The 65,808-nt window shown below is 41.2% G+C and overlaps 8 protein-coding genes across 9 annotated transcripts; 2 read left to right on the top strand and 6 right to left on the bottom strand.

Annotated features, from left to right (window-relative positions):
* Positions 1-8,272: 8,272 nt before the first annotated feature.
* On the bottom strand, positions 8,273-10,627 carry LOC131878118 (calpain clp-1-like). The gene is made up of 3 exons (XM_059224018.1): positions 9,510-10,627; positions 9,007-9,215; positions 8,273-8,940 (listed from the first exon to the last, which is right to left on the bottom strand). The coding sequence occupies exons 1-3, from the start codon at positions 10,280-10,282 to the stop codon at positions 8,276-8,278; spliced, it is 1,647 nt and encodes a 548-aa protein (XP_059080001.1). The 5' UTR covers positions 10,283-10,627; the 3' UTR covers positions 8,273-8,275.
* Positions 10,628-12,005: 1,378 nt separating this feature from the next.
* LOC131878117 (serine/threonine-protein kinase BRSK2-like) lies at positions 12,006-18,282 on the top strand. Its single transcript, XM_059224017.1, has 13 exons — positions 12,006-12,422; positions 12,489-12,669; positions 12,753-12,893; positions 12,970-13,120; positions 13,346-13,561; positions 13,633-13,843; positions 15,018-15,279; positions 15,418-15,608; positions 15,677-15,808; positions 15,906-16,072; positions 16,133-16,313; positions 16,693-16,943; positions 17,056-18,282. The coding sequence occupies exons 1-13, from the start codon at positions 12,248-12,250 to the stop codon at positions 17,569-17,571; spliced, it is 2,775 nt and encodes a 924-aa protein (XP_059080000.1). The 5' UTR covers positions 12,006-12,247; the 3' UTR covers positions 17,572-18,282.
* A 1,756-nt stretch (positions 18,283-20,038) lies between these two features.
* LOC131877600 (gastric triacylglycerol lipase-like) lies at positions 20,039-22,361 on the bottom strand. 2 transcript variants are annotated; one of them, XM_059223313.1, is made up of 7 exons: positions 22,204-22,361; positions 22,029-22,141; positions 21,650-21,842; positions 21,184-21,548; positions 20,941-21,099; positions 20,631-20,858; positions 20,039-20,238 (listed from the first exon to the last, which is right to left on the bottom strand). In XM_059223313.1, exons 1-7 carry the CDS (start codon positions 22,235-22,237, stop codon positions 20,086-20,088), a joined length of 1,245 nt encoding a protein of 414 aa, XP_059079296.1. In that variant the 5' UTR covers positions 22,238-22,361; the 3' UTR covers positions 20,039-20,085. The 2 variants fall into 2 exon arrangements, with proteins under 2 accessions (XP_059079296.1, XP_059079297.1); XM_059223314.1 differs by having other exon boundaries at positions 22,029-22,129; positions 22,204-22,339.
* Positions 22,362-23,961: 1,600 nt separating this feature from the next.
* On the bottom strand, positions 23,962-26,052 carry LOC131877843 (uncharacterized). Its single transcript, XM_059223656.1, has 3 exons — positions 25,833-26,052; positions 25,667-25,765; positions 23,962-24,509 (listed from the first exon to the last, which is right to left on the bottom strand). Exons 1-3 carry the CDS (start codon positions 25,926-25,928, stop codon positions 24,168-24,170), a joined length of 537 nt encoding a protein of 178 aa, XP_059079639.1. The 5' UTR covers positions 25,929-26,052; the 3' UTR covers positions 23,962-24,167.
* A 317-nt stretch (positions 26,053-26,369) lies between these two features.
* Positions 26,370-31,246, top strand: LOC131877835 (protein mesh-like). The gene is made up of 16 exons (XM_059223645.1): positions 26,370-26,529; positions 26,724-27,168; positions 27,297-27,474; positions 27,549-27,641; positions 27,713-27,926; positions 28,000-28,257; positions 28,316-28,464; positions 28,539-28,732; positions 28,816-28,963; positions 29,028-29,161; positions 29,231-29,975; positions 30,063-30,195; positions 30,268-30,403; positions 30,503-30,666; positions 30,748-30,930; positions 30,991-31,246. The coding sequence occupies exons 2-16, from the start codon at positions 26,831-26,833 to the stop codon at positions 31,113-31,115; spliced, it is 3,192 nt and encodes a 1,063-aa protein (XP_059079628.1). The 5' UTR covers positions 26,370-26,529; positions 26,724-26,830; the 3' UTR covers positions 31,116-31,246.
* Positions 31,175-37,640, bottom strand: LOC131877836 (TWiK family of potassium channels protein 7-like). The gene is made up of 7 exons (XM_059223646.1): positions 37,143-37,640; positions 36,677-37,067; positions 36,331-36,511; positions 33,264-33,571; positions 33,185-33,196; positions 31,547-31,683; positions 31,175-31,475 (listed from the first exon to the last, which is right to left on the bottom strand). The coding sequence occupies exons 1-7, from the start codon at positions 37,266-37,268 to the stop codon at positions 31,254-31,256; spliced, it is 1,377 nt and encodes a 458-aa protein (XP_059079629.1). The 5' UTR covers positions 37,269-37,640; the 3' UTR covers positions 31,175-31,253.
* Positions 37,641-52,181: 14,541 nt separating this feature from the next.
* Positions 52,182-59,297, bottom strand: LOC131877842 (LIM domain only protein 3-like). The gene is made up of 6 exons (XM_059223654.1): positions 59,058-59,297; positions 58,556-58,703; positions 58,334-58,471; positions 58,120-58,245; positions 53,795-53,951; positions 52,182-52,382 (listed from the first exon to the last, which is right to left on the bottom strand). Exons 2-6 carry the CDS (start codon positions 58,663-58,665, stop codon positions 52,218-52,220), a joined length of 696 nt encoding a protein of 231 aa, XP_059079637.1. The 5' UTR covers positions 58,666-58,703; positions 59,058-59,297; the 3' UTR covers positions 52,182-52,217.
* A 1,265-nt stretch (positions 59,298-60,562) lies between these two features.
* On the bottom strand, positions 60,563-62,399 carry LOC131877838 (uncharacterized). Its single transcript, XM_059223648.1, has 2 exons — positions 62,306-62,399; positions 60,563-62,215 (listed from the first exon to the last, which is right to left on the bottom strand). Exon 2 carries the CDS (start codon positions 62,047-62,049, stop codon positions 60,706-60,708), a length of 1,344 nt encoding a protein of 447 aa, XP_059079631.1. The 5' UTR covers positions 62,050-62,215; positions 62,306-62,399; the 3' UTR covers positions 60,563-60,705.
* Between the last annotated feature and the right edge of the window lie 3,409 nt (positions 62,400-65,808).

The raw sequence follows: 65,808 nt of genomic DNA, 5'->3' as shown, positions 1-65,808 counted from the left end.
TGAATTTGCCCCTTTTGTCTTTGCAGACAACCTTGATGAGGGCCATTTCATCCGTAGGTCCGGATTGAACTATGTTCAACCTACCAATCGATGGCAAACAACTTGATTCGGCGTTGTAGTGAACACCAGGCGACCCCCGACGGGTCCGCTCTCAAGGTCGTCCACGTGAAGAGCTCGGGCTTCTTGAGAGGCTGCGCTGCCGGCATAGGCTCTTTATATGTCCTGCCTTGTTACACGCAAAACAAGGTTTGTCCAGAAACGGACAATGCTCCCTGGCATGCGGTTGGCCACATCCTTTACAATTGGCCGCCACAGTAGCCAGAATGGCCTCCACTGACGGCATTGCCTCTATCTCATCAAGGTCCCGAGCGGAGCGGAGTCTCTCATGGTCGCATTGTCCCTGAGCATCTCCTCGTGCAGTCCCGCTCTACACGTGAGATCACTCATATTTGGATCCTTTAGCTCACGTAGTTTGGCGAATAGAGGAGGATCATCGCGGCAGCCCGCCAATGCCAAGAAAACGATCAATTGATCAGCGGTTATCGAGGACAGCTCCGCTTCCCTAGCCTGGCGTTGGAGATCTACCAAAAAATCCTTAAAGTTGCGACCATTCTTCTTCATCCTGAACAGAGCCAAGCGACGTGTGAATAATGCCTTCAGCTCCAAAAAATGTTTTTCGATGGCGATTTAGCACGCTTCTATAGATGCGGCTTCACCAATGTCCTCGTTGATAGAGGTGCAGAGGTTGCTGTGGATGAAGTTTTTCAACATTGCGTTTTGTTCTTCCAGGCCTAGTATCTCGATATGTAATGCTTTGTAATAAGCTCGAAATTTCTCCAACCACACCCTCATCTCGAAAGGCTCGGACTTGACCGACAACATGAAGGGTCGCAAATCTGAGATGGGCCTGAATTGTACCTGTAACAGCGCTGGCGAAGCTGAGGTTGACCTGAGGTCGGGGGTTGAGGTCGAGCGGTACATGAGGAGTTCCACCACCTTCAATATTTTTGATGCCCATTCATCAACGGCGGTGTCCTTGGCTTCATTGATAGATTTTACCTCGTCTTCAAGTGCATTTCCATCGGCTATTTCGTCGTCGTAAAGATCAATCATTTCATCTTTCTTCTTCTCGGCCTCCCCAAGGAGACGTCACAATCTGTCCTCGTCGGCCTCAGGTTTGTTGAGGTCTCGGATGAGTTGTAGCTTTTTTGAGATTTGCGCCTTGCGATTGGCAACTTGCTCTTTGAGACCCATTTTCACCAATTGTGACGAAAAGTGGCGTGGGAGTCAACGAGCTCCTCTGGGTACTCTTGAAGCGTGTTGACGGGTTGCAATTCGGAGGGGTGAATGTTGTGGGGCGTGGAACGAAAACTACCGACTGCACCATGTCATGTGGGCGTGACACAAGAAGAAAGCAGACTGATGTTTCTAAATGGAGAACCGAAATTCGAGTGTCTATATTCAACAGCAGATGTATGAACCATATACGAGCAGATAACTCATTAGAACCATGCATGGATACTACAACGAGCGACGTCATACGGCCGGTAGGGATGCTTGTGTCGGACACAACGTGGCTAATAAATACGGAAAAAAGTAAATGGCTGGTGCTAGACGACTCCCAACTTCAATGGCGAATCGAGGCAATCATATCTAAATGAAGCTAAAAATGGTGATATTCAGCCCCAATTTGTATGATCCCAATGCTTCCAATGATTTTAATAACACATCAGACCAATCTTACCCGTGTCCCACAGTTATCCAATCCCTTACATACATCACCCCTGGGGACAAAACACGTCCACCTGGATTAATCATAAACAATACAACTCGTGTTTTGTAGGACTAGGCATTCTTCGTGACCCTAAAGTGCATCTACACCTAAAGGAAAACGCAAAAGCAATCATAGCCCCCCACGAAATCACCCATACTATCTCAAGCCCCAAGTGACTGAGGCAATACAATCCATGCTCAGGGACGGGGTCATTGAACCCCATACGGGGCCAGCTGAGTGGATCTCTAACCTGACCATTGCCTTTAAAAGGAATTGCAGACTGAGAATCACAGTCAACCTAGGGGGTGTGAACAACGAACTCAAGGATACGCATGTACCCATCCCTACTCCAGAGTCAATTAGAGCGAAGCTATCAGGATGTGGGATCTTCTCGATCTAAACTAGACTTCACCCAGTCTTTCCACCAACTGTAGCTTGATGAAGGATCTCGTCATCAGACGGTCTTTTGATCTCAGGGAAGGTTATACCATTATAGAAGAATGTCCATGGGGCTCAAGCCCGCATCCCGTAAACTGGCAGCAGCATGTCTGCGAACATTCGGAGACATCGCCAATGTAGCATTTATTCACCGATGTGGTTACAGTGGTCGCGACCAAAAAAGAACACGACGCGGCCCCAGGGCAGTTTCTCAACAGGGTTAAAGAGTTTGGCATGACACTGAACCCAGACAAGTGCCACATAGGGGCAAAGCACGTAACGTTCCAGGGCATGAGGGTTTCAGAGGCAGGAATTTCACCAGACCCGCAAAAGGTAGAGGCCTTGGAACAAGCAATCAGGCCCAGGACACAGTACGAGGTCAACTCTTTCCTTTGCATGGCTCAGGCTAATCAGGATTTCATCCCTTTTTCTCCGGCAGGACTACCGTCCTGCGAGCAGTCACTCAAAAACACGTCCACTACAAGTGTGATCAGCAGCACCAGGCCTAGTTTGATGACGTCTGGAAGGCCATGTCAAAGGCAATAGCTCTAGCTTTCTTTGGTCCGGACCTCCCAATGCATGTCATTGTGGACGCCCACTCTGGGGATCTTAGCGCCTTTCTAGCCCAAGGATACAATTGGAGGGATGCACAGTCCGTAGCAATTGCATCAAGGGCCACGTCACCGTTGGAACAACGATATCCCCTACTGGACCTGGAGGCCCCAGCAACAGACTAAGGCTTCGGGCGTTTTTGATAATACTTAAATGTCAATCCCACGGTCTCGGTACATACTGACCATAAGCTGCTCATGGCGGTGTTCAAAAATATACGACCTTCAGACACGTTTCCCCCCCACCACCCCACCATCCCAACAGCAACCCCAAGGAGTGTACGGTGGGCAAGGTCATCAAGCTCTCAGACCACACGTGAGCAGGGGTTGACAGGGCCCTACAACAGGCCCTATGCGACTATCGGGCGACACCTCATCCGGCCACGGGAGTCGCGCCGGGCACACTCATGGCAGGACATCTTCGCACACAACTGGGCCAGATTAGAGACCAACCAAGAATAGGAGCAGCGGAAAAAACGGACAACCACCACCAGATTGGCCAGTCCCAAAGTAAACCTAGAGCCGGGTCAAAGAGTGCTGATAAAGGATCAAGCCCGCACATCTAAGTTCAAGCTTTAAATTTTAGACGAAATCCAACCATCGACGGCAGGTCGCCATTCAAACCGACCCAACCTATTTAAGTAACAGTTTGCTCGACTCAGATTCGACACGTTCTGATTCCACAAGCCAGCCTCCTGACGGAAGGACGTCCCCAGCCAGGGTGGGTTGCTATCCGTATTGTTATATATAAACATATACATTAACCTTACATATTATCCATTATGTATTTCTAAAATATAGCTTTTGGCGAACTAACAACTGAGATTTCGAGAATTCTTTAGGGCCCCAATTCCCTCCTTCTGTGAGCGCTTCCAAATGGGGCACATCACCTCGTCTCCGTACAATCCTCAGAGCAATTGGGTGGCCAAAGCGGGTGTCAAATCCGTAAAAAGGTCATAGAGAAAATTGTTGGAGATATTTCAGAGGAAGCTTTCCAAGAAGCATTGCTCATGTGGCAAACAACATAATGTTCAGATGGGTTCAGTCCCGCCTACAGAATTTTTGGCCGTATTCATTGCACCTTGCTGCCAGATGTTCGTAAGCATGGGGTCTTCCACGGAGCTGTTTTTTGGCCTGGCCGGCCAAGAGGCGGCTGCAGCCGCATGCGCCAGGGCTGGTTCATTTCCAAACCCCAGGTACGGGAAAATGGCAGTTGGGCGGAAAAATTGCATCAATACACGATCTCGGCTGCTCAAGTGGATACGCCTTCTGATCGCTTTTGCCCTAATCGTTGGATCCCACGGCCAGTGCCTGATCAGGATGCTCGCATGGCAGACCCTGAAGCCCTACAGAGGAATGAGGGCCCTCGAAGGAGCAGCCGCACAAAAAACAAGATCGTGCACTTCGCTCCATGATCCTCACCTGATGACCCAGAATCCGGCCGCAATTATTCATTCAATTCTTACGTATGTTTGGCTTGTCTAGATCTTTTATTTATGCTCTTATGTTTTAGTCTTAGATACAACCGGATTTTATCTCCCCTTCTTTCGACAGCGGATCTGGGGGAGAAGTGTTATATTCTTTGTTTGTGTGATATCATGTTCTGATGCCTGTCACCCAACCTATCCCCAGAGGACAATATAACCATTCTGGTACACGTATTCAATGTTTAAGGACATCTTGTTTTCCCGTCCTGTCGTGTCAATATGACACAACGCGTTTGTTTTTGAGGTTATTTCATGGCCCATGATCAGCTACTCTCACGTGACTGCTCTCGACCAATCAGCGAGAACCAGGCCAAACTAAATGACGTGTCTTTTAAATGAGTGTCATTACCTAGAACAACTATGATACAAGCGGCAAATCTAGAGATTTGGATGTCGATAGTCTGGATACAAGTTAACGTGAAGAATTGCTCCTAACTGGAAGGAAAACTAATTTTGTCTGAAGATTCTGTAAGGAAAGTCGCGTCATCTCCATGCTACCAACATAAGCAATGCAACAGTGAAATGATGAACCCGAAAAAAACTCAATAAGCAGTGTTTCTCCTTCAACAAACCAAGTTATCAATATGTCTTGCACCAATTCAAAATAATAACAATAATCCTAATCATCCTAATTCAGACAAACCCTCAACTCAAAATGATGAAAGACGTCTCGATTAAATTCAAATCTCAATTGTGCATGTGTTTTGACAAATTGAATGATAGTCAAAAACTAGTTTCTAACAAATGAAATAATATAAACAATCCATAAAAACAAGAACTAGAATGCTTAAGCTCAACAGGATCTGTACTTCAGGTCATGTTTTCCCATGTTTTCGGGTCAACTGACGCTGGGTGGCAAGGGTCAATGTCATTTCGTGAAAACTCACTTTAGGCAAGTTGAATTATTCCCATGAAACGTTCGTTATTTTTGTTTTCTTTTAATTTCTTTTGAATCTTACAAATATACACCTAGAAAGAGCAGTAGAATAATAAAAACATGCCCTTTGGGCATGACACACGTAACATGTCAAAAAAAGATTCAGATATTAGCAGAGTAGCCACATATTCTTTTGATTGCACTTGTTTAGCAACAATCTCGAAAGGGCAACAAAATGTAACCGAAATTACAGCGCAATGATGAGGCATTCAGAATTTCATTTCAATCTCCCAACAATGTGCTTGAATGTGAGTGACATGATTGCACCTTTACGCAATTGAGGTAATTCTCGACACACCTCTGGAGGTCAGCCTGAACCAAAGCTTGTTCCTTGCGTTTCAGTTAAGGTTTCCACCACATGGATGAAAATTGCAGCTTGAACCCACCACAACGCCTTCAATGTTTTGTTCCTAAAAATGCCATCAGACTACTTGCTCAAACCTGTTTTATGAAGTGTGCTCGAGGAGTACAATTGCTTGGCAAGGGGTTGTATTCGGACATTTCGGCAAGCGCTGGTACCAGCAAACAAATTTGCCTGCCAATGCTAGTGATGCAAAATTGGCGTTTCAAACTGGTTTTAACGAAGCTGACCTTTCCTCATATAGCAATGTGAAAGAAGGGTCAGCTTCTCAAAAACGTGTTTTGAAGCCCCAAACATTGCATCACCGCCACTGGTACCAGCAAACAAAGGTACCTGCCAGAGCTTGCCTAAACGTCCCCATTAGTAGGGCTTCTACTCGGAAGTTGGACATACTGTCAACAATTCTGATTTGTTTTGCCGTCGAAAAACATTCAAAAGAAATTAAAAGAAAACGGAAATAACGAACGTTTCATAGGAATAATTCAACTTGCCTAAAGCGAGATTTCACGAAATGTCTTTGACCCTTGCCACCCAGTGTCAGTTGACCTGAAAACATGACCTGAAATGTACAGCTCCTGTTGAGCTTAAGCTTGGTTTTCTATGGTATTTCCTAATTACCCTGATCAGATCCAGTGTGTCCATTAGACGACTAGTAACTAGTGCTGGGGCGAGACCGGCAAAAGTCGGACTCGTACGAGTCCCTTAATTTTTTTGACTTTTTGCCGGACTTACCGAATCGGCACTCAAGTCCTTCAAAAGACTCGGAGCCCGCCAAAAGATTTGGAGTAAGTCAAAAGACTCAATCTTCCACTGGAGTCATCTCAAGCGTAAAAGACTCTTTTTTTGCGAACTAAGAAGAAGTGAATTATAATATCTTGACGAGTCCAGACTCAAATCCTTTCTACTAATTTCTCTAAATCGAATAAAAGACTCGAGTAAAATCGGACTCGCCCCAGCACTACTAGTAGCCCATCAGATCATGTTCTTGAGGCCAATATCTCTCACTTTGAATATAACAAAGGCGTTTGGGAAGATCTTAAAGTTCAAGCTCGTAGAATTCCTTGAAGCCCGTGAAGGGCTTCCACCAAACCCATTTTAGCAAGGTTACCCAGCTGTTTGAGCATATGGAGCAACTTATTAAGCGATCATAGACACACGAGTCAGTCAACCTCGACTTTACCAACCTTTGACAACGTAGATCATGGACTTTTAGTTAACAAGTACCATGATATTGGTGTCCAAGGCGAAGTTCTCGATTGGCTAAGAAATTTCGTTCGTGCTAGGAAGCAATGCAGTTATTTATGATCAAGGCTTCCATTGTTGGCTTTTACCACGTCAAGTCGATTGTTCCTCAGGGCTCCATTTTAGGTCCTCTCTTTTTAATCATCTTCAGCACTCCATTTCAGAAGCTTATGAGTGGTAATGTTGGCATTACTTCTTATGCTGATGATACAAAATTAGTTTGTGGAAGGAATGGTCAAGATTCCGGTTGCGTGGTAGAAAATCTTAGATCGAATGTTTTCTTGGGTTGGTGAGAGTAATATGGCATTGAATGGAACTAACTGCCACTCAGTTGCTCTTGGGTCGATGCCATTGAACTATATATTACATATAATATTGAACATTATTGGACATGTTGATTGACCACCCATATCTTCAATATGCCTCGCCCATTTGGGCTCCAATTAGTAGCTCGGCTGGTTTACAAAGGTCGAGCCAATCAAATATCCAAAGATATTTTACTGGTGACATGGAAGGTATGAAAGAGCTCACGTATTGCGAGAGACTAAAACGGTTGGAACTGTCCAGTATTCAATGAAGGTACGAAAGGGATATGATACTGCAAGTTTTCAAAAGCATTCATTAGCTTTGTCCCAACCCAGGTTTGAGGTTCAATCGTAGTGACCGCAGATGCTTAGCGTGCGTTCTGCAAGCATTTCAAACCCTGGAGAATCCAGGGTGGTTAGAACAATGAAGTTCAACGCTCTTCATTTTTTCGGGCTCTTTCATTGTTCAGTTTACTCTCCTCAAATATTTGCTGGGAGTATGTACCGGTAGGTGTTGATCTAGTAGCATCGTGAACAAATTTTGGACGAACATTCCTGATCAGTCCTATATTCCAGGGCTGGCCAGACCTTATAGATAAATAATTTCTTCGTCTTGAACTGTTGGGAATTCGATTCCCAGGAAATTGGAAAAAAGCACACTTGAAAAAAGTTATCACAAGAGCTTATTTAAAGGGCGTTTGACTTTAACCATAACCATTCATTTAACATTTTCATCACACCTTCCCCAGCCTCGAATCTATAAAAGCCTAACCGTTTCAAGCACCATTTACCATATTTTTAAAGAATGATTGATCTTTTACAGTGACCTTAATTGCCTTAATGAAGTATTTAGTCAATTTGGAAAAGAAGAGCTGAGCTTGGGTTGGCTTATGAGGCTGATTCGAAATGAATACGAGAAAAATGGCCCAGACATGGCCCACATAGCCTGATTTGTGAATTTTGTAAATTCAGCTCAGCCCATTATCCGAAAAATGCCAACCCAGCTCATTCCGGATTTGGCTGTCTTTCTCTTAGCCTAACCGAGATTGAAAATTCTTGGCTTATTACATTCAAAAAGCAAAAATACCTAGAATCTAAATTACCCTGAGTGTAAGTTTTGTCATTTTATTCGCGATAAACTGAATTTCGCTCCAGAGAATACACGGACCATGAAATTGCTCTCAATGTTGCTCTCGAAGGTTGCAGGTATGATTATGTAGCTTCCCGGCAGTAACTCAAACCGGGCAAAGACCTCTCTGTAATTGATATATGGGCCAGAGGTACCAAGATCTTTGTGTTGCTTGAAATGTTGCAAATTTAACCACGAAGAACCCTTTGCCCCGTACAAACAAAAACCAATTTGCAGCAATTTCATTTTTTTGTCATCTACACACCGTTGGTGTTCTTGGGACAAGCTAATGATCAATTGACTGTAACGAGAGTTTTCTGATCTTGAGCCTTCCTCCAACGGCTTTTCTGCTTCAAGAATGTCCAGCCGAAATTGCGGGTTGGTGGCAAACCGTTCCAGATTATTTCTGCTCCCTCCCGCAGATTGGCCCTTTATCCACTCTCCAAAGACCGTTGTTGATGAAATCAATTTATCAACTTCCCCATCATGATCGAAATCTGGACCTAAGGTACATATACTGACTTCCTCAAATTCATGGCAGAAGTCAGAGAAGAAATCCATCCAAAACTCCCCATCCACTTTATTATGGAATCCCATTGATTGCTTTGTTGAGTTTTCCAGCAATTTCCAATTGGCGTCGTTATCGCTCCAGGGACCTAAATGTTCATCATCCCGATAAATGACCCGGAAATAAAGAAAAAGCGTTGAAAAGTCTTCCTTACCTTTCCATTCGTTTTGATCTCCCCAAGGATTCCTAACTCGGATAAGATGACATTTTCCGCACTTGCCCTCATTGACCCTGAAGAGGCCAGTTATTGTGTAAGCGTGTCCTTGAACCAATCCATTCTGATCAGCCTTGTGAGCTTGACGCCAATCTCCTTTCCTTGAGCAAGTTATGAAAGCTTGTGACGCAAAAGATCGTCTGAGGTACCTGAAACAATTCCGATCAAATCATTAAACAAATAACGATTCATTCTATCCTTATTTTCATCGAAATCGATGGCAAGTCTTCGTTGTTGATTCATGTCAATATCAAAGTGGCTTTTCCAGCCCTTAGTTACAAAAAAGCCAAAAACAAACCAAACTTGTGCCTTAGGAAAAATTAAAAAAAAAAACGTAGGACCTTCATTTGTCCTCTTTGTTAGATTTTCATACAAATTTTCACTATTAACGTAAGATCTACTCGTATGGCATAACATTTCGGTATACTACTGTTTCGGATTACCTATACAGTGTCCTATGCATAGTGGAATCACTTAATTCGTATCGCTCAGCTAGACCCCCGGTCAAGTCTACCATGGCTTCAATGGGCATTCCGCCTTCAATGGCTTCGTAGCTGCCATGCATTTTGGCAACGGCCTTTTCTAGTAAAGCCACCCAAAACTCATTTTCATCCAAGCATCGTGAATAACAATATTTTCCATTTCGTTGGGGGAGGCGATCGTCGATGATGATGGTTTGCCATTTTCCAAATCGCCACATATTCAACCTTATGAGACCAGTGTATTCTGGCCCAAAAAGCACCTGCGTTGGAGAAATCACCCGGTGCAATAGATCTTCTCGTTTCGCGACTGCTGCACAAGTAGACAAGAGCCAACAATCACCTAAACTTCCTTGGAGAACATCTCTCCGGCTCGTCCCGTCCACATACAGTTGGGGTGTTTTGGATAACTGATATGGTCGCTTCCATGTGTAGCTCTCAAGTTCGGAGATACTTTTTGGGCTGAAGAAAAGCGAGGATGGCTGGGCAGGGAAGTCAGGGTCTTCATAAAAGCCATCGTGAGAACCATTTGAAATGCTTGAAATTCCGTTGGGATCAGTAAGTCCAAATTTGTCCAGTGAATCGAGATGCACCTGTTTCGAAAGAAATCGATTGTCGTCGGATCTAGATCGTACGTGCTCCAGGGCACCATTTGAATTTTGAGGTGTGCTTTGTCTGTCAAGCGGTATTGTTGCTTTACAAGATACGACTTTGAAAAAGCTCGTTGCACATCCCATAACGTAGTGATGTTCACTACTTCATTTCACAGCAGTCGCAATGTTTGATGTGGCAACCAAAGCTTTCTTTCTATTTTTGATACCTGTTGAAAGAATCTCCCTGACCTAAAGTAAATGACAACCACCAGACTCTTTAGTTTTGAACCTTTCTCCAATTTAGGCAACCACGATCTCAACAGTAAATGGAATAGCTTAATTCATCCATATCATTTCCTTTACTCTTGTATTTCGTTGAAACCAAAACGATGTCTCTTTACATCGCAATAAATTTATATTAACTGTTAGGCCACACTTGGCTCATAACTCTTATAATAAATATTTTGATTTGAAGTATTATATACAAACTATATTTGAAACATCATATGACCTTTACCAACCAAACTAAACAAGGTGCCAAAATTGAAGCAAATGTTGAAGAATACCCTAGGCTTCTCGCTTCTCAGAACTAGGACTGTGAAAAGAGCAAATGCCTTTTTACTTTTTTGGCCTCAACAAGCTTTTTCGACAGTTCCATTTTTCTCCTTTTTTACTTTACAAATCTACTCATCTGTTAAGAAGCCACAAGCGACTGAAATGATATTGACACAAATGTGCTGCTCAACTTAATTCAAAATTTGATGACAAAATAGTTTGATATTCTCTTTTAACGCTAAATGCGTTCCACTAAAAATGTCAGTTGAAGCCTTAATCAGATTTTGTTAGAACAATTAGCAGTATTTTAGAAGAAGAAGGTACATCGGCGGATTTGAGGGCGCATCACTCATTTCTTGAAAGAGGCCCCAGACTCTTCAATAAACTGCCCTCACCGTTACGGGCCATTTATGATGGAAATAATCCCTTAGCCCAAATTCAAGCAGGACCTAGATGACTTCCTCCAGACCATTCCGGATCACTACGCATATAGGGTCAAATCTTTCATTCTGAAAAAGAGACCCATTAATGGCTCGTGCTTTTGAAACCTGGTTGAATAGTCTTGGACTTGTTTCACACCAACAAAACCGTTCATGAACGATAAAAAATCTGGTTGAACAGTTTCTCTTGGTTTATATATGTGAGTTATCTGGCGAAATACTAGTTTCAGATCTGATGAAAAAAATGGTTGTCAGAAATTACTTAAGCAAGAATTTTTCCAATCAAGTACGCAAACTTACAAGGGGACCCAGCTGTACTTTTGTTTCATCGCGATTGATAGTTATCATTCTTCAAGCTGTAATACATATGGAACAGGAGAAACAAGGCCATCTGCCGGAGAAACGATTCCGGTCCTCTGTCAGGACTTTGTCGGGGCTAGAAAGATAGCCCAGCCGACCCGAAAAGGGCCCCACCTCGTAGTATAGTAAACCGTAGTGTATGAGTTTCCGTGTGTGTGGGAGGTTAGCCGGTTGGCTGACTCTTTTACTTCTACTGAAGGAACGTCTGTCTGGTCTTAAGGCGAGGGAACGAACGAGTGAAGGAGGGAGGGACCGAGGGACGGAGTGACGGAGAGAAGGAAGGATGGAACACAGAAAAGGAAAGGGACTGGAGCAACCAACGGCTTAGTGGCCTAAAGGAAGAAGCAGGAGAGAAAGGACTACTGCAACTGCTCTTTGGCTTGTATGGGCCCTTCAAGAAAATGGAACAGCACTACTGTTCCATTCAGCACTCGGGCAGGAAGAAGAGTCTTGAAGCAGCCCCAATATCAAAAGGCAGAGGCGGCAGAACAGACTGAAAGTAAGCTCTAAAAGATGTGAGGGCATTAAGAAGCCATATAAGCATGATCAAAGACTGCAGCAGAGTGAGGCGTAGGGATATTTACCCGAAGAAATAATCAAGAAGATTTCGTGTGTTTTCTTACTCCCTCTATTGACAACTCTTTTGGTTGTCTCGTGCTTCATGGTGTCCTGAGTGATTTTGAACGATAATGCTTGAATTTCTCTCAATTGCTCCGAGTGACCACAAGGGAGAGAAACAGTGATAACTGGCACCATGTCAACCAAAGATCGCACCGAATCATCAGATAAGGGCCCTTTGGCCAAGTCCACGGCCAATTCGGGGTCGACAAATGCTGGAAATCCAACGACAAAACCAGCAATTCCCTATGAAGCCCATCAATATGTAGGTCCTTACCGATTAGAGAAGACATTGGGTAAAGGTCAAACTGGTAAGAAAATGAGATATTCCATTCTTCAAATGCAAATAACATTGACAAATGACTCCTCTCCTTTAGGCTTAGTCAAATTGGGTACACATTGTGTGTTAGGGAAGAAAGTAGCCATTAAAATCATTAACAAGGATAAATTGACTGAATCTGTTCTTCAAAAAGTGGAGCGGGAAATCGCCATCATGAAGTTGATTGAGCATCCTCATGTTTTGGGTTTACATGATGTGTATGAAAACCGAAAATACTTGTGAGTGTAGTAGAATAATATCGTTGCCGATTTTTTTTTCGAATTGAATTGATAATCATTGGCTCAATGAATACATTTTCTAGATATTTGGTGCTGGAACACGTTCCTGGAGGAGAGTTGTTTGACTATCTAGTAAAAAAAGGCCGACTCACTCCCAAGGAAGCAAGAAGATTTTTTAGACAAATTATATCTGCCTTGGACTTTTGTCATAGCCATTCAATTTGGTAAGTGTTATTTTTAGGAGAATCAAGCATCTTTGTTATGGAACTGTTATGGAACGTGTCTCTGCTCTGTTTTTAGTCATCGTGACCTAAAGCCTGAAAATTTGCTTTTGGACGATAAGAATAACATCAAAGTGGCCGACTTTGGGATGGCCTCTCTACAACCGATGGGCTCCATGTTGGAAACAAGTTGTGGATCGCCTCATTACGCCTGTCCTGAAGTTATTCGTGTAAGATAAACCGATACATTGTGCATTTCGATTCCTCTCAGTTTCATGTATTTTTCTTGGAAGTCTTGGAAGAGCTCGCTTTAACGTTTGATCAATCTCAATTGATGGTCAATGATGTCAACAATATCAATGTCGTGAATGGTGCTAGTAATTATAAGCATTTTAATGATGATAGTAATTTGATGATACGTTTACCCGTCCGATTGACATATCTACATATTTCAGGGAGAAAAATACGACGGCCGCCGAGCTGATGTTTGGTCGTGTGGCGTAATTCTATACGCTCTTTTGGTTGGAGCGCTGCCTTTTGACGACGACAATTTGCGTCAATTGTTGGAAAAAGTGAAACGAGGCCAGTTCCACATTCCACATTTTGTACCACCGGACTGTCAAAATTTATTGCGGGGAATGATCGAAATCAATCCCGAAAAACGGTTAACGGTGAGGCCTACTTTTCACGTTATTCAATACTGACCGCTTACTCTACGAAACGTATTAATTGTTCGCTTCAGCTGAAAGATGTCAATCGACACCCTTGGGCATGTGCTGGAGGCAAGGGCGAGCTCGAACTTGAAGCTCCAATGATGGAGGTTGTCCAAACTCATATTATTCCAGCCCGAGATACTATAGATGAGGACGTGCTAAGGGCAATAACTTCCTTGGGTTGTTTCAAGGATAAGGATAAACTTGTAGAATGTTTGTTGGAACCCAATCATAATACCGGTAAGTTGATATTTTACGAGACGAACAAGCACGATGCCTCACGATGCAAGTTTACTACAAGTAAAGGTATTATCTACGACCTACGTAACTAGAAAGAAACATGAATCTAAGACTTTTAGCAAAAGTAGTGAGGACTTTTTTGAACAAATACACGGTGCTAATTTCAAATCTGAAGGCTTCTACCAACGATTTTTTATAATAACAAGAAAAAAGAAACAGCTTTTCCAAAACATACTAACACTTGAATTAGTACCTTGATACAATCTCAAGTAAAGAGGCCCAACAGGTTCAAAAACTAAATTAGCGGATGTCATGAGTATCCCTCAGCTACATCGTTATGATTATGTCGTCCATATATTTTGAATCAAGGATTACTTTACCACTAGACCTCGTGAAAAAGTAAAAAAAATCAACAAGAAAGGTAACTAAAAGGTGGTTAAAATGACAGAAAGGCAGCAAAATGGGTCATGAAAAGGTTAAAGATAGAGAATAGTTGAATAAAAAAGGTATTTTTTAAGGTTTGTTCAAAATGCGCACAAAAGATAATATCACATTTTCTCATTTGATGAAAAAAATCAAATCGATGAAACAGACTCATGCTTTTGTAAGATAAACAAAAAATTGGTGTCAATTAAGTCAGTTTTAGATTTTCTGTGAAGGGATCATTTTTTAGTCTCATCAAAAGGGTTGTTCATATTTATTACCATTTTTAAGTTTGTTTTCCTGATTTTTTCAAGGTTTTTTTTAACAAGTGAGCATGAAAAATGCAAAAAGTGGTACAAAAAAGAATTTTTACGTTTAAAAGCCTAAAGGCAAGTACTCCCTCATTTAACATCAATGCCTTATTGGCTCTGCATATATCTGCTAAATATAATGGCATTAACCCTTAACATCAGAATGGGCCCCAAATCACTTATTAGTGATTACGAATGTATTTATCTACAAAATTATCTTATGGCTCTTGTACATATCTTGCAAGAAAGATTTTTTCCTTAAACCAATAAAAATACTATGTAGTTTTCTTGTATAGCAGCTTGAATAGTTTTGGAAAAAATGCAACTTAATCAGATCGAGCGATTCTGATAGCCTCGAGGATAACCTCGAAATGACCCATTCAAAAAAAATCTCGTCAATTTGCCTGTCAACAAAATGTAAGCGGTTTTTTTATTTACAGAGAAAGTTATATATTTTCTACTCCTGGATCGAAAAAAACGACGCCCATCGTATGAAGATGAGTCCGACGTCGTCGTGCGGAACAGATGTGGGTCCCAAGATCCTCCCAAGAAAAGAATAGACTCATATAGCTGGAAAAACGGTTTTGCTTACTCGCAACTCAGTAGGGGCTCACCAATGACACCGCGACGCCAACTCTATAGTCCATGTCCAAGGCGTAAAGAAATCGATACCCTATCAGGAGTTGGAATTAGATCAGTGGGGTGAGTCGAATCAGTCAATATGAGCATCCATTTTTCTGCAAATTCGAAAAAGCCGGCGTCGTTTAGGCATTTTCATTTATTACTTGTGGTCGAAATGTTCTGAAAGGCTACCTACCTTTGTGCGTATGTTGCTCTTAGGTCTCGGCGTCGACAATTCAGCGCATCGCCCACCCACAACAACAATACTCAGCATGTTTCCACATCCCCATTACCGTCTCCCAAGTTGCAAAGACAGTCGTCGCCTCGATTAGCTCCCTCATCTCAAATGAAGGATCCTGCTCAACATGCCCTGGACACTTCTGCACCGTTAACGGGCGCATCTCCTCATAGTAAGATTTTTGTCTTTCCCTCTCGAGACTTTCTGAATGGCTACAACTTATTCCGGTCGAATTTTTAGGCAACCACGATACGGATCAGCTTTTGCCGACACCGCCTGGATCGCCCTCAACAGCTCATTGGAGGAGCAGGTTAAACTCGATCAAAAATAACTTATTGGGGTCCCCAAGATTTCATAGGCGCAAAATGCAAGGTAATTGAGATTCCTAACTCAGCGACGGGCCAAATCCTGCTCTCGTAACCAGAGGAATTTGGTTCTTTATGGAAGATATTCATTGTGACATTTACAGGGTTCGAGGAATCTGTCACACCAACGCCCGAGTCTTCGCCTGAATTAACCAAACGGTCTTGGTTTGGAAGTCTCATTTCCACTGACAAAGATGAGACCTACACCATTATTGTCAAGGGAAAATCGTTGGCACAAATCAAGGCGGATTTGATTCATGCATTCCTTTCGGTAACTTGACCAGTCAAACTATTATGAACACTAAAGTGCCACTAATGTCTTCTTTTTCAGATCACTGATCTTCAACATAACGTGATTTCTCCGCTGTCATTTCATTTGGAGTACAAGCGCGGCAGTACTGCTCCAACCATGTTCCAAAGACAAGTGAAGATGCAAGTTGATATGAGCCACGTTAGCTCGATTGATCGAGGACCAGAGGCATTATTCGCCATCACATTTACTTTAATTTCTGGTACATATAACTAATTGCTTTCATGCATTCATTGTTCTTAACACAGCGAATATTGCTGGGTCCGAAAGACTCATGCCCAATCAATCTTTCTGCTTAACATTGGAGAGGGGGAACAGGGTGATTTGTAACCTCAAATTTAATCCATTTTCAGCATCGAAATCGAGGGATTTTCTAATAGATTACTATTTGGGTGTTTACTAGTGCCTTTTGGCACCTTAACACGGGTCAAAAATGTTTTCAGATTGGTGTCAATGGTTTTTAGGCCTAGAGCAATATTTTGGCTGTTAATTTATAGATGGTACGAAAAAAGGGTGATTTAAAAGGGCTTGAGAAACCGACAATATGTTCTGAAAAAAGTCACAATTCGATATCATTGCAGGAAATATTCGGCGCTTCCGTAGAATTTGCGAACACACTCAAAGTGTAGTGTCCGTTGTTCGCCGTCCACCTCCTCATTCTCCAAGAGCTCAGCGTAAAGCTACCTCTAAGTCTACTTCGAAATCGTCCTCTAATGCTGATATAAGTGAAAGTTCATCGTGCAATTCAGAAATGTCTGAGAGGCTTTGTGAAAAGCCACAACCACACAACCAAGGGAGTTCTTTCGCTCCAACTCGACAAGGACATCGGCAGGTAATTCACCGCCCAATTGAACTGAATGAATGGACCGCAGAATTATTAACTGGCTAATACAAAGTCAACATAATATGCTTCACATGCTTGTCCTTTCTTCTGGTGATTTTAGATACCCAATGTTAATGGAAACGAAATGTCACGACCTTCATCAAGGGCTTCCGAAAAGTCTAATGGAACGTGCAATCAAGAATCTATGGAAGCTAACGAAAACACGCTTAATGTTCGGAAGAAGTCCACCGATCATTGCAAATCCGATGTGCTTTTGTCCCGTGTGGTCGTTTCCTCGACCCCTCCGATTCTCCCTGTTGGTTCCAACGAGGTTGAAGACAACACGAACTCCAAGGATTCCAAGGGCATCATCATCCATCGATTTGGTCCGGAACCTTCCAAGCGCCCTCCGCTAGCAGATGAGTCCATATTCCATCCAGTCAATTCTCTACTTTCATCGTTCGGGGAGGAGAGAAAAGCACATTCCTCGCCGTCTTCGACTTCGCCGCCCGGGTCCCACCCGGCCCAAACGGCCTTTCCGGTACACCTGCCTCACCCGGCACAGCCAGCGGTGCCCCCGTCATCGACGTCGTCGTCATCGTCGTCCAAAGCGGATGATTCGAATTCTCGAGTTTGATGACAGTCCGGCCTAAGGGCCGGCTTTTGCAATTCTCAGTGGAACGTTTGGATGTTTCGGAAGCCTACATCGTTTTTATCTTCATAAAGATATCATCAGATTTTCGATTCTCATCCTTCTTAACTGCTATTTCCCAAGCGTCCAAATCATTTTCCGTTTTCAATTGCCAGACATCATTCTGATCAAGCAATGCTTATTTCAGCTTTCAAAGTAGGTGTGTTGAGGCTACTTCTGTGATAGTGTCAATTCAGGTTCCGCGGGATTGCTTTCATTATCTCTTGATCGAAATATGAATTTGTTCCGAGTACTTTGTTGTACTCGCATAGTAGCGAAAAAACGATTAGTCTAGTTCTTGCCTTGCTGGGACAAAAATAATTATGGAGTTGGATTCAAACTACAGCACTTCCTTACCTTTGTTCTCCCATCAGCCTTGAAACACTTTTTAAAACAAGATTCTGGAATGTTACGCCGTATAAATTGTACTACTAATTGTTACATACTTCCTGAAATATAGTCATGCTGAATAATCAAAAGGAAGAAATCTTGTTCAATGACAGGAAACAGCTAGTTCGACAAAGCCGTAAGACTTCTTTTGCGGACTTCCTTAACGCTACTGGGAATGTGATCCCCAGCAGTTAAAGACTAAAACATAACCATTTATTCAACTTCATACAATATTTGATCCACCAACGATGTCACTGGTAAAACATATTTGGATCTGCTCAACCTTTTGCAACCCTGCTGAACTCATCGCTATGCTCATCGAACTTTTCATTATTTTAGAGGACTACACCTAAATCCTTGATGGACGAAAGCTGTTCGATAATTTTACCTTCATTATCTTTGAGCGGCGCAGCAAACCAAGAGTAAATTTGATGTAAGACCTCTACCAGACTAACGGAATCTTGACTATTCTTATCAACTACCAATTTTGTATCATCACCATAAGAAGAGATACCAACTTTACTAATTTGATTCTGAGGTGGCGCAATGGAAATGATAAAAATGAGAGGACATAAGATGCAGCCCTGTGGAGCATCTGACTTGATATGATGTATGCCACTAAAGGATTCCTTAAGCATATTTCAGATATGGCTGGTCAATCGGTTTGTCCAAGAATGGATTGTTCAATGGCGTCTACCAAAGAGTCATTGAATGGCATTTTTTGCGTTGAATGCCATGTTACTTTCAGCAACCCAAGAATATATTCGATCTAAGACTTTCTACCAGACAACTGGAATCTTGACCACTCCGTCCACAAACTATTTTTTTTGTCATCAGCATAGGAAAAAGACCTAAGATGAAGCCCTGGGGAACACCAGACTTGACATCATGTATGTCACTAAGGGATCCCTCGACCTTAACCAATTGCTTCCTACCACAAATGAAACTTCTAAACCAATGGAGAGCCTTGCCTTGGATCCCAATATCATGGAGCCTTTTAATTAAAAGGTCATGATCTACTTTGTCAAAGGCTTTGGTATGGTCAAGATAGATTCACAATGACATGGTCCATATGCTCAATCAGTTAGTAACCATACTAAAATATGCTCGGAACCCTTCCTGGTTGAAAGGAATGACTTCATGGATATCAAGAAATTCTACAAGTTTGCATTTCACGATCTTCTTAAAACACCTTTGCAATAGCCGAAGTGAGAAAAAACGATCTATAGTTACCGGGAAGCGACTGATCTCCTCTGAAAATCGGGTCAACTGAGAAGTCACACCATCAGGGCCAGGAGAGCTTGAGTGTCTTAAGTCCCTGATAGCTTCCAAAGCATCTTGATCTGTGACTACAAGATCATCTAATAGTCTTTTGCCTGGCTTCGTCAATCTCAATAGACTCAGCTTTAGAGTAATGAGCTGTTGCTCCTAAATTCTGTGGAGTTGAAAACACACGAGAGAAGTTATATCCCACCATGTTAGCCATAGCCTCTACATTATATTTGGCTTCCCCATGGACCTCAAAAGGTCCTACAGGGTGTTTCATCTTTCTCTTTTTTTTGGTTTGTTTTTTTTCTAACCGCTACAGGGAGTGTACTAATCCCCAGCACTATTAAAATGAAAGGTTATGATTCGTCTAATTTTTACCTTTTGATTCTTATATGATATTTGGTCTAACAACGAATTGACGAATTCGAGCTATCTAGTCCTTGAATGTAAGGTAGATCTGGAATGCTATCTAAAAATTTGTCCACGTCTGACTTAAATCATGCTAATGGATCAACACCTATACACTCCCTCCGAATATTTGAGCAACTAGCCTGGATTCTCGAGGGCTCTAAGGTACTCCCAAAACACATATCAAGCCTCTACGGTCACTAGAATTGACCCTAAACCCTGGGTTGAGACAAAGCTCATGGATGCTTTTGATAAAAATACCTTCGGATGCAAATGAACAAATCATCCATATCAACTTTTCGATGCAAGATGGATGGCCCGGGGAGCAAATGAAAAAAAGACCATGTAAATCAATGCTTATCTTAATCATCCAGTTAATGGTTTCGTTTTAGCTCAAGTACGTTTGTCCAACGTTAGCAATATTTTTTTGTAAACATACTCAGTTGCATTCAGACCCCACAAAAAGTCAATGTGGTTAAATTCTGGCATAGGGACATGATACGATTCTTGAATGTTTGGCAGCGTCTTCACCAATTGGTCAACATCCTAGACGAAGATAAAGAACAGTTGTTACTTCATAAACCAGAGATTTCTACAAAGATCCTTTTCGAAAAGCAAAAATATAGTTATACATATTATGCCCCTCGGATTGCGCTTTCTCAATCTGGTTAAGAACGAACCTCTTATCAACACAAGCAAATGTGGCTCATTTTCTAATATCATTGATCTTACTTGAAGGCGTTGTCTCAAAACGATATGCGTGAACTTTCATAATGAAACCTTTTATAAAACCATACTCTAGCTTTTACGACGCAGTCGGCGCTGCCATATTGGGTGTACATGTTAGCAATTTGAGCGCAATGTGAGCTCTGTTTAAAATTTTGAAACGTACATACGGATGTATATGTCAGGCCAAGATTAAGTTAGTTCTCACTTACTTGTGGATCTGCCAGCCAATCATTGTCACTCCACAACAATGTTACTGGCAAAGCAACAGATCTCAATTGGTATTTTGGAGGACTTGATTGTCCGTAGTGTTTTAAGTTTCCGAAATATCCGAGATCAAATTTCCGAAATGCTTTGGAGCTAACCATTTGTGCAAAATGGATTATAGTTTTAGTCGAAGTACCGCCAGGTTCATGCCCCAATATGATGGGGAGGAGAGTCTGCGCAGAATGCAGGATAGAAGTGTATAATAACTTATAATAAAACATCCATTATGGTCCAGTAGGTTAGTAATGAAGTTACCAAATTCATTTGCTTTTGATCAAAGCCGCAGAGCAAGAAAAGGGCGTCTTCGCACAATTTCAATTGGAACATGGTCTCATCACAAACGTATTTTTCAAAGAGCTGCATTGCCGTAGTTGTTGGCTCAAACTGTCGGATTCCGAGGATTCTGAACAAGAACTGCAATCACAAGAAATTAAGTTTGACGACCAGGTTGGGTTCGGATATCTTGAAAATCTAATTTATCGTCGTTTGTGGGCTTACCTCTACTTGATTGGAAAAGGGAGCCAGAAGTCTAATTGGGCTCCGGATATGTTGCACTTGAGCTACTGGCGCCAATGCAAACATCATGCGAATTCGCGCTTTCATCCAGGATTCGTTTTGATCCATGGCGACCCAAAACATCGTGGTGCCCATGGAGTGGCCTATGTAGTCGAGTTGGGTTGAATTGGTGTTCCTGTCCAGAATGTAATGAATGGCAGCCGGAAGATCAAACATGCCCATCTCATCAAATGAGAAGTCCCAGTATGCGTCACTGTTGATGGACAAGTTGATATGTTTGCGAGAGTAGATGTTACCCCGGGCATTTCCCAGCCAAACATCAAAGCCATTGTCCACCAAAATATATCCTAAAATGTTGAACATTGCTCGAAATGATAGTGTTGACTTAAGCTCAGTAACAAAATGACTGAATTTGATGCCAAAGTGTCATCGTTTTCAAATCACTAACCCAAGCTTTTTTCCGGGGAGCCCATAACAAAATCGGCTGACGTCCCAAGTAATCCATGTTGTAAGAAAACAGCTTTTCGTGCAAGGCTTTCTGGTTGTTGCGGAAGAAGTCGGTGTAGGACATTCACATAGCCATCCGATGTCTGATACTCATGCTCCTCACATTTGTAACCGTATTTTTTGACCATTTCCGGCTAAAAATAACGAACATTTACAACAGGGGTGATTGATTGCAAGAGACCGTGCTGAAGAAAATTTAAACATGTAGACGAGGCTCTTTTAGCGGTACAAGATATCACCTATAATGGAATCATTAGTGTAGTAGTATGATTTGGTGCGATTGAATTGATTTCGATATGATTACATGGAGCTTTACTTACAACAGGCAGAGAGTCTGAGTTGGCCTGCACGAGATAGGTTGAAGATGAAATTCGCTCCTCCGACGCTCCATGAGTGTTCAATGCTCCACAATAATGTAGTACTAGATGGAAAGCTAAAATGATAATGAAATGATTCAGAACACGGCAGTGAGACGGCGCATGAAAAACCACGTACATAAAAAGATCAGAAATTTGTTGGTCAGAGCCATATTCCACTTCAGCTCAAAGCTTTGAAAGGGGGAGTTTCTAGACGATGCTGAAGACGTTGGATCTCTCGTTTATGATAGGGGTGGATGGGTTCACCCCTTTCAACGCTTATCAACGAGTTGTTCATGTGGAGCTGCAATTATGCAATTAAGAAATGGTATAGTTTTCCAAATACAGTTGTTAACAGTTGACAGTGTTGGGATTTTTACTGTTCGCATAAAATTGGATTTAAAAAAAGATAGCTTTGGAGGCCCAATACCGATCTCCAAATCCACAAGGCAAGACTATAATCGAATGATTTATATTTATATTTGTATGAGACTTTATCTTTCGTTTGTAAACAACTACTGTGGTTTAGTTAAGACAATCCAAATTTCAAGCCACATGTTTATTTTGATTTTGCTTGAATCTAATGAATTTATATATAAGATTGCATTTATTTAGTGCATAGTGTCCATTATCTTGTGGAAAAACATGTCAATTAGTTGTTTTCAGGATATGTTATCCAACTTCAAACTAATTCAAGGACTGACCACGCCATGTGACTTAGTTTGACAGGGTAAAATATTTTCATTGACGTACTAATTCGAGCCTAGTTAGTCTTATTAATCTGTCTGATATGAGTGTTAGTTTGAAAGGGTAAATTAATGGCTAGACCATCGAGGATAAAAAATTAAAATCATTCAATTCAGCATTGGATTGCCTTGAGATTATGCTCCATTTTTATTTGATTAGACCAGAGATAAACCGAAAATTTGGATAAAAAAGTACCAGGTGCAGGTGGAGCATAATTTGCGTCATAATAAACTGGCATCGAAATGAAAGTGCAATAACTGCAATTAATGCTCGTTCAAACTTTATGACACTTTTCATATTCAAGTATTTGGATACACTACCACCCAGATTGTTACTCAGTGCCTCTAGTTCTTGCTCTATCCAGTGAGGCTTGCATCACAGTTTCTCGAAAAAAAAAGAAAATTGTCAATAACAAACAATGAGTTTTACTTTGTATTCACCCTTTATATAGATCATGGCACTCTACAGGATCAATTTGAAGCCATCTCAAAACGCTCAATATAAATGTCCTTATGAACAGAATTTTAACACAAATAGTTGAGCAAGTTGGAAAATAACTGTTTTAATGTATGGTGGCACTAATTTGATTTCAAGGCAAACAGTGTCTCTAAATATCGAAATCGAAAGAGTTTCAACTAGAAAATGATTATAATGTACAGGGTGGGTAAAAGTTGATTCATCAGCGAAATATTTTTCTTTTCGTTACATACTAAAGGTTTAATCGCCCAAAAACATCAACAAAAAGGCAACCTTGCGTCAAAAATGAATAACTTTGACACAAATGATGGCAACGTTGCACCTAAATAATTTGGAACTTCTTTCAGAGAAAGTAGCAACCAGAAGCACACTTCATTAGTTGACAACTTCATCCGAGACTTTGCCATCGTTCATTGATTAAGAAGTGAATAAGCGCTTTAAGGGCCAAGAAATTCACACAATCTGGTCAATAAGAATTCTGTATTCTTATTTAAACGATTTCACAAGAGCTCTTCATGACAAAAGCGCTTACTTTAATTTAATGAAGTTAAATAAGAGGTCTACATATTTGAGCAATGATAGAATTGTACATGAGATGATATCGTGCATATATGACTCTCTCATGTTGATAAATTAAAATTCAAAGCAAGGATTGTGTAGGCTTGTTCTGACAACAAAATAACAGTTCTTCCAACATTTTACTTTCTGAAACCGCAATAGAAGATAGTGCACAAGTATTAGATATAATATACTGTAATTTGGTATAGGTGTTTGATTTGAATTTTCGTTCGCTGTATTTTCTTGACATCATGCACACATAGCTATAATTTAGAATTTGATACGAATCATTCCCTCTCCACAATCTCCTCTGAATTAATGTTATATTGAGGGTCGACATTTGAAGGAAAATCCTTCGGGAAAATCAATATCGACATCATTCGCTCGATTTGACCCACGAAAAACTGTCGGCATCGAGAGTTGACCAAGTTGGTCCATGCCCTCATCTGCGTCTTCGTTATGATCGATCGGGTTAGGGGCGAGGCTGGCCGATTTTAGGGGAGCCTTTATGGTTATTGACCGGGAAAAATTTTCGAACTGTAATTTAAGGCTTTGGGGATGCGTCTCAACTCCAAACGATTCGTTCATGCTCCCCGAAGTTGTCTCCTTGAGTTGATCTTGTATGCTGGCATGAGTGGCTAGGCTGGGATTCTCATCCACTTCCTGAAACATCAATTTGGAATGGGCAAAGATAATGCAATAGTTAAGAAATAAAGATTGACTTTAAAAGTTAATACAATCAAGTGTCACCACGTGTCACTGCGCTTATAAGTATGGGGTTTAAAGGGCCAAGTATGACAAACCCTTCAATATCCATATAATTTCCATTCATTTTTTTATCATGAAAAGTACAAATGAGAAACATTCTTTTTTACGTTCTACTTTACGGACTTCAAACACAACCAAATTAACCAATTGTTTTTCATCAAATTGGAATCAATAACCACTTTAAAAGAGTAAAGAATAATCAGATAGAGAATTGGCGTAGTATCCTTTATCTCTCCTATTGCGCGGCTTCAATTCATTATCCACAATGTTATCTCCAAAGTCCCAAAAATGAGTTGACTGGCCCATTTAAGCCTAGCACTAGAAGGGCGTCAGTTTCTTCTGTTTTTGTGTCCAATGGGAGACTGGTCTTCGCGAGTTTGTTTTTATATTTTTGAGTTGGAGTTATTTTTCGAACGCCTCTGACTTATTTCAAACTTATATAAAGCAAAACAAAGTTTTTCAGTTATTAACAACACTTACAGCATGTTCCCTCACGAAAAATTGTCTTAAACAAAGTTAGAAAGAAAACATGATGGGAAAAGAAATGAGTCATGGGTCCAAAATATATTAGTTGTTTTCAAATCAGCTTTTTACATTTTAGCTTTGCATACGAAATGTTACTAAATTAGATCAATATATTAAAAATTATATTAAAAATATTAAAAATTAAAAAAAAATAAAAAAAAGGAGATGGTTGTAGCGCAGTTGATTAACGCGCGACCGAGCTATGCTCGGGTTCATAGGTTCGATCCAAGGTCTCCCCTCCCCCCTACAGTGGATCATCGCCTCGAATGGCGGACCCTGAACCCTGAACCCTACATGGGACAGGATATATATATATATAACTGAACACATTGTAAAACTATTGTGATCCAATGAGAATGAGAATCTCGCAATAAAGACTTTTTTTAAAAATTAAAAATGTCACTATGATTCCCAATGATTAGAATGTTACAAAGAAAAACTAGGAAAAAGACAAAGACATGTTACGGCAACAAATACACTCCGTAACGAATTGCATCAACTTTTTTGGAAGGCTGTAAAGATAATACCTGAATTTCCGTAAATGTCACTGGTTGGGTTCGATACCTTCCTCCTCTCCTGGCATCTTTCTTAATTTTCTTCTTGAACGCCTGGTGTCCTTTCAAACCCTGGCCAATAAATGGATCAACATGAGTTCCATTTACCAATATGAAGTGCAGTTGAAGAAAAACATACCTGTGAGTTGCATCGCATTGGTCTGGAGTCCAGTTCAATCCGATTTGGGTTCGTTGTAAGGCCATCTAATTGATCACGGAGATCATTAGTTGACATCACATTAATTTCTTTTCTCAATCGAGGAGATAAGTGGCACAAGAAAAAAGAGAGGAACAGAGTCTATCAAATACTACTTTTTTTGGCAAAATGCCTAAACAACACCCCCCCCCCCTTCCCCGTTATGCCAGATGAAAACGGAAAATTTGAATCCATAGCGGTAACGATAATTGGGTGGGGAGTGAATATACTTGTACAGTATACTCAAATACATATTGAATAGTTGACAAGTTAAATCATAAGAAAATATTTCACAAATGGCGGAAATTCATTCAAAGTAAAACCGCAGTGGCACCATATTTCCATTCAGTGTTTTACGTATATGATCTAGTTGATTACACTTCTTTAGAATGATAAGCTAGGGATATCTAACTATCGTCTTATCTGAGAGTTAGTCATCAGGTATTTGTTTGGGGAGTTTATCTTTTGCAAACACAGTTCTTCTTATCATCCCCGTATCATTATCATAGGTTAACAAATTCATTTGATCCCTATAGTGCGAAGAAGTCATTCTGAGTTATATCGCCACTCATTATGTGCTTTTTCAATTCATTTGTGTTTTTGCTAGTGTTTCATTTGGCCATCGGTCAGCAAGTTTAAGGTACGGTTGATCGCAATTCTATGTACAATAAATGTTAGCTGGCCGTCTCGATGTCCAACAAGTCCTTATTCAAAGTGTATTTGATCTCTTTTCTAATAGCCCAATATCGTATTGTGATTACTCTCGGTTAGATTTCTATATTGTTGGTGATATCATTGTTTTTTCTTCAAAGTCGTACTCTTCTTCCACTCCAGATCCGTATCAATCCCGAAATGCTCCAGATGACTTTCGGCTTCAAGACGATGACGAGCCAGCCTTCGTGGTTTCCGCCGATCGATTAGATGAGATCAGGTCCCAGAAGATGTATCCGTTCTTCGATAAGGGTGGAAATGATGGAAATGGCGATTTCCAATTGAATATCCGTGACACACAACCGCTTATAAATAAGCAATTGAATTTTCTACTACCCTTCATGGGGTTCGGTTTCAACTACACTTGGCTGTCTTTGCACGGCTATCTGTCGTTTTCTGAATCTCCCATCCAATTCCCCGAATACCCGCTTCAATTTCCCATCCGCGATTGGCCGAGAGTCGATGACCCTTCCTTTATTGGCATTTTTTACTCAAGATGTAAGGTGGGACAGCTCAATGGAAATGAAATGGAGGAGTATGCTAAAAAGCGCCCAGGAGTCTACTTTAGGTGATTATTTTTCGGGCAGAAAGAAATATATATAAAAAAAAGCAATTGCTTCAGTTGGAACTTTTGAACATGCAGTTTTTAAGTTTTAACGCGTTTAGTATCACAAGTGTCTTCTCTATCATTGACAGACTTGAGCGCGATCTGTATACCAGAAAAGATCAGTTTGGAGTTGAAATTCGGGAACGAGCCAAGTGGGATATTCGTCAGGGAATGGTTGGTGCGGAAACTTTTGAACCAAAACACGTCATCATTTCCACTTGGAAGAATGTTTCATTTGGCGGAGGCATTCCGACAGCCAGACGGATCGTAAGGAACATTTCTTTTCAAGTACCATGTCACTTCCTCATCAAGTTGCGTTTATTGATTCATCCTTGTCGTAGACAAATACCTTTCAATCCGTTATCGTTACTGACGAGGTTCGAACTTATGCCATATTTATATACGAATGGATGGGATGGACAACTCACACAGAGGTATTTTATGCATGAGAATATTGCTCAACTGCGTGACACATCTAAAAGTCCTATTTTTTCAAAATTGCAAGGCCGGCGGGGACACAACCCAAGGTCAAGGTGGAGTTCCAGCTTTTGTGGGTTTTAACGCTGGAAATGGAACCAAATCGTACGAATACCTGCCGTATTCTCAAACCACTTACATCAGAGATCTCCCCGGAACTGGAGGGGCCAACGGGTTTCCGGGTCGGCACATCTTTCGCATTGACGAGAAAATTCTGCCGGGAGTGTGTATTCGGGATCTAAGTGTGTGACGTCAACAAACTAATACAAAAACCATATAACTGAGTCTTCCTCAAGACATTGGGTTTCTTTTTAGTTGGAACAAACCTGCCTTTGACGTTCGCGCCAGAAAATGGCCACATGTTGGGCGGGGCCATGGTCAACATGACTGGTCCATGTTTTCAGCTAAATATGCGACTGACGTGCAGATTTAACACCAAAGATAGTGAAGGTGTGGTCCTAAACCAAAACAGGGCCTCCTGCATCATGCCATGGACGGAAGCCGAGGGATGGGTGGATTTTGAAATCAGCTTGAATGGAGGTCCCTTCTATTGGAAAGGACGAATCTATGTCGGTAAAGTGTTCATCGCGTTTTAATGATGCAATCGTGTGATGATCATCTCTAATTTCAGAGCCCCCAAACGTGTCTCCGGCTTTGGTTTGGTTCGACGATGAACAGTTTCATCTCACAGACCCGAAAGATATGACCTTGATGTGGGACCCTTACAATCTAACCATGAACACCGAGGCAAAAGTCACTATTTCACTTTGGGGTTACAAGGTAATCGGAGTCAACTGATGTGACCATATGTGACCATATTGTCCAAAATCAAATGTTATTCCAACTTACTTCAGGAAAATAACATTGAGCCGGAATTGATGTACATCGACGTTCTCGAAACCAGTGAAACCAACGATGGCAAAATAATGATATCTCCGAAGTCTTTTCAAGACCGTGACAATGGCGAAGAGCTCAGAGAATGCAAGATGGGCTTTATTAAGATCAACCTGACCAATCCCATTCAGGAAGTGGGAATGAAAAATTCGCCGTAAGAGCTGAAACAATATATTTATTTTACTTGTCATTCATGTAATTTCGTAAGCACATGTGACCATCATATCCCAATTTCAGAGCAATTTGGAGCAGGCCTATGCCTTTGGGTTGGTATTTTTCCGACCAATGGCGAAGATATGAGGGAAACGATTGGGTTCAAAAAATGTGCGATAGATGGATCGCCAAAGATCGCCTGCTAAAGAATTTCGCCAATGAACTTCCCATGGTAAGTTACCAATCCGTATTGAAAGGAAATTGGTTGACATTCATTGCCGCCGTCTTGTGTGTAGTGCCCATGCCTTTTGCGACAAGCCAACGTTGACCGGGGGCGATATGCACCAGACTTTGAATGCGATCAAGACGGAAATACCCAATGTTTTTATCATCAAGGAGCTCAACACTGCGTCGTTTCTGGAATCCCCAAGTAAGTCGAGCATTAGAAAAAGAAGCATTTGAAAACGTTTAAGTTTATCTCAATTCATTTGTACCCAAGCTATGATGGATCCGGACAACAATGTTGTTATGATCTAGCCGGTTATCTAATGTTATCGTCAGATAACAAATGGGGTGGAAAGCCGTTGCGTCACCACAATCTTGGCTTGCTTCCGTGGAACGAGGCCAACAAGATCCCGACTTTGTCTCATTGGCTGGCTGATATCATGCCCTTTTATCCGTGTTGTCTCTGGCAAGATGAGCAGTCCAGCGGATGTCAAAACTATCGATTCGAAAGACGAAGCTCACAAGACTGTGTGGGCTATCAGCCTCCGGGCGGAGGGACGGTCTTTGGCGATCCCCATGTTTATACCTTTGATGGATTCAAGTTCACTTTCAATGGTAAGGGAGAGTATGTGCTCGTTCGGGCCAATTCCCCCCGAGTGAAGCTGGACGTGCAAGGTCGATTTGAACAAGTCAAGGACTCTCCGTATGGCGAGGTCATGGCCACCATGTTGACCGCCGTGGCTGCTAAGGACAATGTCTCGGCCACAGTCGAGGTTCGTCTCCGCCCTGAGTATGCCCAGTGGCGGTACAAACTTGACGTTTTGGTGGATTCCCAACCCATCTACTTTGATCGATATCCGCAAAAGATTCAACATTTCCCGGGAGTCACAGTCTATACACCAAGTCAGATTTTGAATCAAAGTCACGTCGTCATTATGTTTCAATCCGGAGCCGGTGTTGAGGTCCTAGAAAACAAACACTATATGGCTGTTCGAGTCTATATGCCTTGGGAATTTATAGTGAGTCACTCTATCTACAGAACTATGGAATGAAAAGTACCTACACACAGTGTGGCTTTGAATCTATTAATTTCTTTCCTCTCGTAGAATCAAACCCGAGGGCTCATGGGCAATTGGACATTCGACCAAGATGATGATTTCACTCTCCCCGATGGATCCACTAAAACTGTGTCGGAGTCACTGAGCCTGGACACTATCCATAGCTCTTTTGGCAACTTGTGTAAGTTAGCAAATCGACGTTGCGATGGGAGAACGACGACAATAGCGATTGATTACATTCGATTTCTTATAGGGGTGGTTCATGACAAGGAAACGGAGGGAATCGGCAAATCCCTATTCACGCACAGCAATGGCATGTCTTCCAATTCATATTATGAATCAAAGTTTGAACCTAATTTTGAGGAAGAGCCCGAGATCCCCGAAAATGTGTAAGACCCTTTATTGTATATAGATACTATAAGCATACGTAGATTCGTGGTATACATAGCCTCTGACTCCAAAGACCCATGATTATTGTAATTCTCCAGGACGTGGGTGGACAAGAATTTGGTTGAAGCCACTTGTGGCGAGTCCTTGGAATGTCAGTATGACTATTCTGTGACGTTGAGCCGGGAATTTGCCATCTTCACCAAATACTACCAAGATCAATTCATCAACATAAGGGAAGGGGTCTTGAAACCAGAAGCTAGAGGTTAGTTTATCATACCTAGAACACTGCACGATATATAGGTAGAGGAAGGACTAAGTGCGTTTTTTCTCACTTGAATTGCAGTGATTTCATGTGGCGCGTTAGCGACTCCGGCAAATGGGAGAAAGAGCACATTCGCCTTCACACCGGGCACTATGGTGAAATTTGATTGTGATCCTGATTACGTTTTGGTTGGTGAGAGAAGGCGATGGTGTTACGACAGTGGCGACTGGAATTGGGCCGAAAATGGCGAGGCTCAGTGCATTCGTAAGTCTTTTTTTTCAGCCTTTCATCGAACAAGTGAACATTGGGGCTTTGTCGTTTCAGCTCAATCCCAGTACAACTCTCAAAGGGCAGGAATCACCACTGCGATTGTCCTGGCTGTTCTCGTTCCTTTGGGTCTTATTGGCTTCTACATTGTAGTGAAACTACGGCAAAATGCCCAATACTAGTTAGTGCTGCTGCAGCTGTAGCTCATTCAGCAATAGTTGTAGTGTAAGAAAACAAAGTATTCACGACTTCCAAACTCTTTAATTCTGTTGTTGAGATCATTGCTATATTCAATACACATGCTTTAAAATTATTGCTGATTATACTGACGTTTCGTAGAAAAAGATTGTGACGGCTTTGACTTTCCGTTTGTTGATCCAATCCAAGTCATCAATGTTGAAATCACCGAAGAACTTTCCAAGTCTACCTTTCTTGAATTTTTCGAGATTTCGCCTTAGTTCTTCGAGGTCAACGTCCATGCCTTCGAGGTCCTTGCCTTGCTCTGCCATTTTCCGAAGATGGTCAGCCAACTTTAATTGAGCCTGCGGAAAGCATGAAGGCGCCCTATATTATGAGAGATAATTTATGTGATATATTGTTTGTACAACTGTACCTGAATTTGAGCTCGGAGCTCTTGCATTTTGCTCCATGATTCAGCATACTGTCTTCGAACCAATTCAATGATCGTAGAGGTAATAGCCAATCCAAGTAATATGTATATCATACTGAACATCATGTAGGCGGCATTATCTGAATCAACAAAGAAAAACGACTATTAATCAATATTCAAAAATAAAATAATGCAAGATTTGGATGCAAATGATATGCATGAAAGGCTCTAGTGCCTCCGCAATCAAAGCAATGCATTGGAGGTTCCTTTTTTTTGAACAAATTGAGGAACCCATCCAACTTCACCTACCTTTTCATAAAAAAAATGAAATGACTGTACTCAATCAGTATTCAATGACTGTTGTCACCACAAAAAACTGCATTTATATACTTCATATAAGTACGGCCATCACGGGTTGGAGTTTTAAAGAAAAATGTATCAAACGAACAAAAAAATTAAATTGTTTATCTGGAAACGCTTATGAGGATTATAACCGCGTACAACGAGATACTTCATGAACAAGATGCCAATCATCTATTTCATATTTGCCCAAAATTGACCGCTTTTAAAACAACAAATTGGTGACAACTTCCGCAAAAAAACTTGAACTGAGATTTGTATTTGTCATGAATCCACAATTGACATTATCTGTTTGTTGTTTTTCCAGCATGCTTCTCCGTTACTTGCCTCTAGGGATATTGTAGTATGTGCCAGTAAATAAACATAACGTAGAGAAAAGGAGGGAATATGATATAAGTTCCTGTCTATGGGTCGTTGGAATCAAACCATGTTCAAACGAAGTGGAATCAGTTTCTTACCGGAAATGGAAACAAACGGGTGTACTTTCGCTAATTGAGATTTCGTTACTACCGTCCCAATCTGTATGTTCAGCGTTGGGACTCAAGATTTAGAATTTTTACACCCAACAACATGATAACTTTACAAGGGAAGTCAAGAAAAAAAAGATGATATGTAAATCTTAGATTTGTCAACTTTCAATTTCAACCACAACCTAAATAAGGGGTAGACGGAGTTGGTAGCCAAAAGACAGTTAGGACGTTAAACGGCCCAGACTTAAATAAGACATTTTTTCAATGACTTTATTTAAGATGAATGCCATACCAAATTTCCGTATTTTGTGGATATGGTACAAGCTCAGACTTTATATTTTTTTAACTGCTATTACTGTTGCCTTGTCGTGAATGAGGACATCCCGAGTTCAAAACTGGCCCGTCCTTAGCGAGACATTTTGCCTGGAAACAACTCTAAGGGCATCGTTTTTCAACTCGGTCTCAAAGAACTACGAGTTCTGCTCTGAAAACCAAAGATTGCAAGATCACTCTATTCCTGTTAACAATGTCTTGCTCTATATAAGGCAACGGTCCCAATTTTTAATCATCAAGTCATGTTTTTACAATACTGAGTACACTGCTTCTTTTCTCACTGCCACACAATTTGAGTGACTGAACGTCCAAGTTTTACATCCCAATCCTTTAGTACCTGTTACTCCTGATCATCAAAATGTTGAATTACCGTGGCGATTGTATTTTGATCCATTGATGGAAGATTGAAAAAAATCACCTGACCACTGTACAATTTGCTTTCTTTACCAATCTTGCGTGCGATGCTTGTCAAACTTACCGTTAGAAATATCTGCAATGTTAGAAATTGAAAATGAAATTGAGACTTTATTTTCACAGTTGAAAACTTTGAGACTCACTGGGCACGATGTCTCCGAAACCGATGGTGGTCATGGTGATGAAACAAAAGTAAAAGCCGTCAAAGAATGCCCAGTTTTCGAAATGTGTGAACACATAACTCCCAAAACTTTGAAACATACAGAGAAATCCAAGGGCAACGAATGCCATTATGATATTCGCTGTTATGCCGACGGATTCCATAGGATCCTCCTCCTCATCTTCGGATGGATCATCGCTTTCTTCCAGAGCATTTCCATCATCATCATCATTATCCGTTAGACGAGGGCGGGGGGTTCGCTTGCGTTTCATATACTTTTTCACTTGCTCCCTGAAATAGATGATACGCCCAATACTGTGATCATATCTTGAGAAATCAGTAATTAGCAGGGTGAACAATTTTGAGAATCAGCTTGTCACCAAGTATCCAAAACTGTCCAAAAGTGAGCAAAAGTGGGCAGAAAATGTCCAAAAGTAAGTACAATTTTCCAAAAGGGGGTTGACAAGCACAAACTTTTAAACCCTAAATAATGTCATTTCTTTACCTAATCTAGATGTTAACCAGCAAATAGAACCAGTAATTTATAAAATCTAAGCTTTCTTAAAATGCATCAATATGAAGTAGCGACTAGCCTTTGTAGAAAACAGACACATCATTTCACTAACGTTTTTAATTTCCAAGATATAAATTGAAATGTGTTTTTGAGGTCTCAATTCATTATCTTGATACAATACAGCTTTGTAAAATCAAAACGAATGTCATTAATATATTTTGGATATTAAAAAGTCAATGCCGTACTACAATCAGGGCATTTAGAGGCTGGGTAATTTTAACTAAAATCCCAAATGATGATTTAAACAAAATATTGTTGCAAAAAGGTCAATAATGTTGAATAAATGAAGCTATATCACCAGACTCTTATATCTAGCTATTCCAGTTTTTAAATGCTTTGCACCAGCTGTTTTCTACCAGAGGGAGGCTTTGCTCCTTGCTTGCTGTCTAAGGCAAGATAAAAAAGAGTTAAGTCAAATATCTTTTTTGGGTATGTTAGAGGTATATGGCAAAGGTTTTAAAGACTTATTTTGCTTTTGGAACCATCAATAATCAATACGTAATTTGATACGTAATCTGTAAATGTTGGGAGTAAACTTAGTTGTGTTTCCAACTACAATGTTATCCAAATCAAACGATAAAATAGCACGCTTTCAAAGATTGCGTTTGTATCAAATCTGACTACAAATTACTCCGGAAATGAGCAATGTAAAAGAAATGTAATAAGCTTTTTCTATGCCTAAAATATAGATGGAAATATCTTACTTTTTCAAAGCTGGTAGAAAAACCCGAATATAGTTTACAATATAACTTAAAATGTCAATATTTCATAATTTTGATGTCATACTTGTCAATCGCAACGTCAATCAAGCTCAATTTTGAATTTTGACAAAATTCTATTAACGTTGAATAAAAACATCGCTAGTACGTAGAAATTAATTTTCAAATTTGTCACTTTTTGCAAAAATTAAACTGTCACATGTATCGTTCAAATACTTGAGTAACATGATAGGATAGTGTAGCGTTTGGCATTTGAGTAAAATAAAAGTAAAAAGTGAAATTACAAAAGATGTAAAATTGCCTTTTAAGTCTTAAGTGACATTTTTGCTACTTTTAGCTTTTGAAGAAATCATAAAGAAAATGGAAAATGTTACTTTTTGTCTTGTGATTGAAAAAGACAATAATATGCCTTGGGAATAACTGGAAACATAATTAGGTCATTTTTCGATCTTTTAAGGTGCAAAACGTAACTTTCAACTTATAATAACTAAGCATCTACTAGATAGAAGTGCATGAAATTTTAGGTCAAACTAGAGGGCTAGTCACAAGCCTTCTAGGTCAAACCATAACTAAGAGTACGTTTAATACTGATTGAATATGTTTTTGACAATGATGCATTTGAATGTGCTTTAAGTGATTTAGCACATATCTGAGCTACTATTAAACATGTGTATTTCACTAAAGTTGTTCCTTTTGTCTCTTTGACAAGGAAAAACATATCTTGATGTCTTGGCATTTGAGCAAACACTTAACTAGAAAGTATAACTACCGTGTGAAGGCATTAAAAATGTCATTGGATAATTGCTTTGTTTTACATTAACGACGATCCATACAAGTGTGTCCACTATCGTGTCCATCGTTTGTTATTGTAACCGCCAAAGTTGGCCGTCCAATCATTGGAGGTCAATTTCCTCTATGTATGTATTTGTGAAGATATCAAAGTTTTTTTGCATTCATAATTTTTCCTGTTTTTCCTTGATTCTTAAACGCTTCCCTTCTTTGAATTCTTAAAAGTTTCACCGATTTTTTTTCTTTTTCCCGCCCTTTTGCTTTGGATTTTAAAGATTCCGCCAAATTGTATAGCTTTTTTCTTTTTCCCGCCCTTTTGCTTTGGATTTTAAAGATTCCGCCAAATTGTATAGCTTGTAAAAACATAAAATATAAGTGCCACATCGATTCATCCCCCCTTCCTTTATCTGCCTTTGTGACAACAAAGGTTTTTTTTGCAGATGGGGAAAAGTTACTATAAGGTTAATTTGAAACTTAAAAGTTTCACCGATTTTTTTTCTTTTTCCCGCCCTTTTGCTTTGGATTTTAAAGATTCCGCCAAATTGTATAGCTTGTAAAAACATAAAATATAAGTGCCACATCGATTCATCCCCCCTTCCTTTATCTGCCTTTGTGACAACAGGTTAATTTGATCTTCAGGGACCCTGAGTGGTCATTAAGAAGATACGGAAGACATTTGGGCCTTAAAAAGGGTGCAGGATTTTTGTAAAAGCGTTCTTAATTGTACAAAAATAGATTATAGACACAGAATGAGCCTTCTTTAGCACATACCATCATAGAAATGAGATACAAATGGGAATTAACATGCTTGTTACAACTGAAGCAGAAACGAACCAAATATTTTTTAGTCCATAATAGGGTGCATTGTTTCCAAAATGTTATGTATTTGAAAATATCATTCCACCCTTCAGTATCGTGTTGGTAATGAAGTTTTTGTTTAAGGATGCCCATAGGTAACTGGTACTTACCGAATTCTCTCGATCAATGGGCATACCACCGGTTTACTCTTAGCCCAAACCACTGATATTAATGTTGCGGTTATCTGACCAACATCTGCTATCACCGACAATGTGAAAGGGATCCCAATGATTGCGAATAGAATACAAAAAACCCGACCACCAACCGTAGAAGGAGCGATATGGCCATAACCTTGAAATGCAAGCATTGATAATTAAATTACATGTTTTCAAAACAATTCTTAGAGATCATCCAAACCCATGCAAGGCTCCAATATACCCAAATGCATCATACGTACTTATGCGAGTACATGTGTGCCTAGGCGAAGCACGACTCTCCTCTGGGTTTGTAACTTACCAACTGTGGTTATGATAGTTGACGTGAAGAACACCGATTGGACGTAAGTCCATTTGTATGTCCCCAATTTACTTGTCATGTTGATCCCCTCGCCCGCAGCAACGGCCACAGTCTTTTCATAATCAAGTAACGCCGAGTCAAGCTTTTTGACGACTTTTTCTAAAGAATGGAATTCGTGGTTTTGCCAGTGCGGACGGAAAGAATTAGTTGCTAATAACATGGACTTGATGGTTTCTTCTGAGTACAGGTCAATATTGTCTGAGGAGGAAACATCTAACTGAGAGGTCAGATTATAGACTAAATTCAAGAAGTTCTTCCTCTCTGAATTCAGCAATGTTTGAAGGGTATCCATTTTCTCCCGCTCAACTGGGTGCTCTATTAGTATAAATATCTGAAATCAAGAGAGCAAATATTAGGCACGAATGCCTCGTTCAAATGAATAAAATACAATCTTCGATCTTCTCACCCATGCTCCTACAGCAGTATATAGGATCAGTCCCAGATAAAGGCCCAAGTGGTTGAAGACTTTCTTTATTTGAGCTAAATGTGGCTCGAACTTTTTCGGAATGTTGAATTGACATTTCCGGGCCATTGTTACGACTCTATTGCTGTATTAAATCACATAAAAACATGATTTTGAACCCTCTCTTCACTTCTTAGCTTGATTTTGATGTTCACATTTTATCTGTGTTATGGTTAAGCCAAGAGGAAAGCTTTATGAGGGAAGAGAAAGAAAGAAAGAAATAAAGAAAGCTTCTTGTGTGGTCGATTGCCCTTACGCAGCGGAAAGGTGATGGCCTGAATAAAAGTAAAAGGAGCTGGATTTCCAAGATCGGTCGTCTTTGCAAAAGCTTTTAATCTGTTTTTGAAGATTTGTTAGCAATTCAACAGAGAAAAGTGGTAAAAATGCTTTCACTGAAATACATTACCTTTCGTTGAGCAGAAGTTGCTTTATTGCCCAAAAAGGCATTGATTTAAAAATATCAAATATTAAATACAAATAAATTTATGGCTCACTTGTAAATTACATATGAATATGCTTGTGATTAGATTGTAATTGCAATTAGAATTTGAAGTAATTGTGACTGATTTTTTGGGACTCAAAGCATTTTCATATTTTGATGACAGGGTCGAATGGTTGAGTATTGCCCATCCCGTAATTTTTCAAGATGATGATCGGTAAATGGAAAACCTCAGACATGGATTGGTGAGCGGGTCTTTCCTTCTGTTGAATTCTCGAGCGCAGTGAAGGGTAATGCTCATGCGTATGGCTTACATCACTCACTTTTTGCGAATTAAATAACGCATGATCAGCTAGTATTCCTGCTTGAACCTATTATTAGTTCTCGTCGGCACTATATGTCTGTTGTATTCTACAGTAAGAGTCCTGAATTTTTGCTCTCAACAAAAAATGAGGATTATAACCAGGTGGGCACTGTATTTTTGGACACTTTCGTCCACCCATGTCCAAAGGTTTCCAAAGCGTCCAAAAAATACAGTGTTCAAAAGTGTATAAAAATACGAAACCATAAAACTGCAAGGCTATTAGCAACTATACTTGAAAGTGATATTTTCTTTACAAAACTTGCTCATTGGTGGTGCCAAAAGGAAAATAAGTATTTAAGAGCTTTGCCATGTACTTTTAGCATACCCAAAAGGAGATTTCTTGAAGAGGAATTTCTCAACTTCTTTACCTCCCCTTAGACAGCAAGCAGTTACCAATGCTTCCTATACCAGTGTACGGTTGGCAAGCAGTGCTAAAAACTGTAATAGCTTAATATTGTAGTCTTATCATATACTAAACTAAGTGCATTCTCTAGCTTCATGCCATGCATTTTTTGCAAGAATAATATTTTAAAAGTCACGAACCTTTTGGGACTTTGTCTTAAAAATAGCTAATACTAAAATTGAACATCTTGCCCAATTGCTCAGGTTAGAAATTATAAATTTCCCACATTGGAATCAAAGGCAAGGTTCTCACCTGGATAAGAAGTTTAATTTGTGGTAGGAAGCAATTATCTAATTAAGGTTGATGGATCCTTTAGTGGCACAAATGATTTCAAGTCAGGTGTTCCTCAGGGCTACATCTAAGCTCCTCTCTTTTTTATCATCTTCATTCTCCACTTCAGAAGCTTAATAGTAAAGTCAGTATCTTTTCTTATGCGGATGATACAAAATTGGTAGTTGGTAGGAATGGTCCAGACTCCGGTGGTCTGGTAGAGGTTTAAGATAAAATCTATTTTTGAGTTGCTGAGAGTAACATGGCCTTGAATGGATGGAAATTCCGTTCATTGCCCTTTGGGTGATGCTATTAAAAACTCCCCTCGTAGATATGGAGGTTAAATATTGAGCAGGTCTTGTCCATCAAGCATTTAGGCGTCGTCCTCCAAGATAATGAAATGTTCGATGAGCTTATCCAGTGTTGAGAAAGGTGCAAGTGAACTATTCAAACGGTGAACTTTATTAACAAGTTAGAAGGGAGACATCTTAGCTCAAGTTCGGAAGAAGAACGAGTTCCCCAGCAGTAGTTCTCGTGAGGTAATGGTAGAACCTGTTCGGCAGTGAAATATAAGTGGAGGTACGAGGATAGATAAAGAGAAGTACATGATTAGTAGATTTGGTATCCTAACATCCAGTTGGAGGTGGGCAAAGCTTTTCAAACATGTGGTTGGATACATCGCACGTTTAGGTCCAGAGGCTAACTCTGTACAAGTCGATTGTTCAGCCACATCTTAAATATACCTTGCCCATTTGGGCTCCAACGAGTTCAGCAGGTTTGCAGAAGGTCGAGCAGGTCCAAAGATGCTTTACCAGCAACATTGAGGGTCTGAGAGAGCTCAAGAGCCCTCATATTGGGAGAGGCTAAAAAAGTTGGGACTGTACAGTGTTCAGAGAAGGTACGAAAGGTATCTGATATTGTACGTTTTCAAAAGCGTTCATGAGCTTTGTCCCAACCCAGGATTTAGGGTCAAATGTAGTGACCGTAGAGGCTTAATATGCGTTTTGAGAGCACCTTCAAGCCCTCGAGAATCCAGGCTAGTTAAAAATGAAGTCCAACTCTCTTCTTTGAGTTTAAATTCTATTGCTTTATGATTCCATTTGCTGGTTAATGTATAGATAAGGTAAAAACACGATTTAAGGTTTAAGAGTTATTGCTTATTTACCCACTTTTGGCTAATTTTGCTTACTCTTGAACATATTGGGCCCACCACTTTTGTCCTTTTTTGGATACCTTTGCCCTCTTTTGTCTACTTCTGTCCAAAGTCAAACTGAGTCTCAAAATTGCCCACCCTTGGAATCCTTTATTTCTAACCAAATCATATTGATCGATTTTAGGTGCTTTATAAACTTTTTTTAAAAGCGATGTTTCACTATAGTTGTCGACAAACAAGTCAAATATTGAAAGTTATGGTAAAAAATGCAATTATCCTGGTCGCCATATCCAAATGACACGCACTCAAAACGTTGATGGGATCATCAAAATGAATGCAAAAACCTACAACATTTATTCTACAATTCGTTGTGAGAATATCCTTCAAATCTGGCAAGAATTTTGAGGTTTAAAGGCTGCCAAAAAATTGATGTAAAGTTTTACATTTTTCAAAAGTCCTTTCCAAGTTGACAATGAACCATGGTATATTATGGACAAACTAGAAAGTACTCCATGTCATTAGCACACAATTATTGACAAATATTGTCCATGGACAGTCCATTGAAAACAAATTAAAGTTTTCAATAATCTTAAAAATGGGATGCTCTTATCTTCGTTGACGAAAAATGAAGCGTTTTGGTCCCTTTGCCAACAATCGTTGATAATTTATTGTGATCAAGAAAATTTTTGCTATACCAAACATCTTTTGATGGGATGATACTAGTACTAAATTTACCTTTGAGGACATAATCCACAACATATTTTTTACATGACATCTGTCAAAGATGGTATATAAATAGTTTAGTCGATCATGGCCCTTTGAGAAAACAAAATGATCCAGGAGGATATAGCGTATTGCAATTAGTATGGGTCTCTGGTTATTATCTGATATGAGTAATTGGATTTATTTTTATTCCATAAATAGAAAAGGCTAAGGGTTACAATAAATGATTTTTACATTTTTGATATGTCACCTTATCTTGGCTATAAGTTTGACGTAGGAGCAGCTTCTGATCATAATGTTTACGGAGATGGAGTCCCATGCCCGCTCAAGGGCAAGTCTTCGGGTTTTAACATTTTGCCATAGGTCTTAGAACAAGTCCTGTCCTCGAGGATGGAGGACACAGCGATGTCCATTGGGATAAGGTCAGGGTTTGAAGGGGGGGGACACATATCTCTGTTCTAAAAGGTCGGTAAAGTCCAATTCCAAGTAAAACCCCTGAATCATCCTGGCAGTGTGGGGGCTGGGGCCCCATCGTGTTGGAACAATGGGGTGTCTCTTTAAGTCTTTTGAACCCAGGGGATTGCATTGGTCTTCAACATGTCTCAGTATTTGTGGTGGTTGATCTTGACACCAAGAGGAACAAAAACCAATGGCAGCATCTTCCCGTCCGACATCACCCCTGACCATACCATCACAGAGGCGGGCTTCAGGCGGCCAAAAATGGCTCTTCGGTCAAAGGGATCGAGCGGAAATTGTTGCCAATCTCTCTCTGTTGGTCTGGGGATTGTGGATGGGCTGGACCGTGAATATCTCCTCATCTCTCCAGCACAATGGGCCAAGTTCATCCCGCTTGATTTTCCGGAGCAAATCTTGGCTCCTTTTCAATCCTTTTGGCATCACTGAAGAGGTGGAGTTTTGACTTCCGGTGCACACTGTGGCCCAAGTCACTTTTAACAACTCGCTGGACAGTGGTGTGGCTGACACCAGACTGCATTGCAATCCTCAGCATGCTTTGGCTGTTTTGTTGCGAATCTTATCCTTGATCATCCTGATGAGCTCTGAAGTCCTTTTTGTTGTTGATCAGCCACTTCTTAGCGGGTCCTCAATTGTACCAGTCTCCTTGAACCTGTTGACGGTGTTTCTGACCAACTTTGGGGACACCCTAGTTGGCCCAACAATATATCTGATTTTGTTGTTGTTGTGGTTTGTTTTGTAAACCACTTTTTGGTTTAAAACCTTCATATTTTGAATTTTGACCGAAAGTGTTTATGCAAAGTTGTTCGGCATTGTTAAAGGAGGACACTTCCTCAATTTAAGGGCGGAAATTCAAATCGTTCAAGAGAAATTTCATTTTTCTTCAGTCGAAGGTGGGTGTGCATTAGAGTTTTTTCTTAAGGTCCAAAGACGAAAAGAAAGAATGCCCTTTTTCTTATTTAAATACCGAAAAATGGACTGAAGTAGATAGAAGCTTGTATTGACTCTAGGGTCGAAAGCTTGAGTCTTGCCCGGCCAGCAAAGCCAGCCATCACATCATCCGTAAACTATTTGTGATAGGGTGTGTCCGTATCAGTCTCTGTCTGTGAGCGTGGTTAGCGTCTAAAAGTTTCCTTCAGAAAGTTCGGGGACAATCGAACTGGGGGCCTCTCCCATGTACTGAAACTGCGCCATCCACTGCACCACGTCTCCTCCCTCATAAGGGCTAATTCCAAAGGCAGGATTCGAACCTTCGCCATCTGGAGAACCATGCCGGTCCTCTAATAGGTACATTAAACCACTCGTCTACATTAGATCCTTAACTCTAAAGCGTATATATTCTGGGCTCTTTCTAAGCATACTAATCTTGGGCACTGAAATAACCTATCAGGAAACATAAATTATTGTTGGCTTATAAGGAGCTTGCCTTGAATAAGAAAACAGTACAAATATTGAACGTGCGAAATAGACACAACAAATGGCCTTTCAAATCTACCTTTCTTCATCATTTTCTTCCACCTTTTAGTTACCTTTTTTTGCTGATTTTTTTCTGCCCTTTTCTCCGAGGACTAGTAAAGTCAAATCTTCATTTACTTTGATATAGTCATATATATTTTGATCTTAAATACAGGTTCTTACCACTTGAACTGTCGTCATCTTACTGGCAAAGAACGCTGGACGACCCAATGCGTATCAAGAATGAACCCGCTACTTCAACCGGGCCACCGCCTTTCAATCCCAATGACCATGATATCAACGTGATCAGAGCATCAAGCAATCGTTGGAACAGTTTGAGATCTCTTACGATCATGTCTTGGAAAGAAAACCACGTGATGCCTGGCAGCAAATGCACGCAATGCAAGGGCGAAGAAAAAGAAGCTTTTGTAGTATGTAGGAGAGAATAGTCTCCATGACATCCAATCATTGTGCCGCAATGTTCGGACTGATGAAAATAGACAAGCAGGGTCATCATTGAGCCCTGAAACAGCAATACCGACAAAACAGCAATTCACAAGCAAACTGGAACACAACGACACCAGCCACACAACAATACTAGCCAAACAACAACACTAGCCACACGACGACACGAGCCACATAACGACACCAGACAAATAACGACACCAGCCACACAACGACACCAGACACATAACGACACCAGCCACACAACGACACCAGCTGCACAAAGATTCCAGCACATAACGACACCAGACAAATAACGACACCAGCCACACAACGACACCAGCCACATAACGACACCAGACACATAACGACACGAGCCACACAACGACACCAGCTGCACAAAGATACCAGCCACACAACGACACCAGACACATAACGACACCAGCCACACAACGACACCAGCTGCACAAAGATTCCAGCACATAACGACACCAGCCACAAAGTTCTTCTAACCCATCTCCAGTTGGGGGCCAGTATTCGTCTTTGAGCTTGAACTCACCCAGGCCAGCCTTTTTGACCGGTTTCACTCAAGATCATGCCGGCTTTTGAGTAATGGGCAACCCTATTTCAAAAACATTGTGATCTGACGTAATCTGGGTTGCTAGGCGTTACATCGGCAAACCGGCATCGGCATTGGATCAGATCAGGGTCATTAAGAAAAAGACCAAGTCCAGAACGTTATTTGCTCTGGTGGCTACACTTCTATGCTGAGAGAAGTTGCTCAAGATCGCAAACTCCTCCAGCTTTTCGAACAACTGAGATGTTGATTGCGAAATGGTAATATACCCATCGGGACTAGCCTCCCACTCTATGACGCTGGCTAGAAAATCGAAGTCCCAAACAAAGAAAACCTTCAAGCAAAGTGCCTTTTCCAACTTATTTCCAGTGAATTGGAGAGCTGACATGAAAGAGCTTACTTGAACAAGAAGGGGGCCTATACAATTGTTACAAAAGACAGATCAAGCCCTTGGATATGACAAACTAAGACCTCTACTTCTCCATTCGACATTTGTACATGACTAAAGTGCCAGTCATTCCTAACATATAGGCATACACCCCCATGTGGGAAAATGCGATTATCAGGACGCTCCCTAGCACAACGAACTAAGTTGAAAACAATTATTAAATCTTCATCTATGACCCTAGGTGGAAGCCAGGTTTCTATTATAGAGATGAATGAAATCGCTCTCTCAAGAGTTAACTTTTCTAAAATCTTGACCTTTGTGCTGCCGTTTTTTTAGAAATCAGACAATGCACGTTCAAATGTAGCCCCTTTTGGGCCTGTCTTTTGATGAACCAAGTTCACAAGATCTAATGGGGCTGAGCTAATGGGAAGTTTGGTTTTGGGAAATGGGTTGAGCAGCTACATTTGAATAGGAACGTATTTTGGGCATAGGGGTGGGACAAAGAATATTAGGAAGGCAGGTTTTTATAAGAATGGGTGTAGATTGGGTTTCTAAGGGAAGAGGAGGAAATTGGGAGAGAGAATAGGAGATAGAAGGAGGGAGCTAAACGAATTAAGGTTAGGCATTTGGTTTCGAAATAGGGTCAGCTCTAAAGCTACGAAACTGAACTTGTCTGTACCTTTGCCCTCTTTGTGCCCCCTCTTCATGGACAGAGGTACACCATACGTTAAAGCACGTCTTAAGTCTAATGGACTGACGGCCTATGTATGGGGGAAAAAATCAACAATCCACCTTTGAACATCCCTTCTTCCTATTGTAAATCTCAAGGCCGAACTTGAGAAGCTTTTGCCACCATTTAGGGTGGTCAAACTGACAGCCTTTTCCTTCTTCAGGACAAGGCTTCTTCCGGTAAGCAGCACAAACTGTTTTCTCTTCAACTGTCTTTTCGTGCTCTATTTTAAGAGGAGGTACTGCTCTAGGAAACATCGAACTCAAGTACTGTGCTACAGAGAACATTATTGCAGACATTTTCACAAAGGCCTTACACCGCCCAAAATTTCAAAAGTTGCGAGAAACATTCAATGTGTGAAGAAAAGAGTGAGGGGAGGTGTAGGGGTTATTACGCCGGACTCTGTGTCTACCAGCAATAAGAGGTTGTGTGTTTTTTGTGTCATCCAACGGTGGTTGATCCCACGTGGATGGTGCAAATATATGGACATTGTATATTGACAGTTAACTAAAGTTAACTTGCCGGTGAACACGTGGTCTTAATCTATTAATAGCTTAGGCATTTTTCAGTGTCCTTTTTCACCACAAATACCAACAATTACTTTAAGAGAACTGGGAAAGAGAAATTGGAATGCCAAAGAAGATAAAATTATCATGGTAGTTAATGATTTGTAATCCTGCGTCGAAATACATAGGTACTGTTTAAAACTGCGGCTATCACCAACATTGACAAAGAGCATTGTTTTGGGGTGGTGCAAAAGCAACCAGAATGGGAATACCCGGCAGGTACACTCTTGCTTGACGGCATCAAGTTCATGTCCAAAGAACAACAGGGGTGAAGGTTTAAATGGTTTGGCGTGAGGGTTGGCTTTGATGTTATGCTTTTCCCTTTGACCACGAATGGAAATTGGGGCCCTATGGAATGGAATGCATTAAGTTTACATGCAGAAGGATACTAGCACCTTTTCACCTTTTTCAGGGTTTTCTGGTAACATCAACTAAAACTTGGGCAACTCTGGTCCGTTTGCCTCTCTGGTCCATTTCTCCCACTAGTCCGTTTCCAACTCTGGCCCATTTCCCTCTCTGGTCCGTTTCCCACTCTGGCCACCTTCCCACACTGGCCCATTTCCCACCCTAGTCCGTTTCCCACTTTGGCCCATTCGCCACTCTGGCCTGTTTCCCACACTGGCCTGTTTTCCACTCTGGCCCGATTCCCATCCTGGCCCATTTCCCACACTGGCCTGTTTTCTGCTCTGGCCTGTTTCCCACTCTGGCCCAATTCCAGTTGGGATAAGTTCACCAATTCTTCGAAACAGTTGTTCAGGGACATTGGGCCGTTGTTCCTGGACACTTATATCCGGCCCATTTCCCACACTGGCTCATTTACTACTCTGACCCATTTACCTTTCTGGCCTGTTTCTCATTCTGACCCATTTCCGACTCTGGTGCTCTCAAAAACCACGTAAAACCACCATCGTCATTGTAATTGAAACTTAAACTGGGTTGGGACAAAGTTCATCAATCCTTTGAAACACTTGTTCAACGACATTGGGCCGTTGTTCCAGGACATTAATATTCGGCCTGTTTCCCAATTTGGGCCGTTTCCCATCCTGGCCCATTTTCCACACTGGCCCGTTTCCCACACTGGCCCGTTTCCCACTCTGGCCCGATTCCCACTCTGTTCCTTTTCCCCCACTGGCCCGTTTTCCACTCTGGCCTGTTTCCCACTCTGGCCCAATTCCCACTCTGTTCCATTTCCCGCTCTGGGGCTCTAAAACTACATAAAGCCACTATTGTCATTGTAATTGACCTGTAAAACTGGGTTCGGACAAGGTTCATCAATCCTTTGAACCACTTGTTCACAGAAATTGGGTTGTTGTTCCAGGACATTGATATTTGGCCTGTTTCCCACTCTGGGCCGTTTCCCTCTCTGGCCTGTCTCTCACTCTAGCCCAGTTCCCACACTGGCCCGTTTCCCACTCTGGCCCGATTCCCACTCTGTTCCTTTTCCCCCACTGGCCCGTTTTCCACTCTGGCCTGTTTCCCACTCTGGCCCAATTCCCACTCTGTTCCTTTTCCCCCACTGGCCCGTTTTCCACTCTGGCCTGTTTCCCACTCTGGCCCAATTCCCACTCTGTTCCATTTCCCGCTCTGGGGCTCTAAAACTACATAAAGCCACAATTGTCATTGTAATTGACCTGTAAAACTGGGTTAGGACAAGGTTCATCAATCCATTGAACCACTTGTTCACAGAAATTGGGTTGTTGTTCCAGGACATTGATATTTGGCCTGTTTCCCACTCTGGGCCGTTTCCCTCTCTGGCCTGTCTCTCACTCTAGCCCAGTTCCCACACTGGCCCGTTTCCCACTCTGGCCCGATTCCCACTCTGTTCCTTTTCCCCCACTGGCCCGTTTTCCACTCTGGCCTGTTTCCCACTCTGGCCCAATTCCCACTCTGTTCCATTTCCCGCTCTGGGGCTCTAAAACTACATAAAGCCACTATTGTCATTGTAATTGACCTGTAAAACTGGGTTCGGACAAGGTTCATCAATCCTTTGAACCACTTGTTCACAGAAATTGGGTTGTTGTTCCAGGACATTGATATTTGGCCTGTTTCCCACTCTGGGCCGTTTCCCTCTCTGGCCTGTCTCTCACTCTAGCCCAGTTCCCACACTGGCCCATTTCCCATTCCGGTCCGTTTCTCACTCGGGTCTGATTACCACTCTGGCCTATTTCACACTCTGGTACCTTTGGCGTCTTAGCTTTGTAAAGAAAAGGTTGCCAAGTTTTGGGTTGTTCGTTTATTTGATCATAACCTTTAAAACCTCAAAATACAAATACCTCCATCAGGAGAAAACTGTTTTCAAGTGTACAAAAGGGAATGCACTTCTTAGATTAATAGTTAGTGAGTTGGTCAGTGATGATTGGATAATTGCCGCCACAAAGACCCTCCTCAGTCACAGATCAACATAATTACATATCAAACACCCAATCTGTCTGGAGCGTGAGAAATTTACCAATCTTAGTTATCGGTTATGGAGAATGCATTGTAGGAGGCAAAGACCAAAACCCAAGGACCAGAAGAAACATTAGAGCTTGGTGGAGGTTCAAATGATTGATTCGTGGTAGAAGGTTCTATAAACTGGGAATGAGCAGGTTTGAGACGGTCCAATCTTATTGAGTCTTGTCGACCATTGTTGCGTTGGCAAGCACGTCCTTGGCCAATTCAAAAGCGGTTTGACACTCATGGGACCATTTGATTGCTTGCCCTTTTCCACTGCAAACTTGGTGAAGAGGATGAATTTTGTTTGCCAGTCCAGGCAAAAAACGGTGGTAAAAGATCACAATTCCGAGAAACGTCTGAACTCCTTTCTTTGAAGTGATCACTGGGAACTCTCAAACTGCCCTCCCTTGGTCCTTGGTTGGTAAAATTCCATCCACCGAGATGTGGTGTCCGAGAAATGTCAGCTCAGAAACACCAAACAAACACTTTAAGTGCGTGCAGCACCGGCACCTTGAAGAGCTCAAAAAACCTGTCTCAAGTGTTCATCTCTAGAAGCACTAGCAACTAAAATGCTGTCCAAATACACGAAGATGAATGGCATGCCTCTCAACACTCGATCCATTAAACGCTGAAATGTTTGAGCAACGTTTTTTAAACCAAAGGCATGCGTAAGAATTCGAAGAGACCAAAAGGAGTAATCACTGCCGTTTTGGGAACATCTTCCCCTGCCATTGGAATTTGGTGATATCCTCTGGCGAGATCAATCTTGGAGAAAATGCACTTCCCAGGCAAATTAGCGTTAAAATGTGCAATGTGAGGGATTGGGTACCAATCATCGGTTGTTACAGCATTCAGACGTCGAAAATTCCCGCATGGGCGTCACAAACCGTCATATTTTTTGACCACATGGAGACAAGAACCCCACGGTGATTCCGAAACACGACATATGCCTAAATTGACCATTTTTTCAAACTCAGCTTTGGCAGCTGTAAGTTTTTTACTCGAAAAACGTTGAGCACCGGCAAAAATGGGAGGACCAGAGGTGGATAGATAATGCTTCACTCAATGCAATGATTCTGACGGCCGGCGGAAACTTGGGATGGTTACGTCTGGAAACTTGTTAATAATGCGAGAACTGAAATCCTCCAGCCTTAATTAAACAAATGCTTGCAACTGGAACGGTTCCGGGGCTAGTAGGGAGCACTTTCGAGTGATCAAGGTCAATTAGGCATCGCCCTTTCAAATCAACGGCAAGGTTATTGGAGACCAAAAAATCCACCCCCAATATAGGTTGATGCACATCAGCCAAATAAAACGATTGTTTATATTTTCGATTGGCAAAGGCCAAATTAATTAGTTTTATCCCCCACGTGCGTATTCCTGACCCATTGGTAGCGCCAAGCATTTGAGAACTTGAGCCACTGTGATGATCGCAATTGGATGCTGGGAACATGGACACTTCGGCACCTGTATCTATAAGATAATTGCACCCAGTCAAACGATCAGTGGCTCCCAAAGTTGCTTTCTCACCTGGATTTGTTGCGAGGCCGGTCATTTTGGCGGTTAATGGTCGGCCGACACGTTTCCCGCCAACGGTGCATTGCTCATGTCACAAGGCGTTAAGGACGTGTGTAGGCACTTTCTTTCTTTGAGCCCATAGGAAGCGTGGTACCAACACCTGAGTGATTTAGTCTTGACTCCAGATGTTTTTTCATGAACGTGGTTCCCAATAAAGACGGGCTGGATCAAGGTCAAAGAATGATCACTAGCTTTTGGGACCTCATCCATAGCTTTAACCAGATCTATGATATCTGGAGGTGGATTTCGGTCAAGAGCTTGTTGGATTGTTGGGGGAAGACGACTGAGGAAAAACGCCCAAAGCAGCTTTGACTTCTGCTCCTTGGAGTCCACCAGTGCTTGCATATGCCTCAAAAGGGCCGTGGGCCTCTGATCACCAAGTTCCGCGATCTCAAAAAGCTCGCAGTACAATTGAGCTTCAGACTTTCCAAAAACTTCCAACAAAACGCCTTTAAGTTCAGAGTATTGATTTGTGGTTGGTGGGTTAATGGTAAAATGGGCAATTTTGCATATCACACTCCTGTTGATTGCTTGAATAGCGTGGTGAAATTTGGTGAGTTAAGAGGTAATTCCTTTAAGGGAGAACTGTGCCTCAACCAAAGTAAGAAGATGGACAATTTGATGCTCATGGCGTCCACGGCTTTTACCATTCCTTCTAAGTCAGGTTTGGAATCTTCAAAGGTCATCATGAAAAAGTTCTTTTGCGTCAGGGTCACCAGTTTGGCGTCTTAAATTTGTAGAGAAAAGGCCGCCAAGTTTTGGGTTATTCATTTATTTGATCATCACCTTTAAAACCCCAAAATACAAATACCTCCATCAGGAGAAAACTGTTTTCAAGTGTACAAAAGGGAATGCACTTCTTAGATTAATAGAGTTAGTGAGTTGGTCAGTGATGATTGGATAATTGCCCCCATATTCCTTTTCTACTCTGGTCCATTTCCCACTCTGGCCTGTTTCCCATTCTGGCCCATTTCCCATTCCATTCCGTTTCCCACTCCGGTCTGTTTCCCTCTCTGGCCCGTTTCCCACTCTGGCCTGTTTCCCATTGTGGTCCGTTTCTTACACTGGCCTGTTTGCCATTCCGGTCTGTTTCTCACTCCGGTCTGTTTCTCACTCCGGTCGGATTCCCACTCTGGTCCCTTTTCTACATTGGTCCGTTTCCCACTCTGGCCTGTTTCCCACTCTGGTCTGTTTTCCCCTCTGGCCCATTTTCCACATTGGCCCGTTTCCCTCTCTGGCCCGATTCTGGCCCCTTTCACACTGTGGTCCGTTCCTTACACTGGCCTGTTTGCCATTCTGGTCTGTTTCTCACTCTGGTCGGATTCCCACTCTGGTCCCTTTTCTACATTGGTCCGTTTCCCACTCTGGCCTGTTTCCCACTCTGGTCTGTTTCTCACTCTGGTCGGATTCCCACTCTGGTCCCTTTTCTACATTGGTCCGTTTCCCACTCTGGCCTGTTTCCCACTCTGGTCTGTTTCCCACTCTGGTCGGATTCCCACTCTGGTCCCTTTTCTACATTGGTCCGTTTCCCACTCTGGCCTGTTTCCCACTCTGGTCTGTTTCTCACACTGGTCTGTTTCCCACCCTGGCCCAATTCACCCTCCGGTCCGTTTCCCGCACTGGCCCATTTTCCACATTGGCCTGTTTCCCTCTCTGGCCCAATTCCCACCCTGGCCCATTTCCCACCCTGGCCCATTTCCTACTCTTGCCCGTTTTCCACTCTGGCCAATTTCTCACTTTGGGGTTCTAAAAAACCACATAAAGCCTCTATGGTGGTTGCAATTGACATTTAAACCTGGGTTGGGACAAACCTTAATCCTTTGAAACAGTTGTTCACAGACATTGGGCCGATGTTCCTGGACAATTATATTTGGCCCGTTTCCCACTCTGGCCCATCTCCACACGGGCCCATTTCCAACTTTGGCCCGTTTCCCACTCCAGTCTAATTCCCACTCTGGCCCGTATCCCACTCTGGTCTGTTTCTCTCTGGTGCTCTCAAAAACCACAAAAAGCCTCTATGGTTGTTGCAATCGACCCTTAAACCTGGGTTGGGACAAATTTCATCAATCCTTTGAAACAATTGCTCACGGACATTGTGCCATTGTTCCTGGACATTTATTTCCAGCCCATTTTCCAATGTGGCCCGTTTCCCACTCTGGTCCATTTCCCAGATTGGCCAATTTCCTATTCTGGCCTGTTTCCATCTCTGGCCCGTTTCCAACTCTTATCCAATTGAGAACCTTGCCTTGGATCCCAATGTCATGTTGCCTGTTCAACAAAGGGCGATGATCTACTTTTTCAAGTGCCTTGGCAAAGTCAAGATATGCAACATCAATTGGCTCGCGCCTCTTTAGTTCAATGATATATGTGCACAATCAGTTGGGTAACAATGCTAACTAAAATGCGCTCGGAACCCATCCTGACAAAGAAGAAGGACTTCATGCAGTTCAAAAATTCGACATGATCTTCTCAAATATTTGTTTGAGGTCAGAGTAATGGACCTATACCTCCTCGGGAGCAAATTATCTCCCAATTTAAATACTTCTCATCCTATCATGCTGCAAGGAGGTAAATGTTCCCCAAAAAGGAAAAAGAATAAGAGGGAAAAAAGACCTAAAGGACCAAACGGCAAAAATAGATCTGAAATGTGAAAACATGCCAAAAAAGGTCGAAAATGAATCGAAAAAGCGTCGAAAAATTGGGAAACGGTTGAAAATGTAAAATTGGCTCTTAAAAGTAGGAAACCTAGTCTAAAGTGTTTTTTCATCTAAAAATAATATAAACATTGAAGTGCTTTTTAAGTTTTTAACCTTTTTTGCGAGGTCTGTGATGCCATGAGGTCAGATCGGACAGATACGTTGCCAAGAGTGCCTTAACTAAAAACATTTCAATAGGATGTCTTTATCATCGACTAAAATTACTCAAAACAGGCCATGAGCAACGGAACAAAATTCACCCCACCACATTTTAACATTACTGCAATAGCTTCTCCAATCTATTTATTTCCATTTTTTGAAGTCACAACGCTGGAATTGAAGGAGATATATCTCCCGGTCCTTTTACTTGAGAGTTAACATTTCTTTGATTCACGTCGGTTGAAGGCTGGGCTGTTGAGTTTGGAAGACGTTGACCTTGTGAGGTGTGATTGGTTCGGGTATAATTCAGGAATGATTGTCCTTGGTCCTGAAAGTACCAAAAACTTTATATCATTTATGCTTTGACAATCTTGACACGGAAGACTTTTTTATTATCGATCCCAGATGGTCTGAGACTTATTGATATTCAAATTAGTAGCATTTCATTATTTCTGTCATTTCTGCAAAAGTTGTTATTGAAACAAATTAAGCCATAGAATATCAACCTCACATTGATTCAAATCATTATTGGTTGCCGGTTTCAGACTGAAAGAAGTAAGTGCAAGTCACAGACACGCTAAAAATTCCCCTTCAACGTTCTTGCCATGGTGATATCTATTTTCCTTTCGACTTAGGGCAAAAAATGTAAATGAACAATGTAAAGCGGAGATATGATCTTCCACACTAATTGTTGCAATTATAAGCTATCTACTATCACATTAAATTAGTACCGTTACGGGTAATTCCAAAATATACCCCGTACAAGAGGGATTGAGAGAAACTCTAAAACGAGTGTCTAACAAATATCATTCGATCAGAGCTATCTCAATTTCTTCGTAACTCAAGCAATAAGTATTATTATTTTTGTATCTTCATTGCGAGTTTGGGTCTCATTGGATTAAGAACATTGGATTATGTATAGTCCTCAACATGAGTTTTTGTTGTTGAAGTAAAAGCGAAATAGTTTTAAAACAAGAAATGTTAAAGAGTTCGAAAAGTCTCATTTCTAAGTGTTGTAATTATTGGCTATCTACTTTCACTACTCTACTATTACTACTTCTACTATCACATTAAATTATTACCGTTGCGGGTAATCCCAAAATTTACAAGAGGGATTGATAGAAACGCTAAAACGAGTGTCCAACAAATATAATTTGATCAGAGCTATCTCATTTTCCTCGTAACTCAGCAACACCTCTTTTTGATAAGTCAAAGTTTCATGTATAGATCTCAACATGAGTTTTTATAGTTGAAGTAAAAGTGAAAATAACCTTAATATAAGAAATGTTGAAGAGTTCGAAAAGTCTCATTTCACCGAATACAATTAAACTCCCATTTTTTGGTGCTCTTTGCTGCGTCATGGTAGCAGGAAGCCATTAATGATAAATTCAATGTCAAGGTCTATATCTTAACATTTATTTTGAGAGCAAACAGTTTTCCCGGGAGTCGCCAATAGCCAATAGAAGCGCAATATTACTTATACAAGGAAAGTAGAAAACTAGTTTACTTGAAAATTCTTTGCCCACTTCGTTAGCGCTACTGTTTGTCGATGATCTCGTAATAGGCTAAAAAGACCAAGAAATTCTTTCTGTGAGGAAACGTCTTGCCTCAGGACGACAAATTAGTGGCCTTCGAGAATTTTCAATTCAAAACTTATAATTTTCAACAACCATTAAGGAAACCTTAATGAAAACTACTTTGCAGATAATTGAGGTTTAAAAATATCATCAGAAAATATACCCTCTCATTTTGACGAAATGGACCGTTTCTGTTGGTTATGTGTTTGATATGAGCAATTCCACTGGAAGGAAAATTTGCAAAAACCATCCGTTCTTCATAATCGTATTCGCATAAAACTTTGTTGTCGCATAAGAAAAAGCGGTCCCCAACGCAAAACCTGAAAAGAAGGAAATATATTAATTCGACTTTCACATGAAATAATCCTCTTCATGCTTCCAGCTAGATATTGACATAAACGTTCAGAAGGTGGAAGTTGGACGACCAACCACTTGGTTGGCTATTGCAGTGCTGCAAACCGTTTTTTGATCAATTCCCAGGACACTAGTCATTGTAAGGTGTGGTTTAGCAAAACGCAGAAACCCCTTTGGTAGGTCAAATCATGTCTTTTATTTGAGAACTTCCTTTCCGCTACTGGAAATGGGATCCCCAGTAGTTCAAGATGAAAGAGTTACAGTGGAACCCGCTTATATCGTCTCCCTCGGGACCGAGCCAAATTGACGATAGATCCGGACTGACGATGTATCCAGATGTTCTCTATCAGGTGCATAACGACGTTAAAATGCAAATTAAAGCGAGTGTTTAAATGATATATAACTAAAAAGAAGCTTCAACTTTTAAAACTTTGATTTCTAAGGAAACTATCATGGAAGGTTTTGGAGGCACATTTAAACTCAGAACCAAGATGAAATCGGCTTGGGTGGCAGCCAAATGAAGAAGTAGGGTGATCAGATTTTTTTTCTGTGTTCAGTTTTTGTTTTCATATCAAGTTGATCAGAAAAGTTAATGTTTTTTTAAATTTCACGCAACAAGCTAGTTCAGATATGGCGTGTAATCAGAACCGAAGGATTTTTTTAAGCACAAATAGGTTGTGTAATAAAATTCTTTTTAAAAAATTGTTTCAAAATGACGATATATCTGGAGTGAGGCGACGATGTAAGCGGAGTCGATTCATATACAAAACTGTAAAGATGAATCGGGACTTTGAAAAAATGGCGATGTACGCGAATTGACGATATAAGCGGAGACGGTATAAGCTATCTAAATATCTAAACCTAATTTCATTTAGCTTATAATTGATATAATATCTGATCCACCAACGAATTAAAGTTGGCGGATCTGGCTAGCCCTTGAATATAGTTTTTTTGCATTTTGGGTACTTGGGTCGGAGGGGTGAGCCTCGCCCAGCCAGCGAAGTTAGCCATTACATCGTCCATTTATTTTTCCGATAGGCAATGTCTTAGTCCGCATTAGATTGGTTCTCCGTCTGTGGATGTGGTTAGCGTCTAAAAGTTTCCTTGATCAGGAATTTGGTCAAAAACTTGTCTCCATTATGTGACTTAAATTCTCTTAAAGGATCAAAAGTATTGTATCAGATATTTTTTCTACCTTTCTGAATACTGCAAAGTCTCAATTTCTTCGATCTTTCCCAATACGAGAGCTCACTCATTCCATCATTAATGTTCCTAGTGAAACACCTATGGACCTTTTCAACCTTTTGCAAGCTTGCTGAACTAATTTTAGCCCAAATGGGCGAGGCATATTCAAGATGCGGCTGAACAATCGACTTGTGTTAGTGTGATACTATCTCTGGACTTAAACGTGCGATATATCCAACCACATATTTGAAAAGCTTTACCAACTTTCAACTGGATGTGCTCATCGAACTTTCCATCATCTTGGAGGGCTACACCTAAATCCTTCTTGGATGACACCTGCTGAATGCCCTTAACTTCATCATCTAATAGTGGAGTGTCTAATGACGTCGAACCAAAGGTCATTCATTGAGCATAATTTCATTCCATTCAGTGCCATGTTACTCGCAGCAACCCAAGAGTAGATTCGTTCTACTGTAGGTCTTTTGCAATGCTACTGAAATCTTGGCCATTCCTTCCAGAAACTACTGACAGGTAATTCTAAGCTTTTGAAGCGGAGCAATGAAGATTATGGACACCAGAGGTCCTAAAATGGAGCCTTGTGAAACACTCGACTTGACATCATACATGTCACCGTAACCAATTGCTTCCAGCCACGAATGAAACTTCTGGAACAATTGAGAACCTTACCTTGGATTCCTATACCGTGGAGCCTGCTAATTAGGAGTCTAGGATCTACTTCGTCAAAGTCCTTGGCAAAGTCAAGATGAAGTAGATCAACTGACTCAGTACTCTCAAGCCTCTCAATGACTTGCAACATATGCTCAATCAGTTAGGTAACTTTGGTTATTCTTTGTCCTGAAGTTGGGTATTGCTCTATTAAAAATAACACTTCAGTGTCAAAAAAGCTTGTCTGTGTGACCATTTGCTTGGGAGATGGGGTCAAAGAGACATAGGATAGCTAACATCCTTGGCTACAGGGGCCCATCAATGATATCATGAGCATTGTCAAGTTCCCCAAGATCTCCCTGCACACTGTCTTCAGCCTCGAAAGGAAGACTAATGTTCTAGTGATGGGGGAGCCAGGCAAAAGTCGGACTCGTATGAGTCCTGATTTTTTGATGAATTTCGTGAAGACATACAATGTAGTTCTAAACTACTACAACTTGAATAGCTTTGCTTTGCCTACCTTGGCCATCAAATGCTCTGAAGGCACCTTGGCTAGCTTTTTAACATGGAGGATTCATTTAAGATTTCATGAATGATATTTCTTTGACTTTACAATGACATCTTTATTGGCTAAAAATTGCATATTGAGTCATTTAACCACATAAAAAATGCACATTTTATAAAAGTTAAAATCCACATTTTTAGTGTCCTTTAAAACCAAGAAAAGATTACGTGCTATCAATTACGTTTATATTAGCCAACCATTATATCGTCCCTTTTAAATTAATTGGTTGGATGGAGAAATTGAATTATTTACCGTTAACACGCTCTGCTTGTTTAGTCATTTTTGGACATTTATATTAGCTCTTCTGGACTTATTTACTTATGGACCTGTTTTGATCCTTTTGTTCACTTGGTTTTCAAAACTCTATCTGATTCACAAAATTGCCTACCTTGACGTACACGCATGAGCCAGTGGAATGTGGACGGGGATGCTAGGGTCGAGATTTCACTTATGGGAAGCGAGTGAATGCATTGCATTTCCCTTCGAGTGAGACTGGCCCCATATTTCAAATTCCAGCCCATTTGAGTGACTGGGTCAAAAGCTATGCCCTCTTAAGGCACAGTACCTCTTAAGGCTACATATTGAATGATTTAGCCCTCATCTGGTAATGAATTAGCATATTGCCATTGATTCTGTGAAGATTTATTTTGTGGGCTTAGAAAGGACATAACTTTTGATCCAGTCTTTCGATTGAGGTGAAAATCAAAGCATGTTATTTCAACAACCTGGAACCAGTCTCACACGAAGAAAAGCGAAAGCTGTTTACTTGATTCTAAAATATTACTTCTTGACCCAAGCAGCCATGTCCATATTCCAGTGGTTCATGGTACACGTTACGTTCTTACTCCAAGTTCGAGAGATTGGTGTCTCTTCAATAATTTGCGTTGTCGCTACCCAAACGCATAGTAACCTACAAAACTACCCCAAGCCCATCCATCTCCTGTAGTTTTTGCTTACGTATTCTTTGTTTCAAATAAATGCTGCAATTTTGACGGTGTCGATTTTACATGACTCTAAGGCCTCAGTTCCAGCCTCCTTCAAATTACAAGTATATCAATGGAGATCGATATGGGGAGCATTAAACCACTTCTCAACTAATTTGATGGCTGTCTTGCGAGCAAACCTCATTCCCTTAAGTAGCCTTCCCTCCCTTATCCCAAAGAGCTTTTTTCGTGAAAGCTTTTAAATATATGAAAGCCAGAACTGCAGAGTTTCCCCCCTCGTTCAGACAAAACCACTCTCTAGATTGAAGTAGGCACCCTTTAGTGCCACGTAGAAAAGTAGGAATTCTGGTCAGCTCAGCAACAACACACAGAACTTCCCTTTAACACGTCTCTTTTCGAAGTTTCATTTTTTTCCAGGAAAAGACACTCCCATTCCTGCCATTTGTCTGAATAGTTTGAGTGCTTAGTGAAATTCAATTGTAGTAAAAAATGAGGCATAAAAACTCACGACTGAAGTTGTCAACGAAATACGACAATTTCACATTTCAAGCAATAGCCGTTAGTGTCCAGCCAGTTAGTGTCGGCTCTCAGCTGAGAAATGAGAAGGATTACTTGTAGAAAATTGTTCCTATTGTGTAAAACTGGTGAAAATTGGAATGATTTCCGATTCAAACTATTTAAAGATAGTGAGAGAAAATAGAAAAAATACTGCGTTCAGTTTTTTGATCCAACTTTGCAGATTTCAGATAAATTTTTATACTTAAATCCTCTTACCTGTGGTTACATTGTTGACAAGCAAAACACTCCAAGTGGTAAACATTCGCTCTGGCTCGCATAACCATTTCAAAGGCAGGAATAACTTTATTGCAAGCCGAACAATAACCCGTTGTACCAAAGAGACTGGAAATGATAATGAATGCATGAAAGTCAGGCTCAAAAATAGTTGCTTGGTTCACCTGAATCTTCACCACCCACCAAATCCACTTACCGCAAATAATCTCTCTTGCAAAGAATGAGATTCCCTTTGGTGTAGAGTGTGGATCCAACCTCACCTAGTCTACAATCACAGCATCCACATTTCAGGCAATCCTCGTGCCAATACATTTCTAAAGCCTTGAGTAAAAACCTGACGCACCGGAGACGAGCAAAGCAAGGAATGATTGAGGACAGGTCTTTCTTAAAGCTTCAATAGTTTCATTTCAAGACCTACCTGTCATTTATTGCTCTGTGACAACCTGCACAATCATCCGATGCCGATGTTTGAGTCTCGGTTTCAATGGGCATAGACATAATTGACTTCAAATGTGTGAATACGGTCATTGACTTCACCAAGGAGAGAGCGATGCTCTAAATGCGATCTAAAAATATACGAAGTGCATTTGTTTCTAGTACTTGATGCATGATTTCGATTCGGGGTAAACTCAGCCGAATTTCTAACAATATTTAATGAAAAAAGTCAAAAAGGCTGTACAAGTATCAAGTTTGGAATGCAACACGGATTGTAATGGTCCATGTCTTAGTCAAAAATGGTCAAGATTGGCCCAAGGTGAATACCTTTAAAGCAATATTTGCATTGATTTTAGATGAAGATGAGAAAAATATTGAAACATGATAGCGATCTTTCTTTGAAATCTCTTAGTGCTCTCCCTGTCTCATTTATTGTTCGCACTATTTTGGCCAACAATGTGCGTGTGTGTGTGTGTGTGTCTTACCTTACTCCTACTTAACGAAATCATGGATGCTTTCGAACACAAATGATTGAATATGATGTAGCTTGGAATGGCTAGCAAATGTAGTTAGTAACTTGGTTGTTGTTTCTCTGGAGCACGATTAGGGGCTTATACCGCTCTGACAGCGGCAGTGTGTGATTCCTGGAAAGGGAACAGTTCTTGTGCCAAAGGGAGTTTTAAAACGATGCGCACGCCATTCTTCTTCCTCCTCCTCCTCCTCCTCCTCTTCCTCCTCGTCCTCTTTGCCTCTTCCTCGTCCACCTCGTCCTCCTCACTCTTTTCCTCGTCCTTATCCACGTCCTCGTCGTCCTCCTTGTCCTCCCTGTCCACCTCGTCTCGACTCTCACGGTCACTCGCTTTCCTTTCACGCACTGCATCCACTCACTCACTCACTCACTCACTCACTTACTCACTCACTTGCTCAGTGGCCTCATTAATGGGCTAGCGGTTAGACGAGGGACGCAATGTACCACAACTTGAAATTGGAGCTGGCTTCCCGATCCCACCAACCATCCAACCAACCATCGTACCCACCCACCAACCCACTCAACGAGCAATGACAGTATATACAGCACTCTTGTTTTGACTACATCAAGGCTGAAAGTCGAGGCTCGCCCAATGCCCAAATGCTTTTCCACGACTACTAGTTTCGGTTATGTGAGACTTTCGCATTTTAACAATACCACGCTGATTAGATGGCACAGAATAGAATGCCATTAGGGCTTTCAATCTGTGAGGGCTAGTAATCATACCGGTTGTTTTGACCCAGCGAGTTAAGAAACCCACCACTGGAGAGCTGATCATGGGAGAAACATGCTTTGGGACTGGGGAAAATGGAATTGCTTACTCAAGCAAGCGTCTTCTAGATGTGGCCAGTCAAATGTAAAGTTCGCTCTCTTTGCGTAACATTCAGACCAAAAGCTCCCAATCATTTTGATTATAGAGAGTCTCAAAGGAAGGTTTAGACTCAATGTCCAACAATAATTTGAGACCAATTTTCGTATCAAGTGGAGACGATCAATTGGACACGTCAGATGTCCATTCCATGCCAGAGCGTAGGGACTTACGGCATACTGAAGTGCGAATACAGTGCAGAAATTTGAAGTTCGTTCAACACCAAAGCTTGCTTGACAAACGTAGTCATAAAAAAAACCTATTTATTGCGAGATCTTTCTCATTGGATCATAGATTTGTTTTTTTTTACTATGCCATTCGAGGCGATGATCCAGTAAAAAATAAAGGTGTATTCTTTTTTTTAATCGAACTTTCCTTCAACGTAAGCGATTGCATCCATCGGAATGTTAACGAAGCTGCTCCTTCTTCGACCTCAACTATCCACCCTACCTAAGAATCCATCCTCCTAGAACTAAATATCTGTCCGGCCCGTTTGGTGAAACTGACGGCGTAAGCCATTGGCCGTATGAAGTCAGCTCCCCTGAGACGTATTGTTGTCTACGTACAAGCCATGGTTGCAATGGCATCAGAAATATTTCCAACATCTTTCACAAACTTTGAAGTTATTCCTTGATGAATGAACGTGAGATTGACAGTGTGTAAATAATTCATGTATTTCATGTACTATAGTGTGCCTTTATTCTTATGTTGAAATTTAATGCCTAGGTACGGGAAATTACAACTCATTATGGTCAAAACTTAAATCCATGGGGCGGAGATTAGATTTACTTTGGGAGAAAATATCACAGTCCTTAAGGGTAGATGAATCAAATTTTGCGCTACATGAATCCCCATCTTCAGGAATATGTTCTGACGTTGCTTGGTGGATGGATTCTGGCGTTGATCCGGCCCAAGAATAGACGAGAGCGTGGGTCAGTCCATCCACGATCATCTTATTGATCTCATTGTTGGTGGCATAGCGTTCTTTGTAAATGCATAGCACTGGCGCCAAACATTTCGGATTGCCCTGGCTGGTCACGAATTTGTTGACCAGCCATGCGTCTTTCATCGGCATCATCAAGTTGTCTTGCAAAAATTGGCTGAGAACGGACACGAGCTCATCTTCCAATAGATCATCGAATCTCTCCATTCTGAAATAAAGTTTCTCGAATTCTTGCTTGAATTTAAGAGCTCGGTCGTACATGTTCCACTCTTCAACCCTGGACACAGTGAAGTAGGAGAGGATCTTCTCGACTATTTTGACCACGGATTGCAAAAGATGTCGCTTGTTCAAGGCTGGAAAGTTATTGGAAATGAGAAGCCCGTTGGCAATTGCAAGCTTCATGTTATCATTGAGCGCTTGCTTTCCCAACTCATAGCCTCCAATTAGAAAGCGAGCCACCTGGCGAAAGAATTGTTGGGCCAAATCATTATTGCCAATCAAGTTGAAAAATGCCTCTTGGTTGTAGTCAGCTTCTTTCGAGAACAATTCTAAGGCCCTTTCTGTGTCAGCTTGCATAATCTCGGGTACCAATGCAATCAAACGTTTCCCACTTTCAGATCGCAGGCCCATCTCCAGATTGTCGATGAACGCCAACGAGTTCTTGATCACTTCTGGGTTTGAAACCAACGCTTCGACCCCTAATATGGCCATGGGTTCCAAGTCTGAAGTGATGATGTTGTTGGTTTTAAGATAGGAAATACAGAGCTCTGCCACTCCTTTCGGATCCGAGCTCAATGCATCGCGAAGATCTTGAAGATGTTTCCATTGCATCATGGCTGCCAGTTTGGAGGTTGCATTGGGCTTCATCTTTGGCACGGACACCTCTTCAGAGCAGGACCAGAAGTCGTTCAGCTCGATTAGTTGGTCGCGAATGTTCGAAATGGAACCCTTGTCGACAAAGACATCGACTGTCTTCTCTTCGGTGAATTTGCAGGATGCAATACGTTCCTTCAATTCGGCAGCCAAATCTAGTGTTTTCGTCAGTGAGGTAAGAAATTCTCCGGTTCGATCTTCGCCCACAACCTTTTGGGCAATTCGGTAGGCCTCTTCCGGAGTAAGAATGGTCTCCCTGTTCATAAGGAAGTCGACGATAAAGGTGTTGACGTTGATGCCTTTTTCTTTAAAAAGTAAAGATTCGACGGTGTTGTCTTGAATAGACTCTCCGCTTTGAAGTCCAATCCCCGATGATTCGAAGCCATTCTTGCCATCTAATTTCGCGTTTGAACACGAGAAGACAAGAATACTGACAAAAATAAGTGATTTGGCCATTCTAGATCAGAGCCCTTCTTCCGTCTACTGCACCAATGTTACTGAGAGAAATCTGCGAGCTTACCTGGGACGTGAGTCCAAATGTCTTGGACAGGTAAAAGCAGTTATGGACGACGAGACATCTGGCTCTCCTCTCTCGACTCGCTCTCCTTCCAATGAATGAGTATTGCTTTAAAGTTAAGCTAACATGACTAATGGTGTTCATCGTACAAATAAAGACAAAATATCAACAGTACACAGTGCTTGTGTCTTTTCAGCTATCATCTTGGGAGCACCTCCAAGTTTGTCAGTTGTCCAGTACCGTTAGTTAAGTTGAACAACCTGGAGATCTCTGATTCGTCCGAGTTGAACCAACACGATAACCTGAAAGAAAACCACGTCAGCAATGGAAACCAACGAAAGAAATACGAATACGAAAATATAGAAGGCTGCTCCATAATTCCATCCCGTCGCTTGTTAATGAAAGAGGAAGGTTGTTGTTGTTGTAGTCGTCGTTGTTGTTGTTGTTGTTAATGTAATTAATTCATTTTTTGAGAGTTTAATTAAAACTTCGCCCAAGTTCTGAACATTAGTTTAATTAGAAAGATAGAAATGATGGAGGCTGTGGCTGCGGCGAGCAGAATAATTTCTGGAAGTTTGGGTAGCTGGGTAGCTGGCTGGGTGGTGTTAGGTGGTGGGTGGTTGATAGGTGGCAAGCCCGTTCCAAGGAAAAGGAAAGGAAAAAGAAAGCCCTCGCCTTCATCCCCTTTGCGTCCTTACCAGGACAAGAAAGAGTACTCGTCGTGGTACTCATGTAGAGCATAATGAAACGAACTGTGATTCTCTAATCTAGAAGTCTTGAGGCAGATATGTGCTGTGCCCGCAGAAAAGAGAATCTGTGGAAAAAGCCTGTCTTCACCCCAAGTAGCAATACGATATCGATACATATGCCCTCACGTGTCATTTACTACTTCCAATCATCTTTTGAACTTACAACCTGCCAGTGAAGCATCTCTATATATGAGGTCTATAAGGAAGGCTTCTCTTTTGAGTGAGAGCTCAGGACCGACGACGAGACAGGCGATCGCTATTGCCGGGTAGTTAGAGAATGGAGAGTCCTCAGACCCCCTCCCGCATATCAGTGTTGCCTACCCCGTCGTAACCAGGAGCGTAATCATAGTTTCATTAAGATTGCTCATTAATTTCCTTCCCAAACTAATTAAACCTCCCTTTTTGTGTCAAGACGAGCATGTTCCCCAGCCAGGGAAACTTACTCGGCAGAGGGACCAAATTGGCACTCTCCTTACTTAGTATTCCTTATTAAACGATTCATTTTACGTACTAGTTCATAGACCAAACTTGTTCTAAAATCCATTCGCGAAACAACTGACGTTGGCGAAGCACTGAATTGTTCCCGTTTGGGAACAGATTTGAAAAGTTTCGTTCAGTCAGCTTTTCATCGACCCACAGATTGATATCGACAATTTCTCCATCGTGAGCATGTACTGTACGTTTCACTGTACATAGAAGAAGGGAACACACCATTTCTATGTGATAAGTGTTCATAAACACGTGCATGATAAGATGATCCATTCCATCGTACATAGAAGGGAGGGTAGAATATTGATTTGCTCCATTGGCTCATCTGAGAAGGGAAACCAAACCGTTGTTCCACATGATATGCTACATAAGTCCCAAACCACAGCCAACCCCAACCCAAAATTCACGCAAACACTGAAGGATTTCTATGGTGTCAACATACCTATTATTGACCCTTCAAGAGCGCTTTTGAACAAGACGCATATTTTATTGAAACAAAATAACCTCATTGATGGTGCATTAGCTTCATCAGCATACTATGGTTGCTGTAAAAACACGAAATCAATTTACAACCATTTCAAAAGTACAGAGTCAGAAATTCCAAATTGGCCAATTGGTCTAATTACTCTTGAAAGAAAGTCCAGATTTACTGGGCATCTTTAACGTTCTTATTGTCACTTCGTCACTCCGAACAAAAAACTTACATCCAAACGTTCAAGCTTAAAACACAGAAAGGTTAAAAAATCATTGATTAACCAGCAGCATTAGGTTAGAGTTTGCTCGCCATTTGCTAAGAATAATGTACCAGAATAATCTAGAATCTAAAACATCTTTGTCACCTACTCGTTTAGACCCGGAGAAGAAGCCTTAAGTAATTCAAGCAATCCTAGAAACTGGGTAAGTGAGAACGTTTCATAAATCCACATTGGGGTTACCAAAAACTTCTCAAAATTTTGTTTACTCTACTATTGACACCTCAAACCAAAGACCGCTTGGCGTGCCCTCTTGGGGCACAAGACTCTCATCCCTGGTGGGATCACTCTTGCTCCATCTCTTGGCTCTAAAGGACATTCTGACACCAAGGTTGACAGATGCCGTCTACCCAAGGTTAGATAACCTTTTTAATTGTTCAGCAAAGTGAAAAAATAACATTATCTTCCACGAGGAAGCCATCTATGAATCTCAGTGTTGAGTTTTTGTATAATCTTCCAAATCAACGCTAAAATACAATTCCTAATATGGAATTGACTTTCAAGGTGTGAGATTGCATGTTGTGAGATTTTAAGATTGTCACCAAATGGGTGATTGAAAGAAAAACAATTTACCCAATCGCAATTCAAAATGCGTGCTCTCGAAACCCCGTGGTGGTACCCCATTGCAACTCGGATTTCGGGTCGTACATTTGCTCAAACGGATTTTCGGAATCCGATTTTGGTACCTTAGTTGCGTCATAATGAAAATGTAGCATTACGTTAGATAAAATCTTTGATGGAATCTTTACCGCAATCATTATCCAATAAGGCTTCTTTTTAGGTTTCTATCACGGGTAGGTGTAAAAAGCTGAAAATGCAATCTTCAATTAAAAATTAAGTTACCAATTGTAGCCATGAAACCAATGAATTGGTTATTGTTTTCAAACACCCTGAAATTTTTCATAAAGCCCCACCCACCTTTGTTGCTTTCAAAATACCAAGCCCATAAGGAGCTGTGTATATATAGCCCAACGCATATTAAGCCCAAGCCAAGCCTGCCACGAGCAAAAAGAAACAGAGTGGCCAATAATTTGTTCTATGATTATGAATTATGTTTAAAGTGCAAAATGGTATATTCAGTTTGATATGTGTGCATAGCAGACATCCAAACAAGCCTTGCGGGCTGAAAAGGGGTTTGTTCACCCTGTTCATGAGACGAAGGTCTTTAGACATGTTTTCTCATGTAGTGATGGTTAATTCAGTCATGGTCATGGTAATGGTCAGTTCGGTCCCGTCTTTTGTTGAGAGCAGTCGCAACATTTTGTTGTTCCTGATCTTTTCAAACGGCCGGTCTGAGTGTTGTGTTGTGTAAGTGGTAGCGTGGATGCTTAAGGTAAGACACTTTTGTTCTTTAGCTTTCATTTCTTCCTATCTCTAGTAGTTTAGTCTTATATCTTTTATTTTTATGCTCATGTCGTATTTCACTTTTTTTGTCTGTCAATATTTTTTATCCCAATTCTAGGTTATTTCATGTAGTTTTGGCTTAAGGAGTAGTTCATTTTGTTTTTATTGTTTA

This window comes from Tigriopus californicus, chromosome 3 (assembly GCF_007210705.1).
Source record: "Tigriopus californicus strain San Diego chromosome 3, Tcal_SD_v2.1, whole genome shotgun sequence".
NCBI classification, from domain to species: domain Eukaryota; kingdom Metazoa; phylum Arthropoda; class Copepoda; order Harpacticoida; family Harpacticidae; genus Tigriopus; species Tigriopus californicus.
The sequence above is the reverse complement of the archived record's forward strand: the minus strand, read 5'-3'. Positions and strand labels throughout refer to the sequence as shown.

What these genes read in the sequence shown, in the direction of transcription:
- LOC131878118 (XM_059224018.1), bottom strand. Translation starts at nt 10,282, where the DNA reads ATGGGATGTGCAACGAGCTTTTTCAAAGTCGTATCTTGTAAAGCAACA. An exon ending in ATGCATAGGACACTGTATAG is followed by an intron (nt 9,216 to 9,509) that starts GTAATCCGAAAC and finishes GAATTGTTTCAG; the next exon opens with GTACCTCAGACGATCTTTTG. An exon ending in AGATCAAAACGAATGGAAAG is followed by an intron (nt 8,941 to 9,006) that starts GTAAGGAAGACT and finishes ATGAACATTTAG; the next exon opens with GTCCCTGGAGCGATAACGAC.
- LOC131878117 (XM_059224017.1), top strand. Translation starts at nt 12,248, where the DNA reads ATGTCAACCAAAGATCGCACCGAATCATCAGATAAGGGCCCTTTGGCC. An exon ending in CACATTTACTTTAATTTCTG is followed by an intron (nt 16,314 to 16,692) that starts GTACATATAACT and finishes ATATCATTGCAG; the next exon opens with GAAATATTCGGCGCTTCCGT. An exon ending in CTCGACAAGGACATCGGCAG is followed by an intron (nt 16,944 to 17,055) that starts GTAATTCACCGC and finishes TGGTGATTTTAG; the next exon opens with ATACCCAATGTTAATGGAAA.
- LOC131877600 (XM_059223313.1), bottom strand. Translation starts at nt 22,237, where the DNA reads ATGGCTCTGACCAACAAATTTCTGATCTTTTTAT. An exon ending in CAAATTTCTGATCTTTTTAT is followed by an intron (nt 22,142 to 22,203) that starts GTACGTGGTTTT and finishes TTATCATTTTAG; the next exon opens with CTTTCCATCTAGTACTACAT. An exon ending in CCTTTTCCAATCAAGTAGAG is followed by an intron (nt 21,100 to 21,183) that starts GTAAGCCCACAA and finishes TTGTGATTGCAG; the next exon opens with TTCTTGTTCAGAATCCTCGG.
- LOC131877843 (XM_059223656.1), bottom strand. Translation starts at nt 25,928, where the DNA reads ATGTCAACTAATGATCTCCGTGATCAATTAGATGGCCTTACAACGAAC. An exon ending in CAATGCGATGCAACTCACAG is followed by an intron (nt 25,766 to 25,832) that starts GTATGTTTTTCT and finishes TTTATTGGCCAG; the next exon opens with GGTTTGAAAGGACACCAGGC. An exon ending in TGACATTTACGGAAATTCAG is followed by an intron (nt 24,510 to 25,666) that starts GTATTATCTTTA and finishes TTGATGTTTCAG; the next exon opens with GAAGTGGATGAGAATCCCAG.
- LOC131877835 (XM_059223645.1), top strand. Translation starts at nt 26,831, where the DNA reads ATGTATCCGTTCTTCGATAAGGGTGGAAATGATGGAAATGGCGATTTC. An exon ending in TTCCGACAGCCAGACGGATC is followed by an intron (nt 27,475 to 27,548) that starts GTAAGGAACATT and finishes TCCTTGTCGTAG; the next exon opens with ACAAATACCTTTCAATCCGT. An exon ending in AGTGTGTATTCGGGATCTAA is followed by an intron (nt 27,927 to 27,999) that starts GTGTGTGACGTC and finishes GTTTCTTTTTAG; the next exon opens with TTGGAACAAACCTGCCTTTG.
- LOC131877836 (XM_059223646.1), bottom strand. Translation starts at nt 37,268, where the DNA reads ATGGCCCGGAAATGTCAATTCAACATTCCGAAAAAGTTCGAGCCACAT. An exon ending in ATACTGCTGTAGGAGCATGG is followed by an intron (nt 37,068 to 37,142) that starts GTGAGAAGATCG and finishes TCTTGATTTCAG; the next exon opens with ATATTTATACTAATAGAGCA. An exon ending in CCATTGATCGAGAGAATTCG is followed by an intron (nt 33,572 to 36,330) that starts GTAAGTACCAGT and finishes CATCTATTTCAG; the next exon opens with GGAGCAAGTGAAAAAGTATA.
- LOC131877842 (XM_059223654.1), bottom strand. Translation starts at nt 58,665, where the DNA reads ATGACCGTATTCACACATTTGAAGTCAATTATGTCTATGCCCATTGAA. An exon ending in CACAGAGCAATAAATGACAG is followed by an intron (nt 58,472 to 58,555) that starts GTAGGTCTTGAA and finishes CCGGTGCGTCAG; the next exon opens with GTTTTTACTCAAGGCTTTAG. An exon ending in TGCAAGAGAGATTATTTGCG is followed by an intron (nt 58,246 to 58,333) that starts GTAAGTGGATTT and finishes TATCATTTCCAG; the next exon opens with TCTCTTTGGTACAACGGGTT.
- LOC131877838 (XM_059223648.1), bottom strand. Translation starts at nt 62,049, where the DNA reads ATGAACAGGGAGACCATTCTTACTCCGGAAGAGGCCTACCGAATTGCC.